The following is a 60948-nucleotide window of genomic DNA, read 5'->3' as shown; positions in this document are numbered from 1 at the left end:
AAGGTAACAATCGTCATTACAGCATCCTTATAAGAACGTAACCCTGTACCTTGTCTGACCGGTGGATCATATATATGTCCAACTTGTGCTGTTAGCCTCCATTCCTGTAAGGTACCCGATAAAGAATATGAGTTTAGTTCTAGGGTATTTCGAGAAATTAATATAACGAATTTGCAATGTGTAGCTGCCCGTGATTTAAGTATGTTTATAAAATATGGATTTCGTACGTAGTTAAATTTACCAACGTTGCTCAGTATCTTTACAGGTGCGTTAATATTGAACCAATCTACGTTACTTTTCCGTACGTCGTGAATTATTTGGGCGTCACATGCACTCAACTTATTTAACAAAATGTTAAATACTTGGACTACTTCGGTCCCAAAGTAACTTTGCTTAACGGATAATAATGTGTCAACGTAAATAAGTAGAAGTATTGCAAGACAAGACTGAACTCTTGTCATTCTTGTTAAGTGCATTTAATGCTAAGATCTATTTAATACTTATACATAAGCTATCATACAAATTGGTTTATTAAGTAAAGTATATGAGAACGGTCCTCACAAATCTGTTTCTTATCTGTATTTATGTATGCTTATTACTCGATCTCCACAACATGTATTGGAACATTTGGAATTCTTAGTAGGTGGTAAATGTTTTACAAATTTATTAAGACTAATAAAATTTGTCCGAGATGTACGCCTGTATGTATAATCAAGTATGGAAACAAGTGGCGCTAAATGAAATATATAGGAAATAGCGAGAGATTTAATTTATATGGATTTTGTCACTTTTTATTCGAATTTGAACCTCTGTAAAGTTCGGAATCTAGGTCTTAACAGGTACAATTCTTCAGCATGAATAGGGTAGACATGTCGTCAAGGTCTGTCTCTATGGTATTGTTAGAGGTGACCTGTTCGGTAGCCTTACGCGGCTTAAATGTCTCCAAATCGATATTTTAGGTAATTCCCTGTAGCTAACGATAAACCCTATGCTTAATTTATTAAACAGTGATTTGTGTACAAAACGGAAGGTTACTGATCCGACTTTAGTTAGCTCACAGTTTTTTTCCTGCCCTAAATTCAATTAGCTTTTCTAAATTCAATGAGTTTGATCCTCATCTTTCTAAAGCGTATTTAATACTAATCTCATATGTAATGAGGTTTGAACGGGTAGCATGGATGACATTGTTTAGAGAATTTATTCCAAGCTTTCGACAGCTATCTGCTATCTTCTTCAGGGAGCGATATTGAAATTCAGATCAAAATACAAATTGGTCATGAGGAGGACATTTTACAATATTGTTGACAATTGAAATAACTACTATGGAAAATTATTTTAAAGTAAAGGGATTAAGGTCGGAGTCCATATGGGATTTAGCTGCATGCCGTCATTTAAGTTCATGGGTCGCGGTTCAGCGTTTATGTAAAGTCCTTCCTTGAATTTTCTAGCGAAATATCTGGCTTCGTGGTGGATCATTTTTGCATCTTTGAAATTTATTGTATGAGTTGGATTGTTGGCAATGTGTTGAGCGACTCCTGATGTGTCTTTCATCATCCGGATATCTCGGCCGTGTTCTTTGATACGAACCTCAAGTGTCCTTTGTCCGGTTTCGCCCACGTAGTTATCTGGACAATCATTGCATGGAATCCTGTAAATGCCACAAGATAGTTTTGGTTTAGTATCTTTATGACAACTTAGAAAATGACGAAGCTTGATTCCAGGTGTATATCCAAAATCAAATTGTGTCTTTCGTCTGAGATAATCCGTTAAGCGACTTGTTGTTGGTCCAGTAAACGGTAAAACGAATCTTGGTGTTGTATCCACAGTAGAGGGGTGAGAATTAGTCTGCACTCGTTGTTTCATTTTTTCAATTCTTCTGTCAATAAGGGATAGAGGATAACCATTGCCCCGTAAAATGTTTCTGATATGTGATAATTCAGCATCTAAAGACATTGAGTCACAAATTTTAAAAGCTCGATATGCCAATGCGTCCACTACTGATATTTTATGCGACATATGATGGAAGGATGTAAAATGTAGATATCTGTCTGTATGTGTCAATTTTCGATGGATCGTGTGACCAAATGTTCCATCAGGTTTGGTATTCAAACGTACATCCAGGAAATTGATTTTACCATCATCTTCTAATTCCGTGGTAAATTTTATATTATAGTGAAAAGAGTTTAATTTCTTCAATATCTCTTGGCATTTTCTTCCCTTGATTATGGTGAAGGTATCATCTACATATCTTTTCCAGAAATGGATAAATGGATTTGGAAGGATAGTATCTTCTAGACTTTCCATAAAAAGATCAGCAAAAACGGGTGAGATTGGGGACCCCATCGGTATTCCATCTTTTTGTTGGTATATTTTGTCACGAAACTTGAAATAACTGCACTTTAAGCATAGCTCGATCAAGAAAATGATATCTTCTTCTGTTAGGTCTAATATCATAGTCTAATATCATAGTTAATACTAATATCATAGTCTGATAAGCTACCCAGCCAATTAGCGTATGACGTTGTCCAGTACAGTATATGAGAACAGTCCTCATAAAACTATTTTTTATCTATATTTAGTTATATTGCAACCCAATCTCAACAACTTGTATTGGGACATTTGGAATTCATCGTATTGGGACATTTGGAATTCATCGTATTTGGCCAAGGCTTTATATAAATTTAGTAAGATTAATAAAATTTGTCCAAGGTATACGTATGTATATGGGGACAAACGACGCTAAATTTGATATGTAGGAAATAGCGAGACTTTCAACTCATATAAACTTAGTCACTTTTTATTCGAATTTAAACCTCCGTACTGCTCGGAATCTTGGTCGGGAGGTCGTGATGGTTACAATTCTTCGATATGAAGGGGGTTAGACCTGTCGTTCAAGATTTGTCATCTACGTACATATGCGTTATTCAATGTGACCTTCTTTGCACGCTAGCCTTACGTGGCAGAAATGTCTCCAAATCAATATCTTAATTCTCTACCCTTTACATATCCACCGGTTCATCTTTCACACAAACTATGTACACATAAAGGACGATAAAATAATTAAATGCTGGCTTTTAATATATTACTTCACAAAACCGTTGATGCGCCACTCTTGGTGAAATATCTGCTGTCATGCAAACTCCTTTTGACTGCTCAATACATATTTAGTATATTGTTTAGCCAAAATACAAATTTTCTTGTGTTTCTATAATCTGGCCACGAAAGGTCAATGGATCAATAATTGTTGAATTATTAAATACATACTGTACATACGGATCAAGTTATTTTAATACTAAAACTTTACAAAATCGCGTAATACATATTTATATATACATACATTCTTAATTATTCAGAAAACAAAATTTAGTTTCCAATAATTTCGAGAAGTTTTGCTTAAACTAAGGTAACTGAGGAATGTAATTATTCATTGATTATGTCGCTACGTATGTAAGGATAAATTATTCAAAAAAAGTCGCAAAGGGTTTGTTCTCTGTAGAAATATATGGCTTTATGAAATTAAATCAAATTCTAATAAATTATTCCAGAGTACAAAATATTTATATTTGCATTTAATTTAATCGAATTGTTTAATATCTGCTGCCATGTACCCTCCCTTTATTATTGGTCCTTTGACTGTACAATGCATACCACACCATATAATGCATACATATGGTTGAAACTAATAGTGGAAAGTTCATATGCTAAGATATGTCTCATAGAAAACTTAGCTTCGTGAAAAATTTTACCCATTAGAATTCGTCTCTTATATTGTCCCAAAAATGCTGTCCCAGAAACTTTATAACATCCCTTTATCTATCTTTTAAAATCGGTCAACACCTTGATCCCATAATAACGACGTTGGTGAAAGTCGTTTCCGAAAGTAACATTACCCTGAACGGTGCCGAAACGGTCATATGAAAATCCATAACTAATTTCGTCATATTGATATAGGTATGTAGTGTTATTGGTGTTTGCCGGGTAGAAGGATTTACATGGTGGCTCAACCCCTATATACGGAAGTTGTAGTGGCACCATTGGATTATTTAGAGGCTAGGCGTTTTAGCTATTAATAAGTTATTGGGTTTATACATATGCAATTGGTTTTCAATTCTTTTAATGTTCTACTTTTTCTTGAAATAAACTTTTATTTTTGTCACCGACAATGAAAATGTTTGTTAGAATTATACTAAAATAAATTATATTGTGCACTATATTCGTTGTCGTGTCGCATTTGAAAATGGGTAAATATGTCAATAAAATTAACTTGCATGTTTAATTGCTGAAAATTAAATTTTTACACATGTTGAAAAGTTTTAGCTAAACGATGCAACTGGCGACGAGTCTTTTGTTTAGTTGTGCGCACATAAATCCTTTCATACTTGCTTATCCAGTTCCTGTTTACCCTGTTTACCCTGTTTATCCAGTTCGAACGCATCCTAGAACGCAGGTTAGAATGGTTTGCTTTGTTATTACTCAGCTCGTTAAGACATGTACGGCACGAGTCCCTTGTACTTCCTGGATTTGCATCCCTTCTTTGTTTGTAATATGTTCTGGCTAGCTTACGAGTTTCTTCTTTTGCACCTTAATGTAAACAAATGTAATGATTAAATTGTGTTATGAACTGTATTATTTACATTATGAAAAAAGGTGGTATCAGAGGCCGGCACAAATATGTACTAGAGATTAGAGGTATAACATAACTGATGACAAATTTGGAGTAAAGATAAAGTCTCCACCGACCTCTGGGTTGCATAACTTAGAGGAGATTTAAATTGTCTTACCTCTGTTAGAATTTAGTATTTTTCGCTTTTTCTCTTTCCCCCTTAAACCCTGTTAACCCGTATAATGCTTCACAATCCGGACATTTATTTGCATAACGCCGATCAAAAATATTGTTCTCACCCTAAAAAATCATAGGTGATAAAAAATAATGAGAATAATATATTTACAATTATGCACCTTAAAGATATCCTCGTGAACTTTAATTTTAATATTTTCAGGCCGTCTGTAAGCTGGATCTACGCGTTTACTTGGATCCCATTCTTTCCGTAAACCTGACAAGCTTTTTGTAACGGTATTCCCATCTTTGTCAATGTAACCAACTTCCACGTGTTCGATTCCCTCAGCAATTCTGGCAGGGACAGCATCTGCACACATATCGCAGAGAGGCTTATTTACTCCGAGAACAAATTTATCCCCTGGTTTCTGATTTAGTTTGATTTCATTGATCAACTGTGCTTCTGCGTGTGCGCCTCGACTCTCTACACTATTTGTTGGGCTAGAGTGTTGCTTGACGAAATAAATTTCTCTCTTAAATCCGGACGTTTGCTGTGTGCGAATATGTATTTAATTATTGAGAGTTGTTTAATCTATGAAACTTAGTTCGTTTAGTTCGTGTCGGAAAGATTAAATCCAGCTCAACGTTAATACATAGGTGTATCGTCCTCGCACTCGTTATAGCTAAGGGGGATGTGGTAATTCCAAATAAATTCCACTTTGAGAACGATACATAAATATATTTTCTTAATGTCACAAAATTACGTTATTTATTTCAACTGTCACTATTAAAAACAAGAATAATGTGAACAGTACAAAAATATGTGACTTTCTTGCGTGAGTTACAAAATGGTACTTTTTTCTACGTCTTACTTCTCCGTCTTCCTTGCTCACACTTACTTGCTCACACTGAGAGAATAACCGACAACGTTTTCTCTCTTTGTTCTAAAAATAGACTGGAATTTTCCCGAAGGAATCTAAAACTAACCGCTAAGTCTTTCCGGGGGACCAACTGAACGAGTACAGAAGGTACATTTGTCACTAAATTGTAAACATACATGTGCAGATTTTACAACTTTTGAGGCGATGGCCATATCGACTTCGTCCAATCCGAAATCCGCTCCTTCATTATTACTTGTAACCGTTGAGAAGATGGAAGCAGAGATGTAGATATTGCCATGGATTTCTGTTATGGCAACGGTAGTAAATTCCCACGATGGTTTTTCACCTTTTCTTAAAGTTGTTATATCCTCAGCATTATGAGTCTCTGAAGTTCTGGCGTGGTAAAGTTCAAACGCAATCTCTCTAGAAAGTTCTGCCGCAACTTTTGAGGTAAGGAACGGCTTCACGTGGGACAGCTGTTGACGTTTTTTGTTCGTTTCTGCCAAGTCCTGTTATTCATGTTTTTTTTAATTTGAAACGAAAGATTTTCTTCAGAGCCGCGTTCCCGCGAATCTCATTTCGATTAGATATGTGTGAAATGTTGTAAGTTTAAAATCGAAGTCCCTGTTTAATGTCATTTATGTCTATAAAGTTAGATTTATAGAAGGATTTTTGTTTAAAAAATTATATGTCATCAATGTGATGGGTGTTTTAGTTATAATCTTCTAGAGAAATACTTCCTACTAGCTTTGTAAATATTGAATTGTTTAAATTTGTGAAAATTAAACATTACCACATAAACGTTGAGGGCGACTATGCCATTTTAATTAAAACATTACATACGGAGTAAGATGAGATTAGCTAACGGATACGCGCCCACCCATTCCACCTTAAGTTCAGGAATCTTACCTTGGGCAGAAACAACAAAGTTAGGATAACGTAGCAAATCAACATTTTTCAATGAGGTCTTAGCATTTTTTTTACTTAAACGCTAAATAATTCCTATACACAGTTGTATGTTTTATTTAAAGTTGTTTATGTAAAAGCCAGTTAGATAATGTGGCACATAAAGTCGGTGTTTATTCATCTACCATAAACTGACTCGCGGGATAACAGACAGGTTATGATACCATTATCATAATTTACAGCGTGTGTCGGTGAAACTTTGATTCAGTTATTTGAGCTTTAGGCGAATGGGGTAATTGAGCATACATACATAATCCGCATAATTTAATTTAGTTTATTGCATGAGATTAATTGCATACATTTGAATGACTAACTTCACACTAATTCTGAATAGCCTTTGTATGATTTCGCCTAATCAATTAAAATTAATGCCGCATTTTATGGGAAGCTTTTATCGGTAATTGGTTCTATCCTATGTCACGCCTTTGATAAAGACCGCAGTAAGAATTTAATTGTCCATGATGAAATTGAATTAGATTATTATGCATGTAAATATCTTATAAAACAAGCATTTCATTTATTTTTAGTTATTACTCTAAATTACATGCACAACATATATGATTTGGTATAAGACATGTTTGAATAAGGGAAGAAATGATATCAATGAATAAAAGTCACACTGGGTAATAAGATTGTGTCGAATTACTACATATTTACGTAACCCAGTCAAATGATAGTGAAACCGGTATGTACTTGACGTGTTCCAGCTCCAGCTCTACAAGATCTGCATATTTCACACACACACAAAGTATTGCAAATTATCCACTTATTATACATTATGATGGTAAAAATTATTGATGTTAATAATGGGGTCTGTTTGTTCTGGTTTTACAGGTAAGTGCAAAACAAATAATTGTGTAAACCTCAATTTTGTTAGGCCACATATACTTCATTCCAAGCTATATAAAATTTAAATCAAGCCAGTGTTGGTAATTATTAACTCGATGTGTCACATAATAATATCCCTGCCCAAACGAATAGCGCCGGAAGAGTTAGTCAGGGTAGTGGCCATATTCCAAGCGTACCGGAAGACAGACAGACATACAAACACACAGGCGGAGACCGGGATACTCTTATTCTTAATAAGAATAGCCCAGTGTCTATCTTTCTTCCGTCGGTCTGTCCGGAACGCTTCCTTAAATGCTGTAATACTAAAGCATTGATTGATAGGCGAGCGCGGGAAGTCCATCGACACCAAAGTAAAACGTCTCGACAGGACAGTCAACTAAGATTTGCGGTCTGGGCCGGGATTTAGTTTTCAGTCTTTCCGGGACCAACTGAACGTTTAGCCGAAGCTTAGCAGAGCCGAGTGAAAGCTACTGGTTAGAAACTATCGATATCGGCAGACAAGTACCGAAGCAAAATCTTTACCAAGGTAGCTGCCAACACCGCCCACAAATCTGATATCCACAGAAATTGCATCAAGTCTGTAGGAACCTTGCTACTTTACTTGCTCCTCTTCTTCTCGGTATACATTTAATCTTTTGATGGTTCGTCACATGGAGGAAGAATTACTTACCATTGGTCACGTAAGCACATTTTATATATTCGTATGATCTCACGTGCAACATCAAGTATTTACTTACTATCAAAATAATATATTGGATTACAGTCGCCGCGCATATTAACTTCACCAGGCACGCCATGCTCGATTGTATAGTGATAAGTTGGTTTGTTTTATTAGGATTGCACAATTTGTATTATCCGCATTATTGTCAATTTATATTCTCAATTTATGGTTTATCGTGAATTTATATAAATATACAGGTACGTATTTAAATATATTGTCTCCATACGTGGCGATAGATAGACTTTTTATCAAGAAGGTTCTCTTTGCATATGCCAAAAATATCTACAGGTACTATAAGACAAATCAAATTTCCTCCATGCTCAATTAAACAGTCCACAACTCATTATGAATTTCATTTACAGATGGAACCATATCCAATAGTTCGTATACTGATATTCCAAATACGATGACCATCATCACACTCTCGTAAAGTTGAAATCCCGTTCGTGACTCGAGATTGTACATGATCCACCACAAAGTGATTTCGTCCAGGAAAAGAATAACCTGTATTTCAATCCAGATTTTGTCCAATTTTTTCTTCATTTCCTACGGAAAATTTGAAAAAATATGTAATATTTTTACAAAATAATCTTAATACATTTTTAGCGATGGTAGTCTTGACGTACTTCATTCAATTCACTGCTCAGCGCAGCACAGGCTGATGTATGGGCGAAAAAATCAAGGATGATGATAATTAAAAACGAAATCCATGCCCATCCAGCAAATTTTAGTTGTGATAACTGAAAATAAAGTTTACCCGTTAGTCACAAAGTGTTCTAAAATTTATGTAATGGCTGTACCAAACACATGAAAAATGCTAGTTTTCCCACGCTATGTAATTTTGCCAAACCAGGTGTTATCATTTTCGAATTTTATTGATAACAGAAAAATAAAAGTTTAATGCGTAATCTAGGCCACTATTATAGAACTGAAGTTCCGGAACAGAGTAACATGCATACGTGAGTAGGTTGAGGGAGAAAGTTCGCCTTATGCTCTTCTAACCCGGGTGTCCATGGTTATCCGACCATGTCAAGCGAGTGTCGGAGAATTTAATGTACAAAACCCGGGTAAGAACTACTTTGCCACTTCGACTTCACATGCTTTGATTCATACGTACATGCATTTGTAAGCAACATACAAACTTAAATACGAAATTCTAAATCATTGGGCATACTCACCTCAACGTTTTTGAACATTTATGTACTGCTTAATTATAAACTAAATAGAATTAATGAGATAACATAATTGTCCGCTATATTGTACGTTGTATTGTTACTGTAGGATTCGTCACCCCTTTCCTTACCCTTTGTATGTATGTATGTATGTAGTGCGGGAGGAGGAAAGGTATGTAACTGTTCGTTCTCCGAAACATTTCCTAATATTACTTATTAATTTATTCAGTCCGTACCGTACTTGCCAACTTATACTTTGTGTTTTTAAACGAGAGGACGATGTGATGAAAAGTGATCACAATTACTCCAACTCGTATAATTGTACCTACTTACGTACATATGTACGTAAATGTGTACGTACATTCTGTTTTGTGTATTTTCTATATGCGGCGACATTATGTAATGCCTTCAATGCCACAAATACCATTTATTTGTTACATAGTTAAAACACCTTATTCAATTAACTAATAATTTCCGTACTCATTCATTTCCCTTTGGTCAAGTTGTGACAAGTGTGGCGAGCGTCTCACCATCTAGCGCAATGAGGTTGCCTTGGGGGAGAGGAGTTTGACTCCGCACATACTCTCGCTTTGTTTATACTGTTTTGGTGACTTAAAAATTCATCATCAAACCCCACAAATGTTTTGGTAACCATTTTATTTTATTTTTTTTCAAACAGTGCTCAAGTTGTTTTTCTTTAATTAAATATCGAAATGTTTTTTTTTTAATTTTTCAAAGAACATGGCGCACAATGTATGACACAATGCTCGTTTGTACGATTTTTCGAAATTTTTGACATGTTGTAGATCTTTAGCAGTGGATCAATACTTAAATTACCCTTAAGGCCGAAATTGCCATCCATGACCTTATTTTAGGGGTCGAAAGGTCGAGAGGTCAAATCTCATAAACCCCCACAAATGGGGCATCTTTGGAAAGGTCGCCCAGGGGGTTCAGAATATGTATACATTGCGGGATTAACCACTTAATCTGGTTCAAATAAAAGCTTCCCTAACCTCAGATTAGGAAGCATGTGTGGAATTGGAAGGAATGAACTCAGACCCTAAAAAGTATACAGATTCTTGACCCCCTAGGCGATACCCAATTTGTGGGGATTTATGAGATTTGATGGACGAGCATTGTGCCATACATTGTGTGCCATGCTATTTATGAGAATTTAAGACTTTTTTTGAAAATTTGTCAAATTTTTGAAATTTCTGCAAAATCTGGTGTAATTTTAGACGTGAAAACAAAGAGGCTTCTAAATCATTTGTGGGTTTTCAAGATGAATTTTTGGGTTCAATATACTAAGGCTCCTCAGGTCGTTCAATTTGTCTACGTTCATCACATTTTACGCTCCGAGTGAAAGGTCATACAGTGTCAGCGGTCAAATGTGGAGAAAACATTGACCATCAACTCCAACATCACCACATTTGTCATTACAACAGCCAAATTCCATTATTTATGATCTCAGAATGAATACGGGTTTCGGACAAAAATCGTTTCTTTAGCACCTTCTCACGTAAAGGAAAGCGTTAATTTCGTAAAATTTTCAACCCTTCAATGTAGACGTCATCAATGAACGACGAAATGACTTCACCACATAATACAAGTAATAATTAAAATTGCTATTTTATATTTATCCTATTATATGAAATATTTTATCATGTTTTATTTTCTTATCTCTTCGCGTGGTGACTTGTTATTGCGATCAATGTTTGAGATCAACATTATTTACTAAAGTCGCTTGAATAAACGATTGAATTCAATTTAATCGAATTAATTTAACCTAGCTTCTCATCCAATTAAGTATTAATCTAGATAAATATTTGATGACGTCTTTTCTTATGTAAGGCCGTAGTTACGAAAACACAACAAACTAAGTAAGCGTTCAGTAGGGTTACAAAAAGTGACATTAGAACAAAACTTTGCCATTTCTCAACCGATTTTGATGACAAGAAAGCGCAGAGTCAATTATTGGAATGTAGAATCGTAGATGAAGTACTGTCGGTATCGGAGATGTTTACCAAAAACCCCTCTGAAATCGAGCTGTGACGGATTTGAAAAAAAACAGGGCTTAACTAAAAAATGTATTCCAAAAATATTAAAATAAATATTTTTGGCTACCGAATAATCTTAGGTGATCAAAATCGAGTAAGAAATGAGAAAGTTTTCTTTTTATTATTTTTTGACGGAGACTTAAATTTTTGCCATGTGTACATTAAAAAATTCAGAGACCTCTATCATCTTCCAATAATAAAATTGGACTTTAACTTTGACCACTTATAAATTATTAAGGGATTACTAAGCAAAAATTATTCCTAGGTCGGTGATGCTTGGGATGCAAAATCTTTTCGGTAGAGGTGGGGACGAGGGGATTATTCTGATCGCACTTTTAATCGCACATGTAGTCTCACCTAAGCCATTCTTTTTTGGGTTTCGTTTATTGACATTAAATTAAATTGACATTTATTATTTATTGACAGAGAAAGAAAATAAATTGTTTTTTTTGTATTAAAAAAATTATTTTGTTATTGCCAGTCCACTCCGGAATAAATTGCTTAATACCTAATGCATTTACAATTTTTTAAACAAATATCCAATCCTGTGGACACCAATCTACCTATAGGCATGTGGATTCATAAATATATTCAGAACTTGTAAGAGATAGCTTAGTAAATAAAATACTTTTCGAGTTGGGTAAAATTTTACCGTACTGGATAAATAGTATCGACTGGTTCAATTGCCCACAAATTTCATGTGTTCGAAAGAAAAATTTAAAATTGCATCACAAATTAATAAAACCAAAGTAGCCTGAAGAAGCTGTCAATACGGCGAAACCGGTCGCAGCTTTGCGAAATAAGTCAGGAACTTGACAAAATTTGTGTCGATGTATTGGTTGGAAATGTTTTCTTCACATAATAAAAATTGAATATGGCAATTTATCTGAAAAACGGTGATATCTTATTAAATTAAGATTTAGCTTCGAAATAGATTTTCGAAAATGATAGTCATGAACAAAGTGGCACCTATAGAATGTTCTTTAGTGCCCTTTCTAATGTGGCAACTTCTCCACACATATTGTTACATGTTTAACCAATTTTCGCACCTACCATATGATTTCTCACTAAGAAGGAAGACACTCATCGTCAAAAAGGACAGCATTAAGGGGAAAATCATTTCGACATCTAGCTTCACATGGCTCTTCGCGCAATCTATGACATGTGGATGTTTTCTTAGTTGGAAACTATTCACAAAATCGAATTATCGAATAACCAACCAAGACATGGAAATGATTGAAAAACTTCGAATATTTGCGAATATCTACTACGCAATTCTAACCGTTGCCATGACTGGAATGTCTGCAACAATAGCGTTTCATCCCAACGTCATAGCTACCATTGTTAATCGGATTGTCAAATTTGAAGACAAACTTAAAGGTAATTTCGTATAGAAAAGTGCTTCTTCATGAAATTTATTATATATTTTCTTAATGCTGCAGTAAATTGGAATGCCAAAGCTACCACGAGAAGATCACCTATGTGGATACAAAATGTTTTAATATTTCTCTTGCGGGGAACCATCATTCCAGCAATTTTGATCGGGCCAGGATTAGCTATAATTAACATGCATCCTTTAAATATTTGGCTAAAGAGTGACTACATAATGCTGAATTTGATCTTGAAACCTATCACAATCTGTTTGTCTTATTGTCTCAGCATCGAGCTAACTAAATCAGCCCTCGCATTTTTAATTATGGGGCTAATCGTGATGAAAAGTGTATCCAAGGGAGCGACCATATTGCGGGAAATGTTCAAATTTAAAATATTGAGGGGAAGGATGATCATCCCCTTGTCCGAAATTAGAATCTACCGCGAATTTCAAATCTGGAATCAACAAATCAACGCAGCATTTGGTTACAGGTCTGTTCCACCCCTCGTATTTTGTGGGGTTTGTATAACTACTTGCTCACTGTATGGAACAATCAGGATGTACGTATCACTTCCGATATTTGTGTATCCGCTACTCCCACTCACAACAATGCTTTCGGTAATATTTCAGTTTACCCTGTTACCGCAAGCGGCGGAAGGATTTGAAAAATCTGTGGATTTCATAGCTTTTGTGAGAAGGAAGTGTAACGTTAATTATTTTAGAAAAGTGGCCAGATCGTTAAGACCGCTTGGATTGAGGTGTGGTCCATTTGGAATCATATCGAACACATGGACAGTCAGGATATGGAGTACAGTGTCCGATTTTACAGTTACCTTGTTGCTAACATTGTAACGCATCCATTAGTGTAAAGTTTTGATTTAATATTAACGCTAGAATTAATCTGTATATTTTATAAATGTAGCCATTTATTATATACGTAATGCTATTAGCTATATCCAAATATTAGGAAATTGATAAGTAATTTCGGTGTTTTGATAATATTATGAGAATCACTAATGATGAAGTACTATGATGTAATAGTATAATTACTGAAGATAAGTTCACATCGATAATATGCAATGTTATAGCGGAAATCTAAATATTATGATTATGGTAATGAATTGGGAAGTAAGAAGGATATCTTTTTTAAAGGACGTCTTTTTTTCCTCGTACCGCTTGAGGAGCGCTTTGCATTTTTTGACCCTAGCTTCCTTTTGGGGAATTATTAACATGTGGCATTTGCCACGTTTTAAAGCCTTCATACCAAGGTCCAACTTTAGGGGTCTGGTCATCGTCAATTTCGAAACCTTCATTTGTAGAGCCAACTTTCCTTGTCGGCGGCGTGGATTTCTTCTTATTCTGGCCTTCAGCGCTTTCAACATGCTCGGTGTCCTCTTTGACCTCGGACGACCGGAACTTTGACGTACTTTGGTAGACCCTGTCTCTAGGAATCTTGTAATTGTTCGAGCAACCAACATAAAATTGACTTTTGAGGTTTTCATAGCATTTACAATTTCGGATTTTTTTTGCCTTGTTGAAAGTAAAAAATTATTGCCGCCCGCTTCCTTTCCATGTCCTATAGCTCCTAAAGTTGACCGAATTGATAAAAATGAGGATATACGTTTTCAAGGTATTGAGTTAAGGAATTGTTTACAACTTACCATTTAATTATTTCTTATCAGGTTTTTAAACTACGCGCTACTAACAGTCATTATGAAATGACCAGGTACATACAATCGCCACAGGTACAATTAGTTGAAATAAAAAATGTTACCTCGTTTCACTCCAAATTGAATGAATTGTGAGTATCAATCGCGTCAATTAAACGTCATTATAAAACCGATAAACAGACAATTACGTAAATCCCCTACTCTGACAGTGTTACATAACTGCAAATTGCAGTCTGCAATTAATCAATTAATTATGCAATCAAGGTTGACCCTTGTGAAATCTGAACAACGAAAAGACAAGCAAAATCCATTAGCGATTGATTCACATTACATTGTTAGCGAGGATGAGGTACATATAAATTTGAGATCAATTCTCCTCCTTCGCATCACACCTTGCTTCAACTCGACACCATGAATTCATCACTTATAATTCTTGTCATCGCCTCCTGTTTCGCTGTGGTGGCAGGTATGAAGCTACATATCTAGGATACAAATTGTTTTCCTGTCTCAACTTACCCAAGTATGTAACTAAAAAATTAACCATTCTTGGAAATATATGTAAATAGCCGCTCCACAGCCTAAACAGGAACATCCTGAGGATCCAGTTCCAACCGTTAATGGTATGTCGTACAATCTACATATGTAATAAAGGTCATGGACACTTGTCGGGAGTTTTGAATTGATTCAGATACCACGCTTTGTATGTACACTCTCATTCTGTTAAATTCTGTATAATTTGAAAATCATAAATCCAGTAGTTTGTTCTTGCCTTCAAATTGAAGGGTGTGAACCCAAAAACTCCTTAAAACCTGTGTTCAATCTGATAAAATTTACTTTATGTTCCCAAAACAAAGGAAAATTATCTCGAGTGGATCTGTATAACATTAATATTTGGCCGAAAGTCTATGATTTCTTCCCACATAGCAAGTCTTAATCTGCCACAGTATTTAAACCATGTTTAAAAAATTAGTGACGACCTGTGGCGGTCTTGTGGACGCGACTTCTGCCACTATCGAGTTTCAACTTGGCGGTTCGATCCGCGCGGATATGCGATGCGTATGGATTGTCCGGGCACCATATTTCACAAAACGGTTCAACCTGGTTTCATCTGGTCTTAAGGAATCCGACGGTCTCTACTTTACTCCGCAATCTAAGGATGGGCTAGGAACCTCACAAAAGCTGTAAGAGTTTAAATTTTTTCTAGACAGACGTTATATATTTACTATCACCTGACCCCGAATAGTTGATGATTTTTTTAAGAATTGAAGAACACACCAATTCAACTTAAATCAATAACTTAAACGATTTAATATGGGTAACTTCCCAGGTGTCAAACGAGTTATAGAGACGCTCAACACTTACCAACACACATACCAAGATATGCCCAATACATGTCTTCTGACCAGAAATGCTGGAATTTCCGTTTCAAATTAATTTTCCTCAAGTTATGACCATGACGCGCCATCACCACTGAGGCATGACCTTGACTGACACAGCCCCCTTTTCCGGAGGCTCTCGATGCCTGTCGCTCATAATGATAACCCTCCTCATTAAAAAAATATCATCCCAACTTAACGTAGACTTAATCTGATGCGGAAATTCTCTTACTAAGAAAACATGTATCGTGCACAGTTTCGTATTCAATTCCACCCCTTACTCAACTCGCTTGACACCTCGGAAGCTTCCCATACACGTGCTGAATTTGAACTGTATTTAATTTTCAGCGGTACTATTGGCCAGAACGTAACTATCCATCAGAAAATAGTGATCATCACCCTTATCGTTGGACACGCCCCAACTTTCGGGTTTAAGCTGGAATATTATTCTAGCGGTTCTAACTGGAATACGGATCTCACGGGATACGCAGTCTTGGCTACGACGAAGGGAAATTTAACCTACCCCATAAACGGTGGGAATTACAGGAGCTTCGAGAATGCTTTGTTTCCCATTGCCCCAACTGTCCCGGGACAACCAACCCTACGTTTTACAAGGGTAGATCTTGAAGTACATTCGTCCTGCTTGTATGACTCAATTAAGACGTATAATTGGTTCAATGGGGAGTACCGTCAAGTATCAATGTGAGCAAATTGTTATAAATTTATTCCAAAATTTAATCATTCCATAGTTTAAAAAATATTAATTGCTATTTTTATACATGCAGGATTTGTGGAAACATAATTCCACCCAGTGTCACACTCCAGGATGGGCTTGGATTCGTCCTTTTTGTATCAGATATAAACAACGAAAGGACAGGGTTCGAATTTGCATATGAGTGATGAAGAATATACAAATGACAAATATTTCAAATTTGCCTTGTATGTACATATGCAAATGTTTGATTGCCTTACGAATTATCAAAAAATATACCATAAGTTGTTATTAAATGCTTTAAAGACTTTGTACGTATCGAATAATGCCACATTACACGGATGATGCAGGATAAAAAACACAACTTAATCATACCAACGTGCTTATTTATGTGGCTAACAATGACTGTTGGCATACACCGGTGTACAAAATAACATAAATATACAACATACCTGGTCATTGCATAATGGGTGTGAGTAGCGCGTAGTTTAAAAACCTGATAAGAAATAATTAAACGGTAAGTTGTAAACAATTCCTTAACTCAATACCTTGAAAACGTATATCTTCATTTTTATCAATTCGGTCAACTTTAGGAGATATAGGACTTGGAAAGGAAGCGGGCGGCAATAATTTTTCACTTTCAGCAAAAGCAAAAAAAATCCGAAATTGTAAAGGCTCAGAAAACCTCAAAAGTCAATTTTATGTTGGTTGCTCCAACAATTACAAGATTCCTAGAGACAGGGTCTACTAAAGTACGTCCTAGTTCCGGTCGTCCGAGGTCAAAGAGGACACCGAGCATGTTGAAAGCGCTGAAGGCGAGAATAAGAAGAAATCCACGCCGCCGCCAGGGAAAGTTGGCTCTACAAATGAAGGTTTCGAAATCGACGATGACCAGACCCCTAAAGTTGGACCTTAGTATGAAGGCTCTAAAACGTGGCAAATGCCACATGTTAACAATTCCCCAAAAGGAAGCTAGGGTCAAAAAATGCAAAGCGCTCCTCAAGCGGTACGGAGAAAAAAAGACGTCTTCGATCCTCTGTACGGATGAGAAAATCTTCAACACGGATGAGTATTTTAATAAACAAAATGACCGAATCTATGTCAGATCAGTCATGGAACTACCAATTCAAAAGAAAGGTCAAAAGGTCACACCATCCTGGCTCAGTGATGGTTTGGGCGGGAGTGAGCGAAAAAGGTTGCATTTCGTTGCATTTCGTTGAGAAAGGGGTCAAGGTCGCCGCAAAAAATTCAAAAAATTCGTCCTGGAACCCGTGGTGAAGCCCCTCAACGAAACCATGTTCAACGCAAAGCCTTGGACCTTCATGCAAGACTCAGCACCAGTGCATAAGGCAAAAATCGTGCAATCCTGGCTCAAAAACAATGTTCCAGACTTCATTTCTACTGCGGATTGGCCCTCAGCATCGCCGGAGCTTAACCCACCGGACTATGTCCTGTGGACTAAACTTGAGGCAAAGGTGTGTAGTAAGCCTCACAAAAGTGTGGAGGGGCTGAAAAAATCCGTACTCGTGGAGTGGGACCTTTTGCCCATGGAAGGGGTGCGTAATTCGGTGGGCGCTTGGCGCTCGCGTTTACAACAGTGCATCGATGCTGGAGGAGGAAATTTTGAAGTTTAAGATATGTGTCCTCATCAGTGTTTCTTTTTGTGCGCACAAAATTATTTTTGTGCATGCATAGTGCATAAAATGCACAAAAATGCATAAAATGCACAAAAATGCACAAAAATGCATAAAAATAAATATCGAGGCAGAATGCCGCTAATTTCACATTTCACTTTTATATACGCTCAACAATAATTGAGCATTGTCATTTTCTAACAATCAAAATTTTATCAAGTCGGAAATTACGAAAAGTATTTTTAAATTCCAAATATTAGAAAATTGTTTTACAGTGCTAATATTGTTGAAAAACATCGTAAAATAGCTTAGCATTCGTCCATTATCTTAAATATTCAGCGTTGCTGCATGGTAATCAGCTAAATTATTTTTGTGCATTTTTGTGCATTTTGTGCACTTTTCCGGATTTTTGGTGGGTGTTATTAAACGCATAAAAACATTTTTATGCACTAATTTTGTGCAGGTGTTTTTTAACAGCAGAAACACTGGTCCTCATTGAAAGTTAACTGGCTTTTCAAAGAAATAAAAATTTAAAATTGATTTTTAAAATCCAGTGAGATATAGCTGCTTTCCTTACTCACAGTCATTATGAAACGACTAAGTATAATGTTGTGTTACATAAAAACCGAAATTATAAAGAAATTATAAAAAAATTATAAAAATTATAAAGAAATTTGAATGGATCCTTTATATGGGGTCCAAGTAGATTCTAAAAAACATAGTGGGTACCCTGAACCAGGGTTACAGTCGAGGACCATACCTTGTTAGTGCATGGGATCAGGTTATGGTGCAGCAATAATTCTTAATCAAAACGCATAAATATTTAAGTATTGTCTTTATATATAAGAGTACTACTTGTATGTAATACTTTCTGGGAAAATGGTACAGGACAAATATCAGATATTTACATAAATTTTGCGTGCAAACTCACTGGTGCTATTCTTGGTTTCCGTTTATTAATTTATATGTGTAAAGTTTATTTTACACGCATGCAGTTTGAGGCACTGTGGACTCAACACACCTACAACAACTTGTCCTGTGTCTGAGCTAGTGTTTCGACTCAACTTTACAGCGACAACAGCACCCGAAAATTTGGCAGGACTTGTTATTTCAAATGTTTTTTACGATGGAAGAAAAGTTAGGGAAGAGTTTTTAACTCCGGGTTTAGTTTTCAGACTTAGTTGGATAAAACATAGGATAGAAACGAGGAAAGTGAAATACAGTATTTTTGCCTTACCAGAACAGCTAAAGGAAAAAGCTCTACTTAAAATTATTGATGTTTTGTCGTTTTCTATCTTAATATTTGTTGGATCTTGTTTAACCTTAATAATTTATAAGAATAAGGAATTCGTCTTTGCTCCGTGTACCTGGACTTTGAGTATGTTCCTGCAACAGGGAACAAATATCGTTATCAAGCCTGTGCAAGCGAAGAATAACCGCGTCAGCTTGTTCTTAACGTATTGTATAATTTTAATTTGGTTATTTAACGCATTCTTTGTGGGAAGCATATTTGGTGGAGAATTTTTCGCAATTTTCACATCCAACAGGGTGCCACAAGTACCCCAAAACTTAAAAGAGTTAGTCCAAGGGACAAATATTCCCATAAGTTCGTTTGGAAGGACCATTACTGCACAAGATGGTAGTGCGATTAGTACCTTGAAGGAAAATATAGACTCACAATTGCTTGAAAGACCAGAGTACTCTTCAGAATTACGTAAATTTTTAAGTGCACTGAAACACAAAATTGATTGGGTATATCCCAGGAATATATTTGAATATGCTCGATCCATGTCTATCAATGTTAATCGCTCGGTTACCAGGCCCAACATTTTTGCAGTGGTTGACACTACAAGTGATCTTCAATTGTTCGAAAGCTGTTTGGGTTTATTTAAAAAATATTTTATAATTTCTAATAGAGAGGATGACGAACATCTAGATACTGTGCGGATACCATTGGAACCCTTCCAATGGTGTCCAACGACTTAAGGGTCGACACCTATACCAAAATGTGCACAATACATGACTTTTACCGTAAACTGAAGGAATTTCCGTGTAAAATTCACTTTTCGTCAAGTTGTGACGATATTTGTGACGAGCGGATGACCATCGAGCGCAGTGGGGGGAGTTTGACTCGCTCAACCTCTCCTTTGTTTACCTTTCCTGTCCATGAAAAATCCATCTCCAAAATCAACCAATATTTTGATATCGTTCTTTTTTTATTTTCTCAAAAATTCCATTGTTTTTAATTTTATCGAAATTGCATTCATTTTTTCAAAATTTTTTCAAAATTTCATAAAAATTTTCAAAATCTCAAAACATTTTCAAATTTCAAAAATTTTCGAACTTTTGAAAAATTTACAAAATTTCAAAAAAATTTTAGAAATTTTGAAAAATTTACAAAATTTCAAAAAAATTTTAGAAATTTTGAAAAATTTACAAAATTTCAAAAAAAATTTCGAAATTTTGAAAAATTTACAGAATTTCATAACATTTTCGAAATTTTGAAACATTTTCAAAATGTCTTCAAAGTTTCAATTTTTAAAAAATCTGGTTTTGGCGATGGATTTGGAGATGGACTTTTTCATCAGCAAGGTCGAAGTCAACAAACGGAGAGGACGATCATCCCCCACTGGAAACTCATTGCGCTGATGGTCACGCTCTCGTCACAAACATCGTCATAACTTGACGAAAAGTGAATTTTACACGGAAATTCTTTCAGGTCACGATAGAAGTCATGTATTATGCACGTTTTGGTATAGGTGTCGACCCTTAAGTCGTTGGACACCATTGGAAGGGTCCCTTGGTAGTTAATTTTATGTCAAATTTATTTCCATTATAGATTTCTAAAGTTTAGCACGTATGTATAATAAAATTCGTAAATATGTTTATGTATATATATAGTCATTTAGGATTTTTCTTGAAACAATGATGTAAAATAGAGCATTCTCTGCGAACAAAATCTACACTACATTGAATACAACTTTGGTTTGTCGTTAAGTCCAGCGTACTCAGCTTTTTTAATTGTGAATTGTACTGTACAGTTTGTACTGTACACTTTGTACATTACTGAAACTCTTTTAATAGGAACCATGAAGCTTAACCTTCCGACCATACCTCTGCATATGAGTAGGGCTGCACTCTTTTCACCCCAAGGTTAAACCATGCTTCACTCTCCTTACTTCAATGAAGAGAAGGTTCATGAAGCTTCACGCATTTACAAATTGAACGAAAAATCCTTCACTCGTTTCCCTTCCTCACTCTCATTCTTATCCCTCACTTTAGCTACAGTAATGCATTACAATATATTATAAGCTGATAGGAATCCTTGAATCCAAACAACGTAAAATTGTGGTACCGACTTGACACTTAAAGTTTAAGGCTTTAATGACCTTAAAAATTTATTTTTACAAAATTTTAAACGCAATGACCCTTTTTCGACCCAACATGACATAATTGAATAAAATTGGGCGATAAAAGATCATGGCGATTAAAATTTTGTAGAGTTCCCTTTCTAAGGTCAGCAAGCCCTTAAGCTTTGAATGTCGAGGCGATAGCAATTTTTTAAGTTGTTTACATACATTTGAGATTAAAGAGGTAGTAAAACGTGACTATGTATTTGTAAGATCATGTAAGACACGACACGACCGATTTTTCGACACGATACGACATGATTGAACCGATTGATTTGAAATTCAAATCGTATCGTGTCGAAAAAAAGGTCATGGCGATTAAAATATAGCATGAATAATTTTTTTAGTCACTACACCCTTAAGTTTTGAATTTCAAGTCAATCGGTTATTTTTAGGTTTTTTACCTTGACGAACATCTCCACCGTACTCCCTGTAGCTAAAAATGGATTGAGGGAGGTGGCTATCTACCCATAGATTGTGCGGTCTGCACTCGATCAAAGTTTTGAAATCCTTCACTCTCCTTCACTCCACCATTGTGATGGAAGCTTCAATTTACCGTAAATGAGTGAAGCTACACAGGTATGCTTCCGACACGTTTTCTACACTCATATTTAGAGATGTGTGACGCGTCCAAAGGGCATTGAGATATGGCTTTGCAAAGGTCGTTAGTTTTGTAGTAATCAATTACTTGTTACAAAAAAAAACACAAATTACAACATCATAAAGACAATCGAATAAGTTATCCTCCTAAGTTAGGAATTGTAAGGATTCCATTTGTTAAACATATTTTATTCTGTTGAGCTAAACATCTACATCCATAACACTTTGGGATAAATATATAATAATTAGAATTAAGTACAAAATGTTCCACTACAAGCTATCGCCTGGTTTTACTCTTCGAATATACAGAAATTTTAATTTTGTTTTTCAAAAATATTAGTAATGTTTTTAAAATGTTAATAAATACATACTATTTAAATAATAAACAATACCCTAACCTTACAAATTTTCTATTTCTCACATTACCTGTAGGTTTTCCCTTTTCTAAAATTATCTTTTCTAAATTCCCTTATCTAAAATTGATGTGCAACCTTGTTTCCAAAGTTGTTTAACTATAATTTTTGACCTGAAAAAATTTGTCGATTGTGCAGCTTTCGACTTGAAAGAAGGGCATAAAATAATTAACCCTGCAACAAATCCGATGTCATTGAATGTGCCCCATCTCCCTTCAACTTTTCTGCCAAGCATCGCTCGACCTCTCTCATGGATTTGAGCACTTCCGGTTCAGACGTCCAATTGCTGTACAAGTACCACAACTCAAAGAATATCTTTGCAAAGGATAGTAGCCCAAGAAAAGTTGGATGGGATGTCCAAATCTTTTTAAGTGTGTCACACCAGCCAAGATTTAGGCACTTTGCCTTTAAGAAACCACCACGACAATTATAATCTATCGCTTTTCGGAAAAGTGTATAAAAACTGAAGAAAGTTTTTCATTGCACCCCAGCATTTACAAATTGTTTTCCCACGTTACCCCAAGTAAAGCCGTGTTCAACGGGGGGAACATAATTCTCTCGGCCAGCCTTTGCAAATTCATCGTTTCTTTGCTTGTCTGATTCGTCGAATTGTACCTTCATTCTGTGCCCCACAATATGGGCGCGGACGTCCGTTATCATGGTGATCAGTGATCCCACGATACCAATGCCTATAGACGCAGGTATAAGCAATGACAAGCAAGGCGTTGCAAGGATGATGCCAACTATGGCTGGTATACTTCCAATAACCTCAAGTATGACGCCAACAGTTCTCCACTTGTTGGACTTGCAATGGTCATCCTTCATAAGGCGGATTAATTCACGTACTTTGTTGAGTTGGTCTTTTATTAAGGCTGAGTGTACATGATCTTGAAGGCGATCGAGATCCGAGATACAGAGATCCAGTACAGTGACGTAGTCTCCTTGGGATTTAGTCATGATGGCTGGCTGCACTGTTATTTAGAACAGATGTATTATGACACAATAAGATCGTGTTTTTTTAGATCTGGATAACCTAAAACGTGCTTAATTTTATATACATTAGTCACAATATTGGGTGGCTTCGCTTCGCTAGTAATTTTCGCGGTACAAGGAAAATAATAGATTTTTTTGTGATTTTAGGGAAACATTTGACATGTTTCAAATTTTTATACAAGTACAGTTGACGGTATTAATGTTATGAGCACTCTAAATAAAAGTTGTGTAAAATTTACCCCAGGTTGAGTAGAATATAGGGTGATAATGGGGTAAAATTTAACCAATACCGTTTAGTAAAATTGTAAATAGTAAATTACACAAATTTATTTAGAGCGAGAGGGTGCCGCTTCAAATGAAAAAAGTATCAGGTTTTATAACGTTCAAAAGATGTCTTTTACCTTAAATTTTAGCGGCTAAGTTATTTGCCGAATAACTAAATAAGTTTTAAATAAGTCTTGTGATCAGAACCAGCGTATGTAATTATTTTTAACGGTTGCTTTGACCAAAATCTGGACAGAAACGTATGTATTCAATTCTCAGCACAGAGCTGACTTGTTTCCATTGTATTCAGTGAAGCCCATTTTACCGATAAACCAATAAACCCGTCGCGCTATCACATCCCCGTCATGAGAGATATGTCCATAAGTAGGTCAACCGTAGCAAATTGAAAAGCTAATATGTAAGGTGAATAAATACATACTTATTTTAATATATTGATTTGAGTTGGGCTGTTTGCTGGAACAGAGGCGCCAGCCTAATCGGGTTTCCGGTTGCCCAACATATACATCACTTATCGCAGCGTATTGTGTAAATACGTGTTGTTCAATTAATCAAACACCTGCATGTAAATATTGTTTAACTTTATTTTAACGGAAAAATACCCCAACTCGCACAATGGTCCAGATTGCTTAATTTGCTTGCCAAAACCTATAACTCTCGACCACAGAGCTGTAGGGAATAGAGTGAATTACACCGTGTCCCAAATGTATCTGCTCTCGACAGGATATCCTTCTTGTGATGATGCATCCTTACTCGTGTGTTCACGAGACTGCCTGACATTTGAGGTCATTGGGTCAAGAAATGTTTAAGAATAAATGTAAACACGAAAGATGTAAGGGAAAAAGTGGATGAAAACCGCGCGCGCGAGTGATGCGCAGATACTTTTGGGACACAGTGTACTATTACAAAGAAGGTTAGACCAAACTTGGACATGGTATGAGGCACAGTGAGACGGAATTTAATGGTGCCAGCTCAACTTAAAAACTTCCGAGAAGAAATATTTCCAAATTTAGTCGGGCTTCTAATTATGACTTAGCATGTTTGTCATCCGAAAATTTTTCACGTTAAGGTTCTGTACCTTCTCCGTGTACTTCATCTGGGTGAATAGATTGCATCTCTCCTTCACTCATTGAAACTTCTATGTCCACGAGCGTCTTGATATCATTGCCTGGCACCTTCTCATTTATGCTTGGGTAGCATGGGATTACCATTGTCCCCTCTACCTCATCCGCTGTGATCATGAGCAATTTGATACGTGAAAAAACGGGCCTGTTTGATCTTTATTCATGGCACATCAAAGCCAACTGAGCCATTGTAGCCACGGCAAAGCATACGGCAAAGTACGACAAAAAAACAACTCAAAACAACTCCATATACCAAGGTGGCTCTGACCCACGATTATTTTAGTCAAAAAGCCCACTCACTACGGCTTGGAGTAGCCAACGTCAAGACCATGTTGGGGACATTGTTGAGACCGCTCCAGCGTCTCTACCCTTTGGAAGTACCTAATCCTAAAACAATTGAAGTAACTCAAGGGATCAAGGATACCGCCAAATAAAATACTACCTTAGAAGAAATCAGTGAAGGAGATCATATCTACAAAACCAGAAGCGGACGTGAATTCACCATACCTAGCCGTTATGAAAGTTGGAACAAATAATAGGATATTTAATAAGTTCATGAATATAGTTGCAATTGTTCTTTTACTCATGTTAATTGTAAAACAGGTAGGAGAATGAAGGAATCTCATGTTTCCCTATAATTTTGTATGTCGCGGTGTCGAATATATCCTCATTTTGTTTGTCAGTTTTTGAATTTAGGAAAGAGAAGCATGTATGTATGTATTGGTGGGGTGACGATCCTGCCATTGTTAGACAGGACCGTCAGCTGCGCAAGCACCAAAGGCTTATTGCAGTCTCCCCGTATACACCGCTTTATTGTGCTAAATCATGACTCTCACGATTTACAGATCTAACTTGACCTACAAACCGCCCTGATCTGATTATGAATTGAATTAGATCGGGCAGAGACATAGTCACTATTTGCTCTGGTGGCAACTCATGCCTCCCAAAGAGTTCTGACCTTAGGGCACAGTACTTGTCGCAGGACCCAAGAAAATGAAATACAGTCTCAGAAGAGAAGCAGTAAGTCGTAAAAAAGAAAATGCTTCTTCTATAATTGTTGTAAATTAATTCGTCTCGTGCAATAAATAAGTAAAACCCAGTATTCGAGTTTATAGTGGGGATAATTAATCAGTCTAACTGATTAATTATCCCCACTATATGCATAGTAAGGCATGAGTAATAGTTAGTCCACCATTTCCACGGTCATCTCTAGCTCTTACGCGAGAAACGCTTGCGACGGGAAGTTGCTTGGACCGCTCTCAACAACATGTATATTGCGACCCAGTTCCAAAGGTGACTTTTCCCTAATCTAATCAAAATTTATGATTTCAACACCTACACAACTCCATCCCAACAATCTGACTCTTAACATACAAGCTTGTTTTAAACACTTCTCCAATTTCGCATTTATCTCCCTCGACCTATTTCATTATTCCACTGTATTCCAGTCACTCAACAAAAACTTATATTCTAACCAACTTTTTCTTAAAACCAAGTATGGGTTATCCGTCACCATCTGTGTTTGTGAATAGGTAGGAAAGCGAGGTTGAAAATTACACGCAGGTGAGAAAATTAAAAAAGGACATGGGCCACCTATTACTGGGAAATGGCTTTCCGTGAAATTTCCTAAATTTTTTATATGTTGTAGCCCACAATGCTATGATCAAAAAACGTCATGGGCCCGAACCCGTGGGTGACCTAGTTTGACCTTAAATCGAGGTCAAAGTTGATCAATACTTTCCAAAGCTAATAACATGCAAATTTTGAAAATTAAGTGCGGCGTCAGTTCTTGATGGAATTTCAAAATTCCGAATGTTTTGAAAAATATGTACCCCGGGGCGAAATATATATTCCCAGATTTTGTATATTCGGCCCCACCCCCTGGGTATTAAGGTCATAAGGTAAAAAAATGAGATAAATTTGTCCAACAAATAATTTCATTTTAAAATAAATCTAGAATGGCGTGGTTACCAATTCTTGGCGAACTTACTCAGAATTTCCTGGTCGCCAAGGGAGAGGTCAGAGGGTCACACCCCACTCATTTGGGGTCATTGTGGGTGTGGTCGAAAGTGGAAACAAATGCGTAAAATCGGTTTCCATCATGCTTTCACAAATTAACCATCCCTATTTAACATAATTTTGACCCTGTTATCCACCTCAACACAGTGACCGTATGTTGTATGACCATGGAGGCAGGGGGTGTGGCTATCAGCGCTTTTGTATTAACTTGATCAATACCTGACATGCGACATATCATTTTTCTCAGTGTACCGAGGAGATTACGATGCAATACTTCAAATTTAGAAACCACACCCCTTGTGGGTGTGGTTCATGGCGACTTTTCCAATCCTTTGCAGATACATAGGTCATGTAGCATATCATTTTTCTCAGCGGACCGAGGAGATTACGATGCAGTACTTCAAATTTGGAAGCCACACCTCTTACGGGTGTGGTTCTTCGAGATTTTCAGATCTTTTGCAGATATGGCATGAAGCATATCATTTTATTCAACGCAATAACGGGATTCTGATGAGATACAAAAAATCTCAAAGCCACACCCCCTGTGTGGGTGTGGTCGTGGGCGGCTTTTCACATCCCGTAAATTCGGGTTGTCAATATGTCAATTGACTCGTCGACATATCATAAATGTCATAAACGTCAAATATGACGAAACTTTGACATAATGCACATTTTTGACATTTTCTCATTGACATTGATATTTATGACAGTGACATTGTAAGTCATTAATTTAGTTTATGGCATTTATGAAATTGATGGTATTGATGATATGTATGACATGTATGACATTCATGAGCGGTTGTCAAACCTCCAGAAGCTACTTTTATGCTTAACGCGTATAGGTACCATCGTACCGCCCAACGATACAAGGAGCCCCAGTAGCAATGACTACCGCGTAAGGAACAGATGGATGTGGTCAAAGTGATCTCCAGAAACACTTTTGGGCCACCTAGATTTCAACGAATTCAAGACCAATCTAAAATAAACTGGCACCATAAATCCAGCCATTTATGTCATAGATGTCATACATGTCATAAATGCCGGAAATGTAATGAATGACATAAATGTTATAAACGTCACTGTCATAAATATCACTGTCATAAACGTCACTGTCATAAACGTCAATGTCATAAATGTCACTGTCATAAACGTCAACGTCATAAATGTCAACGTCAAAATGTCAATGTCAAAATTTGGAATTATTCGGTTGAAAACCCGAATTCTTAATTTTTATTGCACAATGTGTCAATATTGGGAATTCGCGGTATCCAAAATACCCTAAAGCTGGTGGTTAATTCACTGGTGTCTCCTCTATTGGAAAACTACTTTTAGGCCTATCAAATGGACTCAAGTCATGTGCTTTTGATCATAGTTCGGAAACCAAGTCAAAATGACCCGTTTTAGCAATTTTTCCTCTCAACTTCGGCGTTCCGCACCAGTCGAACAAAATTTTTTGGTCTTTAGCCTTTTTTTACAGTTGGAACCCATGGTCTTCCCTACAACCATGCGAAGTTTAGAGCTTAACAAACCCTCAACGCCAAAGATATGATCAAATGATCCAAAAAAGTCGTGCGTGCCACGGTACATAGATGTACATCTACACTTCAGGCTCGTATTCAGCCCACAGATGGAATTTTTCCAATCCGTTTTCTGTTTTATATTACTATATAATTTGTGCATCCCACATACAAGGAAATTTATAAATTAATCAGTTGGCCCGATAAATATTTACATAAACATATGTCCAAAAATACCTGACTAGACTATGTATATGCGTATCAGCAAGTTAATTACCGAAGTGTATTTCTGCCCTTATAGAAGTGTTTTCAATTCAGCCACGAATTTTTTCTCCTCGACTTTCTGTTCTCATTAACGCCAAATTTCGACCAATGCCTGACTACTCTTTTTACAACATCTCCAACCTTGTTGCAAAACAGCTCCCGAAATTCTACATCGGATACGATCTCTAACAGTCACCACAAGCACCACCACACAAATACCCACAAACTTGAAGAAGGATGTCAGGGTGTTGATTGAAATGTAGGGTAACGCCACCCTCCTAGAAGGCCAATCCATTGCTGTCAATATACGCAAATGTTTTAGTTGACTATCCCACATGTGTGGGAAGCCAGACATGTCAAGTAAGCTTATAGTTCGCCGAATCTCAATGCGTAGCACGTTCCGTAAAACAGTAAATCTTGCCCTATTCAGGGCAACATTATACACAATAAAACACTCATACTCGCCCATCAACAACTTATTTTGTAAGCGAAGATGGCAATAAAATGCAGGAAGTTGTCTATTAACTAGAATCACGTTTTTTGGACGATGCTCTGAAAAATTTCGCCAGTCGTACCTTGAAATAAAAAAAAATTAGTTAAGTTAGAAAGATAGTCTGATTGCTCTCAGGAGGATTGCTTCCCATTGAGGGGTAAGCCGATTTCGATGCCCTTTGGATATGTTTTAGTACCCGGTGAATGTAGGAAAAAAGAAGCAGGATTTGATTCCATGTCCCCATTTGAGCCCGCTACTCCCCCTCAAAGTGGCCCAAAACGCCTGTTTTTGTTGTTTCAAACCTTCATCAAAAATCCAATTTTGATCGAATTTGGATAATTTTTGAACACAAAAGGGGAACAAATAGTGGTTGGTAATTACATATTATTTATATTTCCAAAGGAGCAAATCAATTATTTTTCCACAAAAAATTCAAATTTAGCTAGAATGCAACAAAATAACTGATTTGAAGATTTTCTAAAAAATTTAATCTGCACATGATAATTTCCGTCAAGCTGGCCTTTTAGGGCTGTTATAATGTCATGGCATGCCGTTATTATGTCATGCTATAAATCCTAAACGTAAGTAGGTCATAAATGTCATGATCTGAAAATATGTACATGATTTGACATGACATCATGGACATATTGACAAATAATTTCTCAACTCCCAAGTTTGACGCGCTCATAATTTTATTTCCGTTGTAAAATTGGAGAAGTATGAGGTGAAATTTGCCAAATGTTATCATACCGTGTGGCGTCGATGTCACCGAATTTAATTTAAAAAATTGTGAATGAAACTGGGTGTGCGTGGAGCAATGTAACATAACATTTTTTGAATTATGCCTAACCACACCCCTTTGAAAAATATAATGAGGAAATTGGGGAAATGATAAAACCAATCCATACTTTGCAGAAAGGAGTTAGTCCTGGACTTACATATCGTCGTACTAATTCTGAAAGGGAATAAGTGCAGTCGATACTTAATTCCGAAATCAGATAAATGCAGTCGATACTTAATTCCGAAAGGAGATAAGTGCAGTCGATGCTTAATTCCGAAAGGGGATAAGTGCGCAAGAAATGCATGTTAGAATGCTTAACTTATCCCCTTTCGGAATTAAGCATCGACTGCACTTATCCCCTTTCAGAATTAACTATCGACTGCATTTATCCCCTTTCAGAATTAACTATCGACTGCACTTATTCCCTTTCGGAATTAGTACGACGATATGACATTCAAATTCTCCCCGAACATTTTGATGCATCAAAAGTTTCAAAAATTTAAAATTTTGACCCGGGTTAATAGCGTATTACAAATCATTAAAAAACTCATGCTTCCTCTCATTTCAAGCCTGACAACCTGATGCCAGATTTTTCTACTTGAAAAAATCCGTATTTCAGCTTTTGTTGCCCGGGTAGAAATGTACAGAACCATGAGTATTTTGGGGTCAAAGTTTCTCAGGGGGTGGCTTATGTGGTAAGTGCCGTAGCAAACACAATTGTTTTGAACCTTAGCTTATTTTAATTAAACATGACGATTTCCGCTGAAAAATTAGGGCTGCGGGGCTTATCAAGGTGCTTATTAATTTTTCAGATAAGCTAATTTGACTTATCTAAATCCGTCAAAATTAAAAAAGTACCGTTATTTTAATTTATAATGATGCTCCTTTCTCGAAATTTAGCCCTATGAGGCTTAACAACGTGCTAATTCGGCTTATCGAACACCTTCAAACTTAATAATCGTAAATTCAGAGAATTTGGAGAGACGAACCAACTCGTGTGAAAGATAACAAGCATCTGAACACGAGTTGGTTCAAAATCCCCGTCAACAAATTAAAAAACGAAATGTTGGTTGGTGAGATGCGAGTTAGAGAGGCAAAGTGAGGCGACCACACTACAAGACTGTCTCGAGATAGTGGTGGTGGTGGTAAGGAGCCAGAGTTTGTCTCTCTAGCGAAATATGGAAACGGATTTTATGGTTTAATTCCCTTGGTATGTCTTGTATGAGTTATTTGTTTTGTTTGAAGACAATTACCTTCGAAACATGCACATGCCAAAATAGAAATTAAGCAGAGGGAAATATATATCACGTTCGACGACCATAATCGAAATTGGTTACGCGCTTAAGATGAAGTTATGAAATAAACTGCTACAGACAGATACAAATAACTGACAACTTGAACAAGAAGCAGCGGACTACAATTGTCGGCGAACCTACTTGAACACCAACCCCAAAATTTATCAGACTGTTGAAAGTGTACGGTCGGTTCATCAGTAGGTTTTTGTAATTAACTAGATGGTAAATAACAACATGTTGGGTTCATTTTCACCAAATTGGTAGGTGGAGTTCAGTAGAATGGAGGCGATTAAAACTAGGAGAAGTTAAGGTTATCGTGGTTCATATATGCTTCCCAGAGGGCAAATTTGAGAAAATATCATAAACGTCTAAAATGTCAATGCCAATATGTCATGAAATTTGCAAATTTGACACAATGACAAATATTGATATTGATCCGACATTTTAAATGTCTGACATCTTGGACAATTATGACATTTATGATATGTCGACATATCGTAACAAACGATAGGTCTTTATCATACTATGAAGAGAGAACACCTTTATTTGATTGGTTATTTTGTTCACTCCGACCCTGTTGCCGGATTGCACTGCAGAGCACTAAGAGCAGTTTCGCCTTTCTCTTTTTGAGCTAGTAGCTGGGAATACCGCAGTGTATAAAACGGAGTAATACGACACAGTTCACTTCATACCACCTTTTTCGTTTTCTTTACACTCATGTACTTGACTGATTTCAACACCTTAACGCTTAGAGGAAGTACTCTGACCCCACGTGGGGAGTAAAATTGTTAGGAGTTTCGAAATTGCATCGTATGGAATAGGTCATTTCGAAAATCGAACGACAAAGTGACAGCTCTCCACGAGGTCACAGGCAAAAAAATATCGAAATTTAAAGTTCACGGGTATATATGTAGATTGTAATGAGGTAGGGATTCCTGAAATCGCTATTATTTCTACGTACGATTACTCCATGACAGTTTGGACGAGGTCAAATGTAAAGAATGTCGAAACTTTTGTTAGACAAGTAACTGTTATTACTCAGCCCCGAATAAAAATCATATTCAAAGTTTTGATTATAATACACCTTATTGGAGTTTCTAAGGCGCGAAACTCCGGGGGAAGGCTGGTATAACAAAACAATTAGGATTCAATTGCCCCCTGGCCAATGAAAATAGATTTTCCTGAACTTCAATTTTCATACCACTCCTCAAGCATTGACCGTTGAAAATTTTTATTGCGTTTTTGCAGCCTACGTTCAGTCGGAGCGCGAATTACGAACTTGACCTGACCCAGGCTAGAAGAGTCAAGACATGCTAACTTTGTTTCGAAATTTTGAAATTTAGAAAAGTTATCGCGCACACAGATAGACGGATAGACAGACAGGCGGTGTAACCCATCTCACTTGTGCATGATTCCCTCAAGTGAGAAGGGTTCTCAGTAACCCCATTCTGGGATTTCTCCCCTTTCCTGCCATCTCAGCATAATAAATTTAAGTTTTTCTTTTCTTGTTGGTGAACGTGCCCATACCTCGCTCTCCACACAATAACTCAGTCGAATATCTTTCTGGAGCAACATCTCTACTTTTCTACCTCTATAGAAATATATTATTTTAGAGCGTACTTTTGTTTAAATGGTTAAATAAATATTAATAAACATAATCACCACTCCCCGTGTTGCTCCACTTAATTAGCACCGGCCGTTATCAACCGAATAGAAAGGAAATCATCCGAAATCCAGGGATAGTGAGATAATGCAGACTGCATAAACTACAGGTGTACATCTGTAAATATTTAGAAATTTGTGGTCCTCAATTATGTTCTTTTGTAATCTACATAGAAAGCGCTTAAGTGTATATGTACATATGTACATAATGGTAACCCAATATACATAGATGCATACATATATCGATGTACTAATTCAGAAAGGGGATAAGTGCAGTCGATGCTTAATTCCGAAAGTTGATAAGTGCAGTCGATGCTTAATTCCGAAAGTGGATAAGTTCAGCCTTTTAACGTGTATTTCTTGTGTACTTACCCTATTTCGGAATTAAGCATCGACTGCACTTATCTCCTTTCGGAATTAGTACGACGATATCTAAAGAAAGGTTTATTACTAAAATTCACAATCATATCGTACATATACTTTGAGTCTAACTGAAACTTATGTTAACAAAACTCAGTATGTATGTACGCGAGGTACGATGAATATGCATGTGCAACAGTTACACTGCAAACAATTGGCAAGTTTAATTGCGAATAATTTATAATGTTTATATTCCCATCATGTGAATCAAACGTTGCATGCGTGAGTTGGACGACATAACTAATAAGATACAAATTATGCCTTTCAGTAATTCACTGACTGTGCAAATCTTTACCTTTAGCCTGTTGCTAGACCGAAAATAAAAACATGGATTTAAAATGAAGCGTTCTATTTCAATTACCTCTTTGCTACTCGTCTTTTACATACAACAATTGTCATTAGGTAATTATATGTATAATATACATATAAAGTACATATTATGTACTTTACGTATCTCAATAATGTGGCAATTATTTCCAATTTAGAAACGCATTACACATCTTGTAGTAAGCAATATTTTCGCTGAAAATTATGCAAATATCTTCGATTATAATTAGAAAAGTGATTTAATTTCTTGAGAGGAAAAAGTTGGTTAGTTATCATCCAGTTTTTATACATATCTGTAACAGAGCGAAATAGTTAAGCAGAAAACTAACTGAAAACATTTCTTACACGAAATATATTTAAAATCTTGATAATAATCACTGTATAGTCGATACGATTTAGGGAATATCTAAATTGTGCGGACACATGTATCTTTGTACTTATTAATAATATTCGTCAACAGAAAAATCGAGAACATGGCATTTAAGATCATATTTTTAATGATGTGCGTATCTTGTGCAAGCTATGTTTTTGGTCTAAAACCAAAATTCATACGTCGTCAGTCTGGAAAACTTCAGCGAACATATAATAATCAAGCAAATCCAGAGGTTGTCGTTCACGCCTAATTTATAGTCCGATATTAATTTTTATTTTCCCTATCCTCCAACGTTATAAAAACACATTAGAGGATAAGGACAATGAAAATTAATTTCGGACTGTAAATTAAGCGTTACCCTCAGCAAACTATATTTTCCTTCATAAATGAACCTCAGTTACTGAATCGGAACAGAAGATCACCGTACTTTACAAATTGGGTTTACACTAATAACAGAAACTATCTCTCATGGATTGACATTATTTACGGGAATGAGAGCAGTCAGATACCGCCAAACAATATTGCCGAAGTGACTGGAAAGACGGCCGACATTAATGCAGGTTTTGGTGGCGACTATGTCTGGCTTGTCCCCGAGTGGAGTAGTCGGTTAGATGAGGGGGTAACCTCACTCCGGATAGATGTACAAGAAAAGGAGGATAAGGTCTCGAAAAACCTGGCAAAGGGGGCAGGCGGACTTTTTCGCTATCTACGAGTTATCAGGGACATTTCGCACAAGGAAAAAATAATTGAAGTGGCCCTGTTGAGAACAGCTAATGAGATTGTGGGGGACTCATACTGGGAGGAATGTACCCAAGATATTAATAAATATAGGATGAAGGACTATTTGTACCTTTGCTGGAGGAGTACGACACCCTGAATATGAAATTTTTTAATTGTGTATGCATTAAGATTTTCATTATTCAGCAAAATATTTAAAATAAATAATAATTATTTCGTGTTAAATTTCCCTTTGTTGATTTTCAAGGCGGATTCCTGAACAAATAGCGCCTCACGGCTAGAATAAATATATGTGTTATTTATCCTACATGAAATTCATGACAAGTTTTTCTTTTCTGTGGTAACGTATCCACAAATTTTTAAGCAGTTTGGCCTCACGGTGTGTGGATGGAATTTGTGAGAGGAATACATAAGCAGTGGTCAACATGGGGAAAGTATTGCTTTTGAACAATCTGCCATGTTAACCTGCATATTTGTTATCGAGTTGTTGGCAAATTACTGAAATTATCAGGAAGCAGCGAAGTGAAATTAGTCGTGTAACAGAAACAAAATTGTCACCGGCAGGTAATCCAGTTGCTATCGGATTATGTAGATGTATGCATATGTACAAAATTTTGATTTATTTATTAGCTATTCATTTAAAGCATTCACAATTGTGCACAATTGACTTGACACATTTGTACATACCAATATATTTTTGTATTTATATGCACATCAACAGGATAATTACACAAGTGTATTTCTATCCTAAAAGAATTGTTTTCTATTCAGCCACGAATTCTTTCTCCTCGACTTTCTGTTCTCATTAACACCCACAAATTTCGACCAATGCCTGACTACTGTTTTCACAACATCTCTAACCTTGTTGCAAAACCGCGACCGAAATTCTACCTCGGATACGATCTCCAACATAACAGTAATTACAAACAAAACCACACAAATGCCCACAAACTTGAAGAAGGATGTCAGGGTGTTGATTGAAATGTAGGGTAATGCCACCCTCCTAGAAGGCCAATGCATTGCTGTCAATTTACGCAAATGTTTTAGTTGACTATCCCACATGTCAGGGAAGCCAGACATGTCAAGTAAACTTATAGTTCGCCCAATCTCAACGCGTAGCATGTTCCGTAAAACAGTAAATCTTGCCCTATTCAAGGCAACATTATACACAATAAAACACTCATACTCGCCCTGCAGCAACTTATTTTGTAAGCGAAGATGGCAATAAAATACAGAGAGTTTTCTATTAACTAGAATCACGTTTTTTGGACGATGCTTGGTGACATGTTCTGAAAAATTATGCCAGTCGTGCCTTGAAATAAAAAAAATGAAATTAGTTAAGTCGGAAAGATAGTGTAATTGCTCTCAGTTTAGTGTAACAGTGTAACGAGCTAACGCTACATATTAAATTATTTACCTAGCAACGATTGTTTTCTCGTGGGGAAAACCACCCAAGGAAATTCTCGCATATTCCTTTACTAGCTGGTTCTTGGTTGACGAGAAGCCTTGAACGTCCTCTGACAGGTACACGATGGTGTGATCGTTGGCAAAAAATTCGCTAAGGTTGTGAAGTAATTTATACCCCGGTGGCGCTACGAGATTAACCGTCAAGTATAATTCGTATTGAGCTAACAGCATAAAAGTTGTAAAAAATAGAGGCACAACAATCCAAATGGAGAAACGCTTACTTGGCATCTCTTGTTTTAGAAATTTTACACATATTATGAAAACCAAATCTCCCAAAAGCCGAACTAACTTGTAGGTAATACTAATTTTTCGATGTAGAAGCAAATTCTTGAAAGTTGGTGATAGAAGTGTGGCCACGATAATGGCTAAGCAAGTGAGCCACACCCCTGTAGAAAATCACCCACACGGCAGAATCTGAGTTTTCCGACCAAACATTGAAATTGCAATAAATCGCGTGTGTTCCTTCATATTTAAATGAAGAATATAATTTGAGACGTCGATAAATGTCCCGTAATGCAAAATGTTTCAGAAATCCACCCCACTTATGATGAGGATATTTGTGGAGAGGAACTTGTACAAACGAAATGTTCAGAATTAAAGCTATCGTTAAATGTTGTATATCACATTGAGGACATTCTTTCGAAGGTGGTGCTAAATGAGGTAGATTAAATTGTCCTTGTTCACAAATTGAGGCATGAATAAATCCGCCTTCCGCAACAACCGCGAAATTCACATCGGTTCGCCATTCCTTACGAAGCGAAATCAGGGTCAATTTCTTGACATTGCGGTTGTAGATTACGGACTGAACAACCTTATTGCAGTAAGGACATATAAAATACCATTCTATTTGAACTAAGTCGGAATTCTGATGACTCCTTGTTAAATGAAGGGCAAAGATTTTCCGCTGCTCGATACAATCCCTTGGGCACCTAACCTGTATTATGTCTTCTGGTGGTTGTTTTGAAATTATGATAAGTGTTGAATGTTCCAATCCCCTGTGAACATCTCGAGTGTAATTTAAATAATTCCAATAAAATTTGTTATCCTCAACGCCAAACGTTATGAAAATTGTGATCGTGCAAATTTCGTAGAATTTGAAATCTAGTACATTCAGCTGGTCGTGAATAGCTGGATGGTAAAATTTTGGTCGCCCACCAACCGTGTATATCAGGTTGGATTGTTTGCGTGGATGAGTTGTTCCGCCAGGTCGATGTATTCAAGGGTGTCGGTCAATCTTATGAATTTCATAACGCAGGGACCAAAGTGCCCAAAATCACTGTTAAGAAGCGTATCAATACCCAACGTTCGAGGCAGAACGGATATAATGAGGAGTGTGAGAAAAGTTTTGTGGATCATTTTAGGTCAGAAATGAAATAGTTTACGACAGGTATACAAGTTACTTGAATACGTACCTGTCATCAGGGCATGAATACAAATTCGGAACCAGAATGATTAACCAGCCTTTTCAGATGACACGAGAAGAAGCATTTATGGATTATCTGCTAACTATGACTTTTGGAAAGGAGTTATCGTGCAAAACTATTTAAAGAATTTATATATTCATATAGCTGTTGTTTGACAAACTGTGTTGAATTATTTAGTTAAATTGTCCAAATCGATAATGTCGGTGTGGATTGTAATCATGTATGTAATATTTTTTGCCGTCCTCAAAAACACGTTTAGCTCTTTAGGTTTGGTTTACAAATCATGAAGCAAGAATAATAACCAATAATGGTTTAAAATATAATCAGAAATCGTTTGATAGTATTAAGACTATCAAACTGTTTCCCTGTAATTGGTTAAATGAACGAGCGTATAGAAGACGATTATAATTGATTGGATTTATAATCGTCCTGATGATCATATGCATTTAAAAAACTTTTTGTTCAGCATCTCATTACCCCAAAAAATTACGGAAAATTAAGGTTTGAAATTTAGTACCAGAAATTTGAAAGTTTAATTGAAATTGAAATACCATGAAATTTTGTACCTGGGCCCGATACCGAAACCCGAGAAAAATCCCGATTCTGTGAGCAACACTATTACAGATTAAAGTTTACATTTAATTGAAAAAATTGCATTTGTAGGGATAATTTTCATGCAGAAAAGATGTTTGAAAAGATTACGTTTCGTTGTTAATTTGCCAAGTTTAACTGATATTTTGCAATTTACACTATTTTTAGTTTTGCAGCGATTTGATTCATATCTTGGGACGCTTTGGTTTAGCGAATCTAAATTAATATTGTAAATTAATGATTCAAAAAGATTGTTTACATAACTGAAAGAATGCTGTCTGCCTAAATACTTCCATTATTTAATGGGTTATCATTATTGGACAGAAATTCTCATCCGATTTTCGAAGTACCCTCATAAAACTTCAATAATTGAGAAAAAACGGCTGCTCCAACATCAAGCGTTTTTTGAAAATCGCCCTCGAAAATCCAGAAATGGGCGAAGGTCAAGTCTCACGTAGCCCCATGTATAGGGTACCATTGGAAAGGTGACCGCGAATGGAGTCCGAATATATATATGTACTTTGTGGGGTCTAGGACCACTCCCTGAGAAGTTAAAAGATAAAAGAAAATTTTGAGTTTTCACTCTTCAACTCGCTAGAATTGGTGTAGTTTGCTCATTTACCCTGCAATGCAAAGTCGTAATCCGACGCTGTGTTAAATACTGGCGAGTTGGAGAGTGAAAACTCAAAACCTTCTTTTATCTGTAACTTCTCAGGGGGTGGTCCTAGACCCCACAAAGTATATATATTCGGACTCCACTCGCGGTCGCCTTTCCAATGGTACCCTATACATGGGGCTACGTGAGACTTGACCTTCGCCCATTTCTGGATTTTCGAGGGCGATTTTTAAAAAACGCTTGATGTTGGAGCAGCCTTTTTTCTCAATTGTTGAAGTTTTATGAAGGTACTTCGAAAATCCGATGAGAATTTCTGCTCGAAATGCGAGCGTTTCTTGAAATATGGCCCTAAACATGGCAAATCAGACGATTTTTTATGACTTTTTTTGGTACTCTTTGAATATCTTTGCAACCAACAAGGTCAGAGGTCCAAAATTTTTGCCACATTACTAGAATTAACTCCCTAATAAACTCCTATCGTTGGAATTTTGAAATTCCATAATTTTTTTTTCGGCGACCACACCCCCAATGTCCCAGCAGGCACACCCCATGATTTTTTTTAAATTTTTTTTTGGCTGGACATAATTCCTGGGATAGTGTGGCACTCAAAAAAAGCCAAAACGTAATTTTGTCGCAATTTTATTTTCTGTGGAACACTGTGCTATAGTATTTTCGTAATTCCTTCTCTCTGAAATTACTGAAGCTTAGTATTTTCAAATATGAATATTCAGACACTGCATCTTCAAGAGAATTAAAAAAAAAATTGGCAGCGTTGGCTATTTATTTAATATATATGTCAAATTATTAAATTCAGGATTGATGGATGTTTAAATTGACGATGTACACAAAATAGTTTGAAGAGACGTCAATTGCACAACATGCGAATTTTGTACAATTCCCATACGTAAAACTATTTTATGTTCAGGTAATTGGGCTGCTCATAGCCTCAACTGAAATGAAATGGTTTTATAAATATTAGGGGATATGGACCAAAGTTTTTGCATACATACGTAGGTTCTTGTTCACAAAATTTATTTAGTTGTACATATTTATCAGTTGGCTATGACAGCTATAAGAAAACTCTCAATAGAAGATCCCTTAAGCTAAGTGTAAAGATTTACAAAATTATGCATCTTGTAATATTTATATTTCACAAACTCCACAATTAACACAAAAATGCATCCAATCAAGCCACATCCACTAATATAAAAACCAGTTGTGACCTTAGAACTAAAATCTAGTCGAGAAACCGGTTTATCTCTCGGACCGGTCCAATTCGCATGATACCCCAACAATTTTGGGGGCCTCCACATTCTATACATGGCTTTCAATTGGGTCAAAATTCCTGACGAGATAAGTCTTTTGAGTCGCTTCTCGACGTAATCACTTCGAATCGGAGGCATTCCCCAACCCCTAACGTCCGGCCTTCCCTCAGTAAAGAATGATTCGCCATTGACCTTGACATACATCGCGGTTTGGTGATAGTCATTTAAGAAATTCGTAATTTCCGCGATATTCTCCTTTGTATCCATCAAGGCCACCTTTCCGCAAGTTTGCAAGCTTTTTATAACCTTGACACCGTCAGCATCATACAGCACCGGCTGGATCGGGAAATCCTCCCAAGTAGTTCTATTGTAATATTGCAAGTGACCAACGGTTGTTCCAGACGTCCCATTTCGAACGATATTCATGTTATCGTCCACCCCGAAATGTACTTGCAGCCGCTTAAATAATTTTTTTGCAATTTTCTTATCGTTAGTTTGTTTGCCATTGAATCTTATATGGTGAGTAAAATCAAGGAGTTGATAGTAGAAAAATAAATACCCGTCAAGGTAATCACCTCTATCCGAATCCAAATTTGCTCCACCAAAGAAGGTGAACGGCATAAATATTCGAATCCCTTCAAATTCCAACAACCCTGTCCAAGGTGATTTGTAAACCGTTGGAACAATCATTTCCATAGTGAACAAGGTTTTATACCAATTCGTTAACAGAGTTCCTACCATAATAGTCCAGATTGCGTAGAGGGTATTTACTCCGACCATGGAATATGCCTTTTGCCTGAACTTTGCTTCGAAAGCGGACAGGGAAACCGAGTTTTCCAGCGATATCCCAACAACTAGGAGGATTGCATTCGACGAACATCGTGTAAGTATTGAACTAAAAACTAAAACCACCGTGATAAAAGATATCCCCATATATGCCCAACTTGTATTATCAAACGGACTACTTAACGCATCCAACATTGTAGAATTCAGTCTTACTCCGTAGCACGAAACGAAGCTGTATGTTTTAATATCATGGATGACGAAGCCATATCCACCAGTAGGAAACATACCCAGGCGCCACATGTGTTCAAAATGATGATATGGCCTTTTACCTACAACGCCGTAAATTAGCACGTCTTGCAAAATCACATAGGAGAGGAATTTATGAAATGAGACGGCATTAGCTAAATCCTTATATACGTGACGCGTATTTGGCTTACTCTTGTCAGCAATCTGATCACGTAGATCGCTAAGTTTGGCAATGTTTGCTAAAGTAAGTTCTTCTGTAGTCCAGAAATACTTGCCCCGAAGTGACAATTTCTTACCCAGTTGGGAAAAGCTATCAAAACAATCCCTTTGTGAACACTCTATGTGATACCAAGCCTCAGACTGCTCCATTTCAATCGTGGGAATCCTAATATGCTCCTGTAATTCTTTTATTAGTGGTATACTTAAGTTATAATATATGTTGTGGTATTTATACTGCAGCAATGAACTATGGCTTTGATTTATGTCCACTAATATAAGCTCAATTACACCGAGAAAATCGAAAACATATAGGTCCATCCAGGTATCAAGTGTAATATCGTGCTTAACACCAGTTATCAGAATGAAGTAATGTGATCGCCAAGTCCTGTCAATGAAGCAGGACCGACCAACAAATTTTAAATATTCCTTCTCTTTGGATACCCCAGCTTGTTCGGGGAGAATAGTAATCGTTGTCCAGCAATGGGCTGCTTTATTGCGTCTTCGTGCGACATAAAACTTTTCCTGAATCGTCTTTCCCGTTACCAAGCTGATATTGGTGTCGTATCCAAGTGAAATTATTGGCCCATGAGCAGGTAAGTTGGACTCGGGATACCATTTGTCTCGGGCGAAGACCATCGTTGTGCAGTTGATGAATGGAACAAAGTAGTCCGTGACCTTAATTCGGATATCCAGTGTAAGCAAGCTATGCTTTGAGGCTTCCTCCATTCCCACACCACACGTGCAAAGTAGTGCCAAAATCGTTACAAGGGTAGCAACAAAGTGAAGAATGGAATTAAATATTTTCATCTTGCAAATAAAGAATCGCAAAGTTATTTCAGTTTTGCACATGCGCCTTTTGGTTACGAAATAAACTCATGGCTTTAAATCACCCAACCTCAAGGTTTGAAAAGCAAATTATATTTTACAATTTTTTTTAGTTTGGTATATTTCTACCTACGCAAACACACAACACGGGAGGATAACATATATGCAACCACAAGTTTCAAGTTTCCACCTTGACGATGGATGTAATGAATTTATTAAATACACCTTGGACATCAAACTTTAGGAGAATCAACATCTTCCCAACGCTTTCATTTCAAGCTTCGGTATATAAATATGTATATACATTTGTAACATGCAAAGATATGCATATGAAGTAGTGGGAGGTAATTTACATAATTGTACCCATCCTCGAGCATATGTGATGCTTTTGACGAAAACAAATTAAATTCACGCGTCAGGAAATATGTGATAAGAATTAGACAATCCAAATTATGGTAGATTAACCCTACATTACCTTCGCATAATCCGGAAACCTGTCGAATGAACACACCATCATTACATGTAACTAAATTGCCCTTATTAGCTGCACGCATGTACTATTAACAACTAGTAAGAACCTTAGCGCTATAGAAACCAATTTATGTAATATGTACATCAAATATATGATACCTGGTGATAGTTGATGATTGTATAAATAGTTAAATTTGAGTTATGCCAAATACTAAAATTGCCGTTATTTATTTCTATAATTATTTGAATTTTAAATGGAATTTGGCTTTTAATTTGATTTTTGTTGTACAAGTAATTCAACTCCTTCCGTAAGATTGGGCTGAATTATAGCTTGGGCTTACTTATTGTGCAAACAATGGAGAATTTAGAAAACGTGGATAAACAGTACCCAAGCCTATAATAAAGTTTTGTTGTGCCAACGTTGCCTGTCAGAAGTTGTTAAAAATTCTAAATTATCTAACCCTCATACTTCATAAGATGATTTTGAGAGAAAAATTGCAAGAGAGCAATAATTAGTGAATTGCATTTCCCAGTTCGGGTTTCCTTGCATTTTGAAAATTTTCAGTCCTTCTAATAGAACTCGAAACGGGTTGCTGATTTCAGCGGAAAATTTCTTATTTCTTATTTAAACTTTCTTTCTTATCCAGCAATTGTTTTTTCGGATTCTAGAGGTAAAGGTCAAGCTTTTTTTATTCAACACTTTTACATTTATTTTGAAGGTCAATCGAGGACAATTAAAAAGCTAAAACCTTAGCAAAAGTTTAGTATTTATTCCATTAATATTTGACTTTGTTACTTGAGATAATGGCTATTTATGCAATTAAGATACATGCATACACATATTATATCAATAAATGCTTAATAATGCTCAATAATGCTTATTCGTTCGTTTAAGTTCAAAACATGTAAGAAGTCAATCTTAAAATTATATAAATATTTACATTGCTCGGATGAATTAACTTCTAATGTCTAAGGAACTTACGTGCTAAATTTTGTTGAGCAATTACAAACCCCCGAAGTTCTCTAGGAATACCCTTTAAGTACCTTCGTATTATGCCAAAATACAACATGATTAATGCTGAATATCGAATGGCTGTATTCTCTATACATATCCAGATGTATCTTCTTATACTAATCACGTATTCAACAACTTGTAATATCAGCGCTAATGCAACCACTATTAAAACTACGACAAAAATTACGGAAATTCCATGACTTATTTTCAACGGTTTTACCTGTTCATCATCAGGTTTGTCAGGATGATAAGAAAACATTACGTTCAATGGCATATTATCATGATAAGCTTTAAACACGTTCTCGTAAAAATTGATACGAGTTCGGAAATAGCTCACTTTCATCTGGGACTGATGCGCGTAAAAATTGCTTTCCGAAAGGCTTCTGAAATAACTTCTAAGACGCGACATTCCTGTGTACTTCAAATAGTAGGCTTTAGATGTTTGCATAATGGGATGACTTCCTGTGTAGAAACGTTTCCACGGATGCGTTCTACAACACACAAGATACAGAATGTGAGTACCCAAACAGTAAACAATTAGAATCATTTCTATGTTCTTTATTAAGCTCAAGAGCCTAAGGATATACTTTTTAGCCCGAGGCAGGGCTTATGTACCCGTTATGTCTGTCCGTCCGTCCGTCCGTCTGTCGGTCTGTGGACACGATAACTGTCTTTAAACTCAACCGATCGACTTGAAATTTTTACCACATCTATATCGACCCAGAAGACAAATCAAGTTCGAAGATGAGCCAAATCGGTCAAGTGGTTGGCCGGTGGGGGTCATGTAGGTGGTGGGGTTATTATGCATCAAATTTTCAAAATTGTCGTAGAAAGCTGAAATTTGGTACATATGTAACTAATGGTTTCTGATGAAAAGATATGAAGTGAATTTGCGAAAATTTTTAACTGGAGGGACCCTATTGGGTCACCCAAACTGATTTTTCAAAATCGTCCAATTAAGCTGAAATTTGGTATTGAAGTAGATAACGAAATTTTATTCAATTAATATGAAAATTTGAACAAAGTAGGTTTTACAATGAGACGAATGTCAAATTAGCAGGTTTCCAGCGGGGCGATTTAAAAACTGGGTGGGACTAATAACGAGATAGAAAAGACCTAATATCTGCAAAGATAAAATCTTTGCACATATCTGTCCTTCTGTCTTGATGACGGCAACAATAGCATTGTCGAAAGCTTGGTCAGGAAAGACAACTAAGCATTGTTTTCATCAGCATCCATATTTCCGTGTATTTGTCGCCTAATCTTAAGAGTAGTTAGTTATTCTTAACATGTTTTTTGTAGTTTTAACCCCGTTATGTTAAACGCAGATAGATTTTTTTGGGCAAAAATTACATTTTTAAAAATAATCCTATTGTCCGGGATAAATTTCCATCTTTCCAAAGATAAATATCTTGTCGGGCGAGAAAACAGTTCGTTTTCCTCCAACATTTCCAGATTTTTATCATTTTAACAAATTTTTTTCGAATATTTTCAGAGAATTTTCGTAAAATTTTGATTTCTTCTCATGGCTTAGGCAACACTTCGTTGCCACCATGAAAAATATTCACAACAGTTTGTTGTGAAGTTTCAATTTTGTCATCTCTGTCTGTGTTTGGCTCTCTCCGACAAAATGTTAGAATTTTTCAATTTCTCTCGTGTTCTGAAGATGACCCGAAGGTCGAAACAAAGATCTTTGTCAACACGTACAGTTAGGGCATTTTTGAACATTTACGGAGCAATGGACATAAAAACTATTTCAGATTTTTTTTTGTTATTCTAGGTTGCTAAAAAATTTATTTAAACCCCAAAATTGGCTATCCTAATGGTCCACCTAGTATTTTTAATTTTAACACTAAAAACCAGTAACTTTCTCTAGCAACTCAACTTGCCATTCATCTCATAGTAAAACCAACCACGTAGTTAATTGAATCATATCTACACACATATCAGAAGTAGAAGCTAAAACCAGACCTGGATATTTTTACGCTTACCTGGCTAACTGCAAATGCGTCTTGTATTTTATCCTCCTCATCTACCCAAACCGTTCTTTCACATTTCCCCAATTCATTAACTATAATGGTTTCGGCTGGGACCAACACATCCACAGGCCTTTTTATTGTGAACCCAGGATGGAAGAAATGGTTCGGATGTAGAAGACTATAAAGCAAAATATCCAGCCGAGTTGAATTACTTTTGTCTGTAATCTTAATAAGAAAAAATTATTACTACAAAATAAATTGTGCTGCCATTAAACTTTATTACCTGACTATAACGTTCCATGGGTATATTAAAATATGTAGGTAAATATGTTTTTTCTTTCAAATATGTGGCTATATCATCATAAAATTGGTGGATAGGGATATCTGGTGAGTGAGGGTGTACTGTACTAATATTATACTTGATTTGGCTTATTGCAAATATCTTAAAGTCTTTTTCATTGTCGAATATCCTTGAGCCATATAATTTCTTAATTAGCCCATTAGAATCATTCCATATATTTCGAGGACAAGTGTTCGACGTACTTACGCCTTTACAACCCAAGTTGCAAACGAAGGTTGTTAAATTATCGAAATGAGTGATTCGGATTGGAGGGAATGGGGACGACAAGGATGTAATTAGCACTCCAATATATCCCTGAGTCAAAACAATTGACACCAAAGAAACGAGACCGATTGATATTCGAAACGATGTGGGGTGCAGCAGAGTATTTGGCCAAGGTACGGATTTCTCAAAGAGTGAAGCAATTAAGATAAGCTGTGCGGTGAACGGTCCTTTAAGTATTGGGTGGAACATTTTAACGTACAGTCTAAACAGTAAGGTTAAAATTAAAGTAGTCATACAGACGGCAATCCAACATTCGATTTGGTATGGAGATAAAAGTATCTGGAAACGGAACGGTGTTTGCGACCAACAGGTGATGAAGTTGAAACCAGGGGTATTGAAAAAGAGCATTTCCTCCCACGAGTAACTACTGTCGGACAACCTGCATATCAAATCAGAAAATAAACTCTACTTAGAGGTTTTGGTCTAAACGCTGGGTGATATGAAGTAATAAAGCAAATGTAACCTTGTATCATCTCCACGTTTCGTAAGTTCGGACAGAAACGGATATCCGTATCCTTCACAATGTGTATTATACATCTTCCGATAATGAAACAGGCAGTTGCGAAAAGTCAGATTTTTATTTGATTTTAAAAACTCTAAGATGATGTAAGTGTGTGGCATTTTAAGTTGAACTGGGAGAAATCCTGCCACGTACAAAATTTCAGGACTTAAGCTACTCTCCATTTGACCACGAAAGCAGGTCCAGCCTCTACATATTTTTCGAGGTTTCTCTAAGCCATGTTCTCCTAGTTGAATCGATCCATTCACCACTTCACCAACTTTAACCGCACTCATAGACTTTTCAAAGATATAAGTCAAATGTCGCTTCCGATCAGGCTGGCAAGTATCACATGGTATACGAATAATAGGATAGTAATACCAAATCTTGTAGAATTGTGATTGTCGTCTGTCGTCTTGAAATGTAAACAACGATTCTGCTTTCGAATTGAATTCCATCTTGTTTGAGAACCAGAATACTTGCAATTTTTCTTTCAAATGGGATAACGGAGGGACCGCTGCGTTAACGTTTTTACACAATTTAGAGTCCCTGGATTGTGCAAGGGAGGATACGAACGCATCAAACTTTATCTCCGTCACAGTATATCTAGCAGGTAGTGAGGACGTGCTAGAAGTCACGAACAGAACAGCGAGACATATGATGTACTTGACGCCACGGTACTGCCACGCGCCGTATAGATTCCCTCCGTCTACAATTTTCTTAGTAGATTGATTTTGATTTCTTAGTAGACTGATATTCCTTGTTTGATATTCCCAAGTCCCCTTTAGTGGTTTTTCACAAAGCATTTTGGAAGCTATCAATGCTTCTGATGTATAGATAGAGATAGGGCTTTCAGGACGGAAAAGTCCTTCTATGTACACATTATTCTGTATATTCCCAACAACGAGGTGAACTTCGCATGGATCTACTTTGAGTATAGACAGTAAAGACATAAGCTTCATTTTGATATTGTAGATACGAAAGGTAAATTTTTGAGTTGTTCACTAACCATAAGAAATGTCGTCGGCAATATTCGAGTACTCGTCCTTTAATGGTTTCTTTCGTCAACCTGAATTGAAGCACGTACACAGGCAGATTTTAATACTGAAAGTGGATCGCGTACCTACACGAAAAAAGAACAATCCTGTTTGTCAAGCTTTATAAATAAATTTTATACACGGTACTTGAATATTAAAAGTTGCTGTTCCCACGAAACCGGACCGTTCATACATTACGCAGACGCGATTGAGTTAATCCGAGTTGAAACTACTGTTGTTTCGTCTTACTACAAATTATGTGATAATTCTTTCTAATAAACTTCTACATAACACATAGTAAGTTTTACTTCTCCACACAATACCAACTCTCCATTGAAGTTGAACTGAAACCTAGGAACATAATCTGGTTATTAAAGAGAGCATCATGCCATGTAGGATAAATGATAACAAGTCTAGTTTCAGTGACTAATTATTTATAAATCCTTGATCACGCTACCTAAAATTTAAAGTTGTGGTGACGCGAATTAGCTTCTAAATTTAGTAGAAAAATTTTATCAAATAAAAAACTAAAAGTAAAAAACTCGAATACATATTCATAAAAATTTAGGTTTTCGCTAGACAGGTTTGGCTAGCGAAATTTGGTAATTACTAATACAAACTTACATAAGTGATTCTTATGTTTATAAGTATGACTGTTGGATGAATGTCAATATTATCAATGTTTTGGTTCGGGCTTAATTTTGCAATTTGGCACTTGTCATAACTATTTACTTAAAATTACGAAGGTTTTTCGATAAAAATATATTTTTAGCTTCGCCATCGCATTCCAGGCGAACTTTGAAAATTACAATAAGTACCGAGCAGCGAGAAACTAACAGCTAGAAGGCAAGACATGAATAACTTTAAAAAGTATCAAGTCAAGAAATGTGGGCAGAAGCATTCGAAATTCTAAAGGCGCCATTGCGAGTAAACCGCCATAATTTTTCGAAAAGGACAGTTTCGAGAAAATTGGTTTTACGCAAGCAGGACTTTGGGGAATACAAATCCATTGGGGTAAAGTCAAAACAGTGTTTAATCTTTGCTGCACTCAGTAGAGATTGCGTACTAAAAATTTCAATATTTTGAATTTTTGCGCGTCAGGAAGGCCTTATTTCACACAATTTTTCAACCAAATGTTGTAACCCAGTAACTATGCATGTCAGAATGGTAACGGTTTTTCAATTTCATGCACCCATACCATGTGAAAAAATATTTAGTATCGCGGTGACCTTCTAACACGTAAAGGTCAATAGGTCAACACGTAAACAAATTTCAAAAACTCGTTTGCGTTCCCTATCCCAAAAATTTGAAGGGCCTTCAAATTCTTTTGATCGCATCCTCCTATATATGTCGTAAGACAACCCCCTACATACGGGCCTTTAAAACTACACATTGGCGTGAGTGACTTCATACTATATCTTCACATATGTATATGTACTTTCGTGCAACATGAATGTAAATGGGGAAAAATAGAAAAATTAATTAATTTTTAAATATGTATCTCGATAAAACATAAAGTTCAAAACATGAAATATCAACTTAAGTAACATAAATCAATATTGTCATAAATAATATTATTTCGCCAATAGCTTCGTGTTTTTAATGTAAAATCCTTGAAACATTTTTGCCTTGGCTGTAAATTGCTTGAGTATCTTGTGCAAACAAGTATGTTATGGTTACTATAAATGTAGACTTTCCTGTAAAGGGTTAGATAGTTATTAGGGATGTCAAATCCGTAGACGATTTTAAAATCCGTATTTCGGATAATCCTTTTTTTCAATCACAAATCCGGATATCCGTTTTTTATTTAAAAAAGCTAGAATCATGGGTTGGACATAAATGTACGATATAATTAAAGAAAATGCATATAATTAAGGAGAAAAATTACTATTGGCTACAGAAACAAAATTTTAACGTCTGCTTCACTTTTGAGGCCTAAAATAATAACACAAGGGTAACAACTCTGACAGCGTTTCGTCGTTCAGTCTTGATCGTAGCTAGTTGCGAAAATATCCAGGCGAAAAAGCTCTCTCGGACTACACACTTGTTGGTGGTATACGCAGATATTTATTTTCGCAGGTGTTCTAGTTGATGAACCATCCAATACAAAACGCAAACTCAAGTGCCCTCCAGTGACACATTGGTGACCTAATCCAAGGCTAAAACATGAAAAAATCCTTCAAGCGTGTTTCGCACTTCGTCGTTCTACTCGCAGGCTGAGAATCTAGTACATAATTTTTATGCGAGACTGAACCACATTTAAAATAGATTTTCATTTTCATTGTAGTTACACGACAAATTTTATTTAAGTTAAGTTTGATTAATTTGGGCAAGGTCACTTGGAGAAAACATGTTTACTTGGACGAAACACAGTTCCCGCCAAAATTTTGGATTGGATTGGAAGAAATGGATTATGTTTCGAATGGATTGGATGGATTGGAGTTTTTGTTACATAAATAGAAATAGATTGGATAAAATGGATTTTTAGTGAAATGGATTGGATGGATTGGATATTTTTTTAGTCCGAGGTAAATGGATTGGAGCAAATGGATTTTCTCGCGGAATTTTTTTATGGATTGGATTATGATGGATTTTCGAAAATCCTAATCCATTTCACCTCTAATCCATGTCACGCCTTTGCAAAGTTGATTTGACAAAGGAACACGCGAAACACACCCATTTCTCGAGTATGAATTTATTTGTCTATTTCCAAACGACTATTTATATAACTCCAAAGTTTGAAGATATATATTAGTTCGCGCAGCCTTCTGACATTTACGTTGTAAGTGGTTCATTTGCCGTTTTGAGAGTATACCAGTCACCTTAGTCGTTCTTAAATATCTTCTCGAAACTAAAATACTTATGCCCGCATTTCTATTTAAGGAACAATTCCGGCAAAAGATATTTATAAATTTATTTACAAACATTATCGTAAACATGAAGTTTCTCCTATTTTTATCAATCCTTGTATATTCCACGCCAAGAGGCTGGACGGCATTACAATTATCACCGTTCGGCTCTTGCGTAATACAATTAGATTATTTAGATACGCCAGAACTTCTGAGGGTTCGAGATTTAATGGACGAACTACTGTTTTGCAACCGACAATCTCTCATAAAGTTAAGAAATCCAGAAACTCCTAATGTGACAGCTTTACTGAACCCATATAAAAGATTATTGAAATCTGCGAAATGCGTACTAAATACCATTGTAACGATTCCCATGAAACGTCAGCGTAATGCAAATCTGGAAGAATTTGAATACATTTTATTCAATAATATATTTTCATATCGTTCGGACTTTTCTTTCACAATAATCCTACTTCGCCCAACCAGCTCAATTAGTTTGCCTCAATTCACGCACTGCAACTACTCGACGATATCCGTCCGGATATTTTCTATCGATGTAGAATACTCGTATAAGGACGTGGTTCCTTCCATCATTGATACCAGATAGAGCTTTTATTGCCACTTTTGTTCCGGTCAAGGGTGGATTGAGAGTGACGAAGTCACAGGTGGAATGCCAAACTTTGTTCGGCTTACCCATCTCTCACTAAGTGCCAGATTTGCTCCTGTCAAGCCATTATTTTACTTTCAAGCCCCTATAATTCCGGACGAAAGGCCTATATTTGGATGTCAAGCATCCCCTTGGCAGACACCGAGAGAACCTTGTATAATCTATGACATGATCCCTAACCTGGTCATGGCCATGTTGAACATTTCGCTCCGAAGACATCCATGGGACCAGAACCAAATATGTGGTGTACTGGATTTACACAGTCAGCCTTTATTTAATGCAAACAAAATTCTCATGGGCATAAACAGCTACCGATATGTGGCCGATGCCAGGGATCAGTTCAGGTATTGTAAATTTAAGGAATTTTCAGATACTGCCAGACATCTGAACTTCGCGGCATGGGTTGCTCCGTTTAATTGGATCGTTTGGGTAACAATTGTCCATAACCGAAAATGTTACCACTAACTGGACAATCTCTGTGTTCTCCCCGGGAATACTCTTAGGAAACGTCTTCTCTGTTATCGCTCTGGTCTTGAGACAGGTTTCCGGAAGACAAACGAAACTTAAAGGGGTCATTAGCATCGCCATGATTGCCACGTTAGTCTTTTATGAAACGTTTTTTACTAGCATGTTCGTAGTTCCGATCCACACAGAAAACAATCCCGGGTTCGCAGATTTGCTGAAGTCTGGGTACAGAATGGCATACTTTGAGCAAGCAAACAACACATCAGTAGTAGACGATTATTTCAAGTATTACGAGTATTACGAGTATGACTTTAAACAATTAGGGATCTATGAGTGGATAAAGGATAGCAAATATTTTTTCCTGGTCAAAAGAAATGAAAGTCTGGACAGGCTTGTCACCAATCAAACCTTGAAGGTCATGGTACCGCAATCAATTTTTTCCCTCCTAAAGCATGTCATTAAGTCTTATGTAGAATCCCAAAATGTTGGAGAGGATAAATGTCGGTTTACACAAGAAGAATTCAATAAGCTTAGTGTTTACGAGATGGCTTTTGTTAATTTGAGGGTTGAGATTATTTCTATCCTTGGTTCAATTAGGGAATTTGGATTTTACAAATTCTGGGATGATATTTACAATGAAATTTATATTTCCAGTAACAAGCATTCTATGTTGTTATCATTAAGGGCAAATAAAGTATTTGCTGATAACACAGAAACCCTTAAAGTCCAAGATCTTATACGAGTTAGTAATTTGTTGAGCTTGTTCCTTATTTTTGGTGTGGGATTGATAATCGCTTTGGGAATATTTATTACTGAGAGTTCACATGGTTGTACAAGAATGAAAGTGGTTAAGCAATTTAATACTTCTTCGTGCAGTGTTGATTTGATCAGAGAAATGTTTGTTATATTTTATGACCGCGTTGACCTATTTTGCAACAATATACGTAAGAATAGAGTTACTATTACTAAATTCTAAAACTTGTAAGGTTTTGCATATTTGCGTTGTTCAATGGGAAAACTTACGTATTCGATTCATATATTTGTTTCATACTTACTTGAGTGATCTCGTTTTTTAAACACTGAAAGATTGGTGAATGGTACATTTTAAATAAAAAAAGTAATACAAAATTGACTTATGTATTTCCTAATGATAAACCAATCAGCCAACTTTGTTTTTTAGATCTCGCCTTAAAACTTCAAAATAAGTCTGTTTTTTGTGTCTATAATGTATTTTGTGATTATAATGTATTTTACATTATAATCAAATAATAAAATATATAGTCAGCGCTACGAGAATAACGTTTTTACGTTTCTTGGAATAGTATGAGAAATTAATTTAGTAAATTTAGGGAAATTTCTTATGAATTTCCGGGATTCGTGTAGACCGTTTCGGGTAATCCCGATTACCGGGATAACGGTTTTGACCCGGTATTAGAATCCCTGGCGTAAATCAGTTTGTAAATATTTGTATAAATGAATGTATGCAAGAATTTGGTTTTGTGTAACCCACACTGTTAGCTTATCATGTACGCATGTGGTAATGTTACAAACTTACCTAGAAGCTCATGATTCATTCACACTGTTTCAGTATTTTGGTGAATCATATAATCAGTGCCTAAACTACCCCGGTAACCAGGGTGGACTAATTCCAGCTAATTCCAGTGGAATTGAATTAGTGGAATAGAATGATCACAGAATCACGCAGAATTTTACTATAATTAATTATCCTAGACGGCATTGAGTATTTACAGACATTAATCCCAGACGTAGCAATGCCAAGATTATCACACGACAACACGTTAAAATATTAAATATGTGCTTAATTACACTCATAATTTGACAGCTTATATAACATGTCAGATTGCGGTTCTTTTATATGGATTAGAGACACCAATTGATGAATCACGCATGCCATACTCACAATCATTCTAAATTGATCAAACCTGAGGAAGATACATATTTATACCCGCTAAATTATATAACACTAACATATGTACGTATGTAGGTAATGCACCACCACAGTGAAATTACTCTGTGGCAGTGTTTAACAGCAAATAAAAATTATTTTGGTGTGTGAAAATTCATTATATAGTATTCGAATTTCGGCGATAGTAAATAAACAAATATATATGTGTGTAATAATTCCTTATCTTGGAAATTATTGAAATTTTGTGTTTTCAAATATCAGAAAATAAGGTCAGACGACATGTGCATATTCAACGGAAATAAGAATTTTTGTGGCTGCGTTGCAATTTATTTAACACGTAATATTATTTAATTAGAATTAATTCATTTTAATAAATTCAGGATTGATGGATGTTTAAATTCATGTTGATGTGCATTTACATAATAGTGTTAAGAGACGTCTATTGTATAACGTGTGAATTTTATAAAATTCCCATCTTGTTTGTAAATATGTACATGTTTAACATATTTAACTAAAGATTTAATTTTAGAGAAGTAATCATATCGTAGATTAGATATGTATATATACGATAAATATGTAATCTGCGATATTAAATAAATGGTTTAAATAAATATTTATGTGTCGGTAGGTTTTTAACCACAATTAATTACTATTTGTCGAGTCCGACTGGAAAATGAGAACGTAAATGCGATAAGGTATGTGTGATTCTCATGCAAACCTTGTGCCCAATATGCCACGCATGCCATTAGTAAAATAGTTTCAAATGAAGAGAACATTTTTTCAAGCCAGACCATCGTTTTTAAATAACATGCATAACAAAATCGCGAGATTTTTGTAAAACTGGGGCTGCAACACCTGCAATTCGTGAAGTTCCAATTAATTGACTAGGTATGTAAAAGTTGGCCCAAAAATCTAATTTGCATGCAATTAAGTTTCAATGTTTCTACCGAATCAAGGCATATGAATTCTATTATGTCCTTTAATAGGTAAGGTCCGTAGGACCGATAACCGTTCGACACCATGGTTTGTTTTATGAACTGGGAAATTTACGAATTTTTTTTAACAATGTGTTTACCTTACAAATGGTTTAAGAAGGGCTTAAATTTGCGGAGGTTTTTTTACTAGTCCATGGTTACGATGATCGTAAAACTATCACCTTGTTTATGGAATAATTATTGTATGTGAGCGTTTACAATTACAGGCCTTAACGAAGGATGGCAGCTTGCATGATTAGCAGCCACGATGTGGTAGAACTGTTGAAAAGAGACCATATTGCACTTCAAAGTTACACTTTTCTTATCAGTATTCTAAATATTCCAATGCATATGGTGGAGCAAGTTCAAAAAAGCTATAATCAGAATGTCGCCTCTATTCATGATCTCATGAAAACAATTATCGATTCTTGGATTCAGATCGAGGGAAACGACGCGACCCTTGGCAAGCTTAGGAACATTTTAATGAAAAATGGCTTCGTTGCATTATCAGGTAAGCGTTAAAACTTTATTTTACGACGAGTTTCATCATACAATTTTGTATGAATCGTAGCCTAAATTCTAGGAAAATATTTCTAACTACTGATACCCTCGTTTATCTTGGAAATGACGCATCTTTGATCATATTTTCTTCCTCTAAAAAACATTTTGAACCAACCGATAAACAACAAGAGGACATCATATCGTTCAATGTCACCCAACAAATCAGGACATTTGTTGGACGACAAAATGAAATTAAACAGATAAACAATTTGATCAAAAAACGAGATGTGTGTCGTTATCTGCGGAATGGGTGGTCAAGGTAACACGCAGCTGTACAAAAGTTTCGAAAAACAATTCCAGGAACAACTTATTCTTGAATTGTTTTCCGATTGTTCAGCCCACAAATTTTGTGGGCAGACCGGGGAGAAAAGGATACCCTAGGATACCCTGGTGGTTTCTCACAATGCCAACACTCATTCCTACAGGGTCATGCCACTATTGTCCTTGAGTGGCAAATTTGCCGGAAAATTGCTGATCTGCCTCCAAGAACCACAAGGATTTTTAGGCCCAACTGTAATTAAGCATCTTGACGTCCCACCAAATATGTATTTGGTCGTGTCCAAGTCGGGAAAGCTGGATAAAAGGATTATGAAAAAGTGGATTGATGATTGCGTGGCCCCATACGTGGATAACAATAAATCAATACTCATTTACGACTCTTAGGCCGGACACGTCGACGAATTAACATATGAGTCACTTCCGGAAGATTGCACCAGATTCCAAATTCCTGTCAAAGCTACATCGATTATTCAATCATTAGATAAATATACGTTCAGGCAATATAAAATATTTCGTCGAAAGATTTTTGAGAAAGTTGTTCTTGACTATATAGAAATCGATTTTCACAAAAGACGAGATGTTATTAAAATGCAATCCCTAATTTACAACTAAATTCCAATCAGTTGCATTTGAGCCAATGCTGAAATTTTCCTGGTTTGCCAGCAACTATACAAGTGACCGAGTGAAATTTGGGAATGTGGCAGAAACTTTATTTTCAACTAATTTTGAGGACTGCGATGAGGAAATGTGTGATAGAGAGACTTTATAAGGTTTATTTACTCGAGTATAGAATAATGTTCGCAGAGATTCGTTAAATTTTACATTATATTTCTGGCAAAGCTAAGCGACCAGCGCTGTACAAATACATCCCGAGAGACTTTTATATAATGTTCTCATTGTGAAATGAATTTGTCTTTTATCATTTTCACATCGAAAACAATTTTCATTCGGATAATTGAGTGACATCACTTCACGCATTAAATTTTATAAAGGTAAGCTAACATTATTTTTATATGTATACATTAATTATCGAATAAGTGATCGAGCGACAATGACGAAGGCGTTGCGCGGGAGAATGAACCGCGCCAACCTCCACTATTTCCCTACCCATTTGGCAACCTTTGAAGGCTGATAAAAAATTACAAATGGGTTTTGCAGAAAATTTTTTGCACTTTGCCATCAAAATACATCATGATGTATTCAAAAAGTTAAATTAGAACTCGTATTTCAACTAACACAGAAAAAGTATACCTAGTTAGAATATATTTATAAAACGGAAAAAGGTACATATACCCAAATAGTGCCCTGAATTGAGGTATTGCATTCATAAATTCTATTAAAATAAAATTCGATTATCTAGTAATGAATATAACATCATAGGCTTTACTTAAATAATTTATATCCCTGATTACATACGATAAAGGGTAGATAAATACAAATGCATCCCAAAATACCAAATTGGCATGTACATATTGTAATTGATTTATGTATATTTAGTGAAGAAATTACTTTTTAAGAATAATATATAATCATGATTTGACTGTGTTTACATATTTATAATTTGATTAAAAGTTACACTGAATTTGTTAACTGCGAAGCAGAAGACATGGATCTACTACATCAACTGGTGAAGTATAGCCACCAATTACAGCGTAAGATTTCAACAGAATATGTACCTAATCCCGTTTATAGGCGTTATATATACATATGTATAGTGTAGCTGAACTTGTATATAAATATGAAACGTAAAACTACACGTGATGTAAATATTATACTTAAATTCTTAAGTTCTGTGTATCCAGAACTGAAAATATCGGGGTTACTGCACTTACGCCTTTTTTAGTTCAATATCGAGTGCATTTATGTCTTTTTAGAACGAGGGTAAAATTTTTTAGGTTTTGCACTTTTGCACTTTTAGAAACCTGGTATTGATCATTACTTATTTAGCTTCCACATTGACCGCTGTTTTATAGACCTGACAGATCGGATGTAAAAGGAGCGGCAAAGGGCCCGCTCACGGCTATTTGTAGATACATAAATTCGTAGGCTGCTTGGAAAATGTACAAAAAATAAGGAAAGTCTAATTTTTGAGAAATTGGTAAGTTGTTACCAGGCTTTCCCACGGGACATCCAGGTCCTATCCTTTAACATTGTCCCATCCGGTCCCGTCCTGGTCGGGTTAATATTAAAATTTAGGACCTGAGTTATGTCACGTGGGTTAGTTCTACTTACCCACTATTCAGGTCGATTACACTCATTTTCCCCACAATCCTTGTCATCAACTGGATTTGGAGCACCCACATGTACGCAATCACTGGGATGGTTCGGACACTTTCGGCAAAGCAGATTTATGCCACGGCGGCCGAAATGGATCTAGTTATAATTTTGACGATGAGCATTTCATACACGGCCGTGGGCATGACGTTCTCCAATACAAATTTGTACACGTCGAGATTTGCAATCATTCCGAATGTGGTGGCTATCGTGGGGATGTACGGGAGAGGGAGGACCATGGCGAACATGATAATTTCCGTCACGTCATCTAGAAATTTCAAAATAAAAAATTGTACGTATTCGAATAGTCTATAAAATAGGTATGTCTCAAAATTCAAAAACGGAAAGAAATACGGCGTATTCACGAAAACGTATTGTTTATGATTGAGGAATTTTTTTGGAAAAAAGCCTACGAAATAAGAACATGCCAATTAATTTGGCAAATTTGCGAAAAAACTTACAGCACAGCTTTCAGCCGAGGATGTGACAAAATTTTGTAGGTTATGTTGTTATCCCTGAATTTACCATTGCCATGCACCAGGTAGTCATGAAATTGGATCAGCCAATTGACCGTTTTAACCACTTCTTCTCCATATTTCAGGACATAAATTACAATCCCCACCACCAGACTAACGGCCCCACACATGATCGAGTATAAAATTATATGCGCCATTGTAATGTGGACTTTTGGTTTTATAAATTGACGAACCACAACGTAACCCCCACTTCCTACGCTGCAGCCAAGAAAGAGAAAAAATACGATGAGAAGCCAAGAAAAATACTGGGCTTTGTTGGTAGATGTGTTTTTCGTCATGTGAAACTGGTTAGATTTTGGGTTAAAGGAAATTGGCATTTTACAAAGGTAGGAATTAACCTTGAAATTATAGGTAATTACTCTAAATGCTAGAGGGGTAGGCATTGTAGCGAAACAACCCATGAAGAACTGACAATCTATTTATTTAATATTTTGTTTGGAAATGGATATTTCGTGTGGGCAAAATTTTTCAGGGAAACCTTTCAGATAATAGTTAAATAATATCCAACTTTTTATTTGTTGAATATTACAGACCAATTAAAATCGCATATTATTTGTTTGGATGTCTGGCTTGTCCCTGAGTGGAGCAGTCGTTTAGACGAAGGGGTAACCTCACTCCAGATAGATGTGCAAGAAAAGGAGGATACGGTATCGAACAACCTGGCAAAGGGGGCAGGCGGACTTTTTCGTTATCTACGAGTTATCAGGGACATCTCCCACATGGAAAAAATAATTGAAGTGGCCTTGCTCAGAACAGATAATGAGATTGTGAGAGACTCATACTGGGAGGCATGTACCCAAGATATTAATAAATATAGGATGAAGGACTATTTGTACCTTTGCTGGAGGAGTGTTACACCCTAAATATGTAATTTTTTAATCGTGTATGTATTTTCATTTTCGTGTAAGATTTTCATTTTTCATGAAAATATTTAAAATAAAAAAAGTATTTCCTGCTAAATTTCCCTTTGTTGATTTTCAAGGCGGATTCTCACGGCTAGAATAAACATATGTGTTATTTAAACTGCATGAAATTCATGAAAAGGTTTTCTTTTCTGTGTTAGGGTATCCACAAGTTTTTAGGCAGTTTGGCCTCACGGTGTGTGAATGGAATTTGTGAGAGGAGTAAGCAGTTGTCAACATGGGATAAAGTATTGCTTTTAAACAATCTGCCATGTTAACCTGTATATTTGTTGTCGAGTTGTTAGCAAATTACTGAAGTTATTAATAAGCAGCGAAGCGAAATGAGTCGTGTAGCAGAAACAAAATTATCACCGGCAGGTAATCCAGTTGCTATCGGATTATGTAGATGTATGCATATATACAAAATCTTGATTTATTTATTATCTATGTATTCATTTAAAACATTCACAATTATGACACAATTGATTTGACACATACGTATCAATAAATAGATAGATAGATTTATTTCGATGAGGCACCCCAAATTTTGGGTCTTTACCTCAAGGTAAATTCATGTCATACAATACATAAATACTTCTACATATATACGCATTGATCATATAATAATATATTTATTATATGATTATATGACAATATATATTTTAATATATTTATGTACTAGCAAATAAGCCCGTCTCACGACGGTGGTAATTGCAAGTTAGGAAGGCAATATGCATGTCTTTCGTATACAATAGTTGGTCTGTCAACTAAAGGACAGGCAGCCTTTCATTTCGCCTTCCTGATCGCCATATAGTATACATAACTTAGTATGCAAACGAAAGGAAAGTCTGTCGTTCCTTTTGTTTTCCTTTCAGCGTGGATTTCGTGTTCAGGATTATTTGATTCGTAATAAAACGGTAACTCCCCCTACCTTTCCCCAAACTACTCAACCCCCCTACACCCCACTCAACCCCCTACACCCCACTCAACCCCCCTACACCCCACTCAACCCCCCTACACCCCACTCAACCCCCTACACCCCACTCAACCCCCCTACACCCCACTCAACCCCCCTACACCCCACTCAACCCCCCTACACCCCACTCAACCCCCCTACACCCCACTCAACCCCCCTACACCCCACTCAACCCCCCTACACCCCACTCAACCCCCCTACACCCCACTCAACCCCCTACACCCCACTCAACCCCCCTACACCCCACTCAACCCCCCTACACCCCACTCAACCCCCCTACACCCCACTCAACCCCCCTACACCCCACTCAACCCCCCTACACCCCACTCAACCCCCCCCCCTACACCCCACTCAACCCCCCTACACCCTACTCAACCATGCTACCCCCCACTCAATCCCACTACCCCCACACCCAATCCCCTAACCCCACACAAAACCCCCACACCCAACTCCCTCACCCTAATTCGCCAAGATAACCCCGTGACCCCCCCACCCTTCCTAATAACGTCATGATAAGCAACAAAACATGCATAACGGCTTTATCGACATTCCCCTCCCCTTCATTTCCACCAAAT

General features: G+C 36.4%; 3 protein-coding genes and 3 long non-coding RNA genes across 9 annotated transcripts; 3 read left to right on the top strand and 3 right to left on the bottom strand.

The window, feature by feature from the left end:
• Nucleotides 1-1335: 1335 nt before the first annotated feature.
• LOC110862803 lies at nucleotides 1336-2454 on the bottom strand. The gene has a single exon (XM_022112010.1). It carries the CDS (start codon nucleotides 2452-2454, stop codon nucleotides 1336-1338), a length of 1119 nt encoding a protein of 372 aa, XP_021967702.1.
• A 1579-nt stretch (nucleotides 2455-4033) lies between these two features.
• On the bottom strand, nucleotides 4034-6689 carry LOC118433683. 2 transcript variants are annotated; one of them, XR_004833519.1, is made up of 3 exons: nucleotides 4960-6689; nucleotides 4782-4903; nucleotides 4034-4581 (listed from the first exon to the last, which is right to left on the bottom strand). It is a non-coding gene; the product is annotated as an uncharacterized LOC118433683 (long non-coding RNA). The 2 variants fall into 2 exon arrangements; XR_004833520.1 differs by having other exon boundaries at nucleotides 6568-6689.
• Nucleotides 6690-6827: 138 nt separating this feature from the next.
• LOC118433682 lies at nucleotides 6828-8936 on the top strand. Of its 3 annotated transcripts, none has more exons than XR_004833517.1 (4): nucleotides 6828-7372; nucleotides 7795-8153; nucleotides 8237-8482; nucleotides 8557-8826. It is a non-coding gene; the product is annotated as an uncharacterized LOC118433682 (long non-coding RNA). The 3 variants fall into 3 exon arrangements; XR_004833518.1 differs by lacking the exon at nucleotides 6828-7372 and having other exon boundaries at nucleotides 7446-8153; nucleotides 8557-8700; nucleotides 8801-8936; XR_004833516.1 differs by lacking the exon at nucleotides 6828-7372 and having other exon boundaries at nucleotides 7446-8153.
• Nucleotides 8937-14826: 5890 nt separating this feature from the next.
• Nucleotides 14827-16862, top strand: LOC110862811 (deleted in malignant brain tumors 1 protein). Its single transcript, XM_022112018.2, has 5 exons — nucleotides 14827-14931; nucleotides 15032-15085; nucleotides 15436-15646; nucleotides 16190-16543; nucleotides 16627-16862. The coding sequence occupies exons 1-5, from the start codon at nucleotides 14877-14879 to the stop codon at nucleotides 16739-16741; spliced, it is 789 nt and encodes a 262-aa protein (XP_021967710.1). The 5' UTR covers nucleotides 14827-14876; the 3' UTR covers nucleotides 16742-16862.
• A 5497-nt stretch (nucleotides 16863-22359) lies between these two features.
• LOC118433687 lies at nucleotides 22360-24224 on the bottom strand. Its single transcript, XR_004833522.1, has 2 exons — nucleotides 24005-24224; nucleotides 22360-23581 (listed from the first exon to the last, which is right to left on the bottom strand). It is a non-coding gene; the product is annotated as an uncharacterized LOC118433687 (long non-coding RNA).
• Nucleotides 24225-34092: 9868 nt separating this feature from the next.
• LOC118433684 lies at nucleotides 34093-35143 on the top strand. The gene is made up of 2 exons (XM_035845864.1): nucleotides 34093-34392; nucleotides 34558-35143. The coding sequence occupies exons 1-2, from the start codon at nucleotides 34261-34263 to the stop codon at nucleotides 35035-35037; spliced, it is 612 nt and encodes a 203-aa protein (XP_035701757.1). The 5' UTR covers nucleotides 34093-34260; the 3' UTR covers nucleotides 35038-35143.
• The last annotated feature ends 25805 nt before the right edge of the window (nucleotides 35144-60948 follow it).

Source organism: Folsomia candida, unplaced genomic scaffold, assembly GCF_002217175.1.
Source record: "Folsomia candida strain VU population unplaced genomic scaffold, ASM221717v1 Fcan01_Sc069, whole genome shotgun sequence".
Taxonomy (NCBI): Eukaryota; Metazoa; Arthropoda; class Collembola; order Entomobryomorpha; family Isotomidae; genus Folsomia; species Folsomia candida.
Note: the sequence above shows the minus strand (reverse complement) of the source record. Positions and strands in the feature narration are given on the sequence as shown.

Coding starts and splice junctions, on each gene's coding strand:
- LOC110862803 (XM_022112010.1), bottom strand. CDS start 2,454: ATGATATTAGACCTAACAGAAGAAGATATCATTTTCTTGATCGAGCTA.
- LOC110862811 (XM_022112018.2), top strand. CDS start 14,877: ATGAATTCATCACTTATAATTCTTGTCATCGCCTCCTGTTTCGCTGTG. Junction 15,647..16,189: donor CTAGGAACCTCACAAAAGCT/GTAAGAGTTTAA, acceptor TTTAATTTTCAG/CGGTACTATTGGCCAGAACG. Junction 16,544..16,626: donor GAGTACCGTCAAGTATCAAT/GTGAGCAAATTG, acceptor TTATACATGCAG/GATTTGTGGAAACATAATTC.
- LOC118433684 (XM_035845864.1), top strand. CDS start 34,261: ATGGCATTTAAGATCATATTTTTAATGATGTGCGTATCTTGTGCAAGC. Junction 34,393..34,557: donor ATAATCAAGCAAATCCAGAG/GTTGTCGTTCAC, acceptor AATGAACCTCAG/TTACTGAATCGGAACAGAAG.